Genomic DNA, 72089 nt, shown 5'->3' with positions numbered 1-72089 from the left:
AATATTTGTCAGTTCTGAAGAAGCGTTACTGACCTGAAACATTAATTCTGCTTCTCTCTCCACAGTTGCTACCAGACCTGCTGAGTATTTCCAGCATTTCTTGTTTTTATTTCAGATTTCCAGCATCTGCAGTATTTTGCTTTGATTTTAGTGCTTAATTCACTGCCACTTCTCTTCCAGGAATGCCTACCTTGAAGAAGTTCTGCTCTTCTCTCCAACGGGATTGTTGTTTGACTCTTTTACCTTGTTCACCTTTGTTGCTTTCTATTTCCCTCCTGGAGTTTGATAAAGTGTCAACCAAAACTTGTTTTCACAGTCACATTTCCTTCCTCAGTGACTGTTTCCGGCTCCGACTTATTCCACATGGATTCCAACTGAAGTTTCATCCTTCGTGTCTTGAATCCACCCAGGATTATAGGCATCGCCGCAAAATACAACATTCCTCGGACTGCTGTTCTAGCCGCATCTTGAGATCCACACTCAGTGCCATGTGCCACCACATGTACACACTGAACCTCTCTCTCCAGAAGCACCGCCTCACCTTATCTCAGAGCTGTTCTACTCCGCAGTTTCATTTCATCCTTCGTCTTATCTGACGCATTAACAAAAAACTTTTTTTCTTCCTTTTAGGTGTTAAGGAACGCAAGCTCCAGCAGCTGATGGGGACTAATGCCCCTCCAGATCCTTTGCCCCATTCACTTCCGTCTGACCCCACCCCTTCTGATCTGACCCCTTGCCGTGTATTCACCATACCGTCTGACCTTCCCCTCTCTGATGCTGAACGTTCTGTATTCAGCAAAGGACTCAGTTTTATCCCTTTACGCCCTCACCTCAATGAATTGCGTGATCGGCATGACGTTGAGCTCTTCTTCCGTCGCCTTCACCACCATGCTCACTTCTTTGACCAGGATCCTCCTCCCGACCAGCAGACCCATTCATCTGCCTCCAGCATTCTCCCTCTACCTGGACCCCTCCCTCTGGCCTCTTACTCGCTCTTGATCTTTGCATTGAAAACTGTCGGCGAGACATCGGCCGTCTCAAATTCTCTGCCCCCCTCACTCACTCTAAACTACCCCCCTCTGAACTTGCGGCACTCCGTTCTCTCAGGTCTAACCTCAACATTGTCATCAAACCTGCAGATAAGGGTGGTGCTGTTGTTGTCTGGCGTACCAACCTCTATCTTGCAGAGGCTCATCGCCAACTCTCAGACACTTCTTCCTACTTCCCCCTGGAACATGACCCCACCACCGATCATCAAGCTACTGTCCACAGAACTGTCACTGATCTCATCTCCTCTGGAGATCTTCCCTCTACAGCTTCCAACCACATAGTTCTGCAACCCCAGGCAGTCGCTTCTACCTCTTTCCCAAAATCCACAAACAGGACTGTCCTGGCAGACCCATTGTTTCAGCCTGTTCCTGCCCCACTGAACTTATTTCTTCCTATCTTGACTCTATCTTTTCTCCCCTGGTCCAGTCTCTTCCCGACTACATCCATGACTCTTCTGACGCCCTACGTCATTTTGACAATTTCCAGTTTCCTGACCCTAACCGCCTCCTCTTCACTATTGACGTCCAATCTCTCTACATCTCCATCCCCCACCAGGATGGTATGAGGGCTCTCCGCCTCTTCCTTGAACAGCGGCCCAACCAGTGCCCATCCACCACCACCCTCCTCCGCCTGGCTGAACTTGTTCTCACATTGAACAACTTCTCCTTCAACTCCACTCACTTTCTTCAAGTAAAAGGTATTGCTATGGGTACCTGCATGGGTCCTAGTTATGCCTGTCTTTTTGTGGGATATGTTGAACATTTCTTGTTCCAGTCCTACTCAGGCCCCCTCCCCCAACTCTTTTGTTCCAGTACATTGATGACTGTATCGGTGCCGTTTCCTGATTCCGCCCAGAACTAGAAAACTTTATCAACTTTGTTTCTAGCTTCCACCCTTCTCTCACCTTTACATGATCCATCTCTGACACTTCCCTTCCCTTCCTTGACTTCTCTATCTCCATCTCCAGAGATAGGCTGTCTACTAATATTCATTATAAGCCTCCCAACTCCCGCAGCTACCTCGACTACACTTCTTCACACCCTACCTCCTGTAAGGACTCCAATCCATTCTCTCAGTTTCTCCATCTCCGACGCATCTGCTCTGATGATGCAACCTTCCATGACAGCGCTTCTGATATGTCTTCCTTTTTCCTCAACCGAGGATTCCCCCCCCCCCATTGTGGTTGACAGGGCCCTCAACCGTGTCCGTCCCATTTCCTGCATCTCTACCCTCACCCCTTCCCCTCCCTCCCAGAACCACAACAGGGTTCCCCTTGTCCTCACTTTCCACTCCACCAGCCTCCAGATCCAAAGGATCATCCTCCGCCACGTCCGCCACATCCAGAGTGATGCCACTACCAAATGCATCTTCCCCTCTCTTCCCCTGTCAGCATTCTGAAGGGATCATACCCTCCGCGACATCCTCGTCCACTTCTCCATTACCCTCACCACCTCGTCCCCTTCCCACGGCACCTTCCCCTGCAATTGCAGGAGGTGTAATACCTGCCCATTTACTTCCTCTCTCCTCACTATCCAAGGCCCCAAACACTCCTTTCAGCTGAAGCAGCAATTTACTTGTACTTCTTTCAATTTAGTATACTGTATTCATTGCTCACAATGTGGTCTCCTCTACAATGTGGAAACTAAATGCAGATTGGGTGACCGCATTGCGGAACACCTCCACTCAGTCCGTAAGCCTGACCACGAGCTTCCGGTCGCTGGCCATTTCAACACTGTCCCCCCCCACCCCACTGCTCTCATGCTCACATCTCTGTCCTAGGATTGCTGCAGTGTTCCAGCGAACATCAACGTAAGCTCGAGGAACAGCATCTCATCTACTGATTAGGCACGCTACAGTCTGCCGGACTGAAAATTGAATTCAGCAATTTCAGAGCATGTCGGGCCCCCCCTTTTTATGTGTAGTTATTTTTTCTTTTTTATTTGGTTATTTTATTTTAGATTTTTTTTTATTGTGTTTAGTTTGTTTCTACTGTGCCTACCCACTGTTTCTGTTTATAAATTTTTTTTTAATGTTTGTGCTTGGAGTGCTTTGTGCTTTACATTCTATTCACACCCTCTCTGTACAAACGCTTTGTCTTTTAGCACACCATTAACTGACCGTTTGCCTTTGTTCCATGACCTTCTGGTCAGTTATTCTCTGTTACCTTGTCCGATCAACACCTTCTCTTTTGTTATCTCTTGCCCCACCCCCTGCTTTACATGCTTAAAATCTTTTACATTTCTAATATTTGTCAGTTCTGAAGAAGGGTCACTGACCTGAAACGTTAACTCTGCTCCTCTCTCCACGAATGCTGCCAGACCTGCTGAGTATTTCCAGCATTTCTTATTTTTATTGCATACGATGTTAGTTGCCCTACTAGGAGAATCCAAACCATTTTTCTTCTTAACTCTAGCATTCGAATAGTGTTTGTAATCTAAATAACAGATGGCCTACCTGATAGCTTTGAGTGTTACAAAGAACTGGTTTGTTCATTTGTGAAGACACTGAACCAATTAAGCAATGGCTTTGACTTGTCCAGTCAAGTTGTTTTGCCCCCTCCAGACAATTTCATATATTTTGTGGTGGTAAAACCTACCCATCATTTTATTGGGTAAGATAAACAATATCAAATTTAAACAGTACTCCTGCTAACCATTTTTTTGTGCTTAAACAATTGTACTATTAAATATTTCAAGTTAAGCAGCTTCAAATGTCTCTTTTTCAGTGGTTTTCAAACATTTATGTAAAGGATTTCTTGTAAAAATTGATGCACTCCCATGGACGTCCTAACTTAACTTCCAAAAAACTGTCCACTATCAAAAGGAAAAAAACTGTTCTAATTGCAGAATTATTTTCAATCCAACAACATTCTCGTCTGGGAATCCATATTGAGTGTTTTTGTTACAGGAGGCCTAAGACTCCAAAAGCCTTCCTTTAGCTAGACTAAAATGGCATTCGGGTGTGAGGTGGTGCATTTTGGTAAGAAGAATAAAGAGGCCAGGACCTCCTTGGAAAATAAGAGCCTAAATAGGTTAGAGGAGCCAAGGGTCTCAAAGTACAGAAACACAAATCACTAAAAGTAGCAACACAGATTAATAGGGCTGTAAAAAGAAAGCAAACCAAGCACATACACAAAAAGCAGATATATTCCAAAAAGGATATAGAAGCACTGGAGAAGGTGCAACAAAGATTTAGAAAGGTTATACCTATCAGGAAGGACTAAACAGGCTGGAGCTCTTTTCCCTAGAAAAGAGAAGGCTGAGGGTTGACCTGATAAAGGTCTTTGAGATTTTGAAGGGGTTTGACAGGGTAGACATAGAGAAGGTGTTTACACTTGTTGGGAAGTCTAAAACTTGAGGTCATAAATATAAGAGAGTCACCAATATGGAATTTAAGAGGCACATTTTTATCCAGAAATTGGTTAAAATGTGACACTTGCTACCACAAGGATTATTTGAGAGGAATAGCAGAGATGCAGTTAAGGAGAATCTAGATGAGCACGTGAAGGAGAAAGGAATAGGAGGTTATGCTTGTCGAGTACAATGAAGATGGATAGGAGGCTCATGTGAAGCATAAACACGGGCATGAACCAGATGGTCCAAATGGCCTGTTTCTGAGCTGCAAATTCTATGTAATTGTAAATGCAATAAAATCTCTGCTGGAAACAGGTTTATTGACATGTTGGTAAGAGAAAACCAATATGATTTAATTAAACAGAAATATAAGTATAATATAAAAGGTCATAAATCTGAAATGAAGTAGGTCTGCAGTCTGTGTTTGTAGTTGGTAAAACAATTTCCAGTCACACTGACGTTTAGTTTATTTTCCTGAATAAAAGTAAAAGTTACAGTATATAATCTTTGAAAAGGAACCAACTGTTTAGTTTAGAGATACAGCATTGAAACAGGCCCTTCGGCCCACCGAGTCTGTGCCGACCATCAACCACCCATTTATACTAATCCTACACTAGGTTGATAGGTAAATTGGCCATTATAAATTGTCACTAGTATAGGTAGGTGGTAGGGCAATATAGGAACAGGTGGGGATGTTTGGTAGGAATATGGGATGAGTGTAGGATTAGTATAAATGGGTGGTTAATGTTTGGCACAGACTCGGTGGGCCGAAGGGCCTGTTTCAATGCTGTATCTCTAATCTAATCTAATCTAATCCCATCTTCGTACCACATCCCCACCTGTCCCTATATTTCCCTACCACCTACCTATACTAGTGGCAATTTATAATGGCCAATTTACCTACTAACCTGCAAGTCTTTTGGCTTGTGGGAGGAAACTGGAGCACCCGGAGAAAACCCACACAGACACAGGGAAAACTTGCAAACTCCACACAGGCAGTACCCAGAATTGAACCCAGGTTGCTGGAGCTGTGAGGCTGCGGTGCTAACCACTGCGCCACTGTTTGTTGCAACAAAACTGCAACAATTGGTGAAAGCTTTTTATGGAGGGGGCATTTTAACTCTATATATTCAGCGGAAACTGGACAGTTAAAATGCTTGGGTTATTTACGTGCCAGAAAGTCACTAGTATAGGTAGGTGGTAGGGAAATATAGGGACAGGTGGGGATGTTTGGTAGGAATATGGGATTAGTGTAGGATTAGTATAAATGGGTGGTTGATGTTCGGCACAGACTCGGTGGGCCGAAGGGCCTGTTTCAGTGCTGTATCTCTAATCTAAAAAAAAAGTTACCCAGATCCTGCATTTTCCAATTGTGATTCTTTTGGACAGGCATGTTATTAATTCACATATGCTAGTTGGGTCATAGGTCCCGGCAGCAGATTTGACTTCAGCCTGAGCAGGAAAGCTGCTTTAGCTATTCTGCTAGGTAAAAGCCAATGTGAAGAGGATCATGAAGCTGAAGGGGGCTCCACATAAGTTTTTTTTACTTTCCTTTGTGAAGCCAGGAGGAACATAAGTGCTCCTTCGGGTCCCACAAGGAAAATAGAGGTGTCCCTTGCCCCAGAATTCTCCTTGCTTTTCCTCTCACAAGACCCTTCGAACCCCCTTCCCCACATTTGAATGCTATCCAGTAGCCATTTCTCCCCAACTTCCCGCTTGTTCTGGGCAGCAAGTGGATTGCAGCATGTTCGTGAGCCCTGGTAGTTAAAATCAGTGTGTCCCCATACAGCCATAGGCAGATTACAAACTAATGGAAATGTGTTGGCAATTATCATCCCCAACCTACCCCCAATCCTTGATGTTTGTATGTGAAAATATTGATCCACGTGTGGTTTCTTGCAAATAAAGTCATAACTGGTAGTCACTATATTTGGTAAACCTCCAGCAAAATGCAATTTATTGCAATGACTAATTACTGCGACAGAAAGAGGCAAACGCTTGCTTGCTATCCTCATTTTGTTCCGAATTTCCTCCTTCCTTTCCTTTGAGGAGTCCACTGCTATGTTTTGTTCTTCAGCTGTGAAGTCTGCAGTGGATTAATCTGGTCCTATCCAAGCTCTTTTGGCATCTCTTCAGTTTGGTTCACAGGACATCAGTGTTTGACCTCTCATACCACAGCCAAAGACTTGCAGGTTGATCGGTAAATTGGCCATTGTAAATTGCCCCTAGTGTAGGTAGGTGGTAGGAGAATTGAGGGAAGGTGGGGATGTGGTAGGGAATATGGGATTAATATAGGATTAGTATAAATGGATGGTTGTTGGTCGGCACAGACTCGGTGGGCCGAAGGGCCTGTTTCAGTGCTGTATCTCTAAAATAAAAAATAAAAAAATCAAATTGACTTAATTTCCGGCATAGACTTGATGGGCCGAATGGCCTCCTTCTGTGCCATATACGACTCTATGAATCTATGGTATTGAAGTAAACGGAAAGAAAATTTGATGGGGTCTGACCGGATACTGACAATTTTACGCTGTGCCAAAGTTGATAGTTCCACCCAGTATAGGTAGGTGGTAGGGAAATATAGGGACAGGTGGGGATGTGATAGGAATATGGAATTAGTGTAGGATTAGTATAAATGGGTGGTTGATGGTTGGCACAGAATCAGTGGGCCAAAGGGCCTGTTTCAGTGCTGTATCTCTAAACTAAACTAAACATATGTCAAGTATATGTCACATTTATATTGGAATTTAATACCTCTCATACTTACATGTACTTTCAAAATCTCTCACAATTGGTTCGAATGGTCTGTTTCTGTGCTGTAGATTCTCTCTAATTCTAAGTAAATAAAATTCAAAGCAATCCTGTCACACTCAAAAGAGCTGTAAGTGGGACTTTCCTGAGTTGCATGGAGGTAAGGTATCGGCTACAGAGGTGTGTCAACAGCAAATTGATGGTAAGATCGATATATTTAGCTAATGAACTTACATAACATGGCATAATGCCATTTTGCAATTGGTATAAGAGAGTCTGCACAAGACACATATATTTTCATTGTTGTTAGGGTTTTTTCTCAATTCCTGTTGCCTCGCTGTTTCAAGTTATGGAATTGTTATAGTCAAGTGAGGAGGGGTCAAAGGGCTTCCCTCTTTTCTCTCTCCTTGTTTGACCACAACAGGTTTAATTCTTTCTTAAAGTCGATGTACTGGCCAATTCAGTAGGTGTTTGATTACATACTTGCTACGATCATAACAAGAATCAATCGGACAGGTTTTCTTGAGTTTAACAAAGAAAGAGGTTAACTTTATTGTACCTAAACCGAACTAATGAAAATAATAAACTACGCACCAACTTTCACTCACTCACACACACTAGAGGTTTACACACACACAAATAAGTTACAGAGTGGGGAAAGGTAGATTGGTTGAGTTTGAGTCCATAGAAAAAAGGAGTATACAGTCTGTGGGGCTTAGTGATTTGGCTGGCTTCGAGCTGAATTTGGTGGCCCCGAGGCTTTTAGTTTGAAGAGGCAGATGACTGGTTCGGTGGGTCTCTAGGCGACAATGATATGGATGATTTCCTCCAACGAGGTTTCTGATTGCAGCCGGAGTATACAAAGGTGGTCAGTCAACAGGCAGAGTTCGAAGCTTGTAAGCTGTAGTGGAGAGAGAGAGAGAGAGACCCCCATGTGGGTCTGCATGTGTCAGAGTCCAAAAGCTTCTCCTTTCAGCTGAAGAGAAATGCAAGCTTAAAACCACAGATGTGGGGGGGGGGGGGTGGGGGGGCTTGTCACACGACAGTCACTCTGTGACTCAAGCATAACAGTTAGTAATATTTCTTCTTGCTAAAAAAAAAAGAACAAGCAGTTCCCTTAAAATTCCTGGGTCGTGGTTCTTGCTGGGGAATGAACAGACATTTCTTCCCTCTCCTCACAGTCCTTGCAATGTAGGATACAATGTTGCAAATTAAGTGGCCATCCTAAGCTGCCAGCAAAGTCATCGCTATCTGTTCTTTTTTAAATGTCTTTTAAAAATATATAAATTCAGGTCTCCAGTCAGTGGATTAAAGAAAATTATCATTCAACAAAGTAAGTTGGTGTGACACTTCCCCACCACGCGAAATGAAATGTGACAACAGGAGCATTTCATTATGAGGTTGTGAGTTAAAAAGAAACTGTATACACACACATTCATCAGTTTCACTGTTATTACCATGCTTTGGTTCAGTTTTTTTTATCCGGGATTGGGCACGAGTACAACTGGGGAACTCCAACAGCTCTGACTGGGCCCAATCAGCTTGTGCTCCAGCATATACTGAATTTCCTCCCGAACCTGGTTCAGTTTCCTGGGACCTAGGCGATAGGGATTTTGTTTTATGGGAGAGGTCTCTCCTGCATCCACATCATGTAGGGTTAATGTTCTGCACCCTGGTTTGTCCCTGCAGATCACCGCTGCCTGGTGAACCACTGTCCACTCTTCGTCTGCAGGTCTGTGAGGTCTCCACTTCTTCATCAGCACCTCATCCTTGAAATAATAGCACTCTGGAACTCTCTATGCTTCAGTTTCATTTTGGGCAGTCTGTGCTGACATTTTTAACCCTGGGTCAGCTTGCTGAACCTTGACCAAGGACCTGTTTAACCCATTCTTTGGGTCCTCTAACTTCCCAAAGAAGGTTTCAGATAACCATATAGGAGGGTCATCCGTCTGCAGTGCCTGTTCGGCCTCCTCTGAATGAACTTGTTTGGCCATTGACCGGGTCACCATACAGTCAGGAAAAATGCCAGGGACCTTTTCCTGTAACTCCTTTGTTTCCTTGCCCTCGTTCGGTCTTTGTAAAACCACTGGGGAAGCTACACCCTCACCCCGCCAGATCATTACCCAGGAGCAGGTCGACCCCATCCACAGATAAACTAGGGACAATCTCCTTGGTTACCGGTCCTGAAACAAGGTTGCACTCCAGGTGCACCCGATATATAGTTATGGGCATATACCACCCTCCGATATCATTTACTAGCACTCTGGCATTCAATGCACTCTCTGGGAGAAAGGTCATGCCTTTTCCAAACAGAAAGGTTTAAAAGATGGAAACAAAAAACAGTAAGAAAATTTAGGGTCACGCCACTGTACGCATTCATTTCATTCACTCCTCCATCTTACTACTGCTCCAGTTGACATTGATTGTAGCAGCCATTTGAGGTTCAAGTTAAAAATTTTTTCATCATCCTTCCTTTGGATAAGGTATCATCAAAAAACTTGCATTTCTTTTGGTTACATGTTATCAAATGGTGTTGCAGTTTCTCTCGCACCAGCTTGTACTAATGTTAATCTGCAGGACCGTGTGATTGTTGGTGAAGCTTGTAGTATGCAAATTTCTGTTACTGCTTGTTGTAAGGTTCCCTGGTTGTACAATCTTTAAGCCCTTAACTACTGATTCCACAATACATGGCGTTAACCATTCAGGTTCTGGCACATTGATAGTTCTTATTTCTAGGGTGTAGTGGGTGATACATTGTTTTTTAGTCCCTGCGAGGCATCTGGGATTTCTTCCTGCCCCTTGTTCTTGCTGAGTTCTGACTCTAAATTGTTGTGCTTGATTATTTTTGGATTTGGAACCTGATCGTGTGATTCTTCAGTGGGTAGATCCACGCTGACCTCACTTTTAGTTATCTTGTGATTTTCACAGGTGTGGTTCACTTTAGGGTATGTTAACTCCCTGTTCCCTTTTACTTCAGAGATAGCTGTTTCCCTAATCAGTCCCATGTCCTCTGGAACACTACTGCTCATAGGTGATTGTCCAGTTTGTCCTGCTCTCCCCTGTGGCACTTCAGCTAGGTGTGGCATCTCCCTCACTTTCGACTTTCTTGTTTGGGAACTTTCTTTATCCTATTTAAATCTTTAAAAAAAAGGTTTCAGCTAATGATATCTCAGTTGCTTTTGCTTCAACTTTTGTGACTTTTAACTTAGCTTCTTTAAATCCTTTAGGCTCTATCTGGGCCCTTTACATTTCTTCTGGCTTTATCATCCCCTGTGGTATTTTTGGGACTTCCCCAGCCCTCTGCAGCTGTACAAAGTTTTGTTTGCCCCCCGCCCCACCCCCCCCAACCCCCCTGTTTCTCCAGTCTCCGTGGACTGTTCTGGGCCCTCTAGGTACAAGACTGTGTTTCCTGCCAAGTCATTGCCCAGCAATAGGTTTACCCCCTGCATGGGTAAGCTCAGAATGATTCTGACTGTCACTACCTCGGTGACCATCTTACTTTGTAGGTACATTTTAACTAAGGTAACCTTCAAGCATTTGCCAGTAAGCCCTTTTACTAATATCATGGTATTTGTTCTCCTTACTGGTGGCATTTCTTTCAGTTTGCCAGTAGGGTTTGAAAACAACTGGTGTCCCTGAGGATGGTTGTCTGATGCCTGGACACAAAAGGAATCATTTTTCCTTTGCGCAAAAAGTTCTGATATGTGCTCTGCTCTTGAATGATATTAAAACACAGGCTTACCACTTTCAAAGTTACAGACACAGGCTTGACTGCAGCACCTCCTGCTGTTTTTTCAGCATACCAACAATTGGCCTGGATATACCCAGATTTGCCACACTGGAAACATGTTGGATGGACCCCTACTGGTTTATCACCTGGGTACCTTCTTTTAAAAGTTGGACACTGGTCGGATTTTCCTTCCCTGCTCTCCTTTTCTCTTGAGCCCATTTCTGCTTCCATTGCATCCCTGCTATCTCTCCCTAGCTTGTATGAGTTACAAGACCAAATTTACTCAGAGTTAGGGATTTGTATATTAATTCATAGTCTTCAGCCATTTTAGCTGCTTCCCATACCCTTATGACTTTCTGTTCTTCGATGTGGGCTCTTATACTACTTGGGATGCTATTTTTAAATTCTTCCAGCAGCATTTTTTTAGTTTTGGTTGCAGCAGCTTTGACAGAAGTGGAGGTACGGAGCAAACTTGCAGCTGGGAGGTCAGTTTCAGTGTAAGTTAAAAGTTAATTCCCTTTTGTTTTCGGAGGACCAGGGGACTGCTGGGTAAATAAAAACTATATATTTGGGCAGTTTAAAATCACTTTCTTTTAGTTTTGGTTGCAGCAGCTTTGACAGAAGCGGAGGCACGGAGCGAACTTGCAGCTGGGAGGTCAGTTTCAGTGTAAGTTTAAAGTTAATTCCCTTTTGTTTTCGGAGGACCAGGGGTCTGCTGGGTAAGTAAAAACTATATATTTGGGCGGTTTAAAATCACTTTCTTTTAGTTTTGGTTGCAGCAGCTTTGACAGAAGCGGAGGTACGGAGCGAACTTGCAGCTGGGAGGTCAGTTTCAGTGTAAGTTAAAAGTTAATTCCCTTTTGTTTTCGGAGGACCAGGGGACTGCTGGGTAAGTAAAAACTATATATTTGGGCGGTTTAAAATCACTTTCTTTTAGTTTTGGTTGCAGCAGCTTTGACAGAAGCGGAGGTACGGAGCGAACTTGCAGCTGGGAGGTCAGTTTCAGTGTAAGTTAAAAGTTAATTCCCTTTTGTTTTCGGAGGACCAGGGGACTGCTGGGTAAGTAAAAACTATATATTTGGGCGGTGGCTGTACCCGAGACACTGCACGTGTAGTGTCTGCCACCCACCCTCCTCCTCTAACCAAAAAAAAAGGACTCTGGTGTGTTGATAAGGTAAGCTTTTCATTTAAAAAGTTCTGTCCGTCGGATTGCTAAGCTTTGACTTTTTTGTTTGGTTTTTCATTAGATTTGTTGGGAATTTAGAATAGTGGGAATGGAGGTTAAGGCAGTTGTATGTTCCTCCTGCAGAATGTGGGAGGTAAGGGTCGCCAAGAGTGTCCCTGCTGACTGCATCTGCGGGAAGTGCACCCAACTCTAGCTCCTCGAGAACCGCGTTAGGGAACTAGAGCTGGAGCTGGATGAACTTCGGATCATTCGGGAGGCGGAGGGGGTTATTGAGAGGAGTTATGGGGAGGTAGTCACACCTCAGGTAAAAGAAGTAGGTAGATGGGTTACCATCAGGGGAAGGAGAGGGAACCAGCAGGAAGTGCAGGGATCCCCTGTGGCCGTTTCCCTCAACAACAGGTATACCGTTTTGGATACTGTTGCGGGGGACGACTTACCAGGGGTAAGCAATGGGGTACAGGTCTCTGGCACAGAGTCTGTCCCTGTTGCTCAGAAGGGAAGGGGGAAGAGGAGCAGAGCATTAGTCATTGGGGACTCCATAGTTAGGGGAACAGATAGGAGGTTATGTGGGAACGAGAGAGACTCACGGTTGGTGTGTTGCCTCCCAGGTGCCAGGGTTCGTGATGTCTCGGATCGTGTTTTTGGGATCCTTAAGGGGGAGGGGGAGCAGCCCCAAGTCGTGGTCCACATAGGCACCAACGACATAGGTAGGAAGAGAGATGGGGATTTAAGGCAGAAATTCAGGGAGCTAGGGTGGAAGCTTAGAGCGAGAACAAACAGAGTTGTTATCTCTGGGTTGTTGCCCGTGCCACGTGATAGCGAAGCGAGGAATAGGGAGTGAGAGGAGTTGAACACGTGGCTGCAGGGATGGTGTAGGAGGGAGGGTTTTGGTTTCCTGGATAATTGGGGCTCTTTCTGGGGTAGGTGGGACCTCTACAAACAGGATGGTCTTCACCTGAACCAGAGGGGTACCAATATCCTGGGGGGGAGATTTGCTAGTGCTCTTCGGGGGGGTTTAAACTAATTCAGCAAGGGAGTGGGAACCTAAATTGTAGTTCCAGTGTACAGGATGTTGAGAGTAGTGAGGTCAGGGATAAGGTTACAAGGACGCAAGAGGGCACTGGCAAGCAAGAACTTGGTTTAAAGTGTGTCTACTTCAACGCCAGGAGCATCCGGAATAAGGTGGGTGAGCTTGCAGCATGGGTTGGTACCTGGGATCTCGATGTTGTGGCCATTTCGGAGACATGGGTAGAGCAGGGGCAGGAATGGATGTTGCAGGTTCCGGGATTTAGATGTTTCAGTAAGAACAGAGAAGATGGTAAAAGAGGGGGGGGGGTGTGGCATTGTTAATCAAGGAGAGTATTACAGTGGCAGAAAGGACGTTTGAGGACTCGTCTACTGAGGTAGTATGGGCCGAGGTTAGAAACAGGAGAGGAGAGGTCACCCTGTTGAGAGTCTTCTATAGACCTCCGAATAGTTCCAGAGATGTAGAGGAAAGGATAGCGAAGATGATTCTCGACAGGAGCGAGAGTAACAGGGTAGTTGTTATGGGGGACTTTAACTTTCCAAATATTGACTGGAAATACAATAGTTCGAGTACTTTAGATGGGTCAGTTTTTGTCCAGTGTGTGCAGGAGGGTTTTCTGACACAGTATGTAGACAGGCCAACCAGGGGCGATGCCACATTGGATTTGGGACTGGGTAATGAACGCGGCCAGGTGTTAGATTTAGATGTAGGTGAGCACTTTGGTGATAGTGATCACAATTCGGTTAGGTTTACCTTAGCGATGGGCAGGGACAGGTATGTACCGCAGGGCAAGAATTATAGCTGGGGGAAAGGAAATTATGATGCGATTAGGCAAGATTTAGGATGGGGAAGGAAACTGCAGGGGATGGGCACAATCGAAATGTGGAGCTTATTCATGGAGCAGCTACTGCGTGTCCTTGATAAGTATGTACCTGTCAGGCAGGGAGGAAGTTGTCGAGTGAGGGAGCCGTGGTTTACTAAAGAAGTTGAAGCGCTTGTCAAAAGGAAGAAGAAGGCTTATGTTAGGATGAGATGTGAAGGATCAGTTAGGGCGCTTGAGAGTTACAAGCTAGCCAGGAAGGATCTAAAGGGAGAGCTAAGAAGAGCAAGGAGAGGACACGAGAAGTCATTGGCGGATAGGATCAGGGAAAACCCTAAGGCTTTCTATAGGTATATCAGGAATAAAAGAATGACGAGAGTTAGATTAGGGCCAATCAAGGATAGTAGTGGGAAGTTGTGTGTGGAATCAGAGGAGATAGGGGAAGCGTTAAATGAATATTTTTCGTCAGTATTTACAGTAGAGAAAGAAAATGTTGTCGAGGAGAATACTGAGATTCAGACTACTAGGCTAGATGGGATTGAGGTTCACAAGGAGGAGGTGTTAGCAATTTTGGAAAGTGTGAAAATAGATAAGTCCCCTGGGCCAGATGGGATTTATCCTAGGATTCTCTGGGAAGCCAGGGAGGAGATTGCAGAGCCTTTGTCCTTGATCTTTATGTCGTCATTGTCGACAGGAATAGTGCCGGAAGACTGGAGGATAGCAAATGTTGTCCCCTTGTTCAAGAAGGGGAGTAGAGACAGCCCTGGTAATTATAGACCTGTGAGCCTTACTTCGGTTGTGGGTAAAATGTTGGAAAAGGTTATAAGAGACAGGATTTATAATCATCTTGAAAAGAATAAGTTCATTAGGGATAGTCAGCACGGTTTTGTGAAGGGTAGGTCGTGCCTCACAAACCTTATTGAGTTTTTCGAGAAGGTGACCAAACAGGTGGATGAGGGTAAAGCAGTGGATGTGGTGTATATGGATTTCAGTAAGGCGTTTGATAAAGTTCCCCACGGTAGGCTATTGCAGAAAATACAGAAGTATGGGGTTGAAGGTGATTTAGAGCTTTGGATCAGAAATTGGCTAGCTGAAAGAAGACAGAGGGTGGTGGTTGATGGCAAATGTTCATCCTGGAGTTTAGTTACTAGTGGTGTACCGCAAGGATCTGTTTTGGGGCCACTGCTGTTTGACATTTTTATAAATGACCTGGAAGAGGGTGTAGAAGGGTGGGTTAGTAAATTTGCGGATGACACGAAGGTCGGTGGAGTTGTGGATAGTGCCGAAGGATGTTGTAGGGTACAGAGGGACATAGATAGGCTGCAGAGCTGGGCTGAGAGATGGCAAATGGAGTTTAATGCGGAAAAGTGTGAGGTGATTCACTTTGGAAGGAGTAACAGGAATGCAGAGTACTGGGCTAATGGGAAGATTCTTGGTAGTGTAGATGAGCAGAGAGATCTTGGTGTCCAGGTACATAAATCCCTGAAAGTTGCTACACAGGTTAATAGGGCTGTTAAGAAGGCATATGGTGTGTTAGCTTTTATTAGTAGGGGGATCGAGTTTCGGAGCCACGAGGTCATGCTGCAGCTGTACAAAACTCTGGTGAGGCCGCACCTAGAGTATTGCGTGCAGTTCTGGTCACCGCATGTTAGGAAGGATGTGGAAGCTTTGGAAAGGGTGCAGAGGAGATTTACTAGGATGTTGCCTGGTATGGAGGGAAGGTCTTACGAGGAAAGGCTGAGGGACTTGAGGTTGTTTTCGTTGGAGAGAAGGAGGAGGAGAGGTGACTTAATAGAGACATATAAGATAATCAGAGGGTTAGATAGGGTGGATAGTGAGAGTCTTTTTCCTTGGATGGTTATGGCAAACACGAGGGGACATAGCTTTAAGTTGAGGGGTGATAGATGTAGGACAGATGTCAGAGGTAGTTTCTTTACTCAGAGAGTAGTAGGGGCGTGGAACGCCCTGCCTGCAACAGTAGTAGACTCGCTAACTTTAAGGGCATTTAAGTGGTCATTGGATAGACATATGGATGAAAATGGAATAGTGTAGGTCAGATGGTTTCACAGGTCGGCGCAACATCGAAGGCCGAAGGGCCTGTACTGCGCTGTAATGTTCTAAAATTCTAAAAAAAACATTGCTTCTCTCAAATTTTCATATGAGGGTTCTAGTTCACATGAAAGATCATATCCAGTGATCAAAAGCCATATGTTTCATTCTTTCAAATTCAATGTAAGTCAGTGTGGGTCTTTTCCGGATGTGTTGGAATTTCTGTCTTTCTGCTTCCGGTACCAATTCATATGCATTTAGAATTGCAGTTTTAGTTTGTTCATAATCAGAGGAACTTTCTTCTGATAACAGGGAAAAAGCTTCATGGGCCCTACCCATGAACCCGCCTTGTAAGGGGAGAATCCAAAATTATTTCGGCCACTTTAGTCTGGTAGCTATTTTCTCAAATGAGATAAAATATGACTCAACCACCTCCTCAAATTTTGTCACTAGTCTTGAGTGGCTCAGCACATCAAAGTATTGCTCTGAATTGAGGATAAGGTTTGAGTGGCTGGCAGCATTTTCATTTTGGGTTTGCAGTCTCTGTAACTCAAACCTTCTGGCTGCTTCCTCTATTTGCATCTCTCCTCTTTTTCCTTCTGACACTGCATCTCTTCCCTTTTCAACTGAAACTCCCCTTTTTTCTTTTGAAGCTGAAACTGTATTTCTTCCTTTTTCATCTGTAACTGGATTCTAGCTAGAATTATTTTCTTGGACTCTGATTCTAGACTTTCTTCTTCTAGTTCGGGGTAAATTTAACATGGTTGCTCATTAGAATCACAGTACCAAGCCGCCCTCCTCATATTATGCGGGGTGAAGCGGGACATTCGGAACAGTGAGAGTCTTTGACAGCTGTGGAGCAGGTGCTGGGGCCCTATTTTAAGTGCCGCAGCACCTGCTTCCTGACAGCTGTCAAGTAAATACTTACCTGACTGCTGAAGAGAGGGGCTGCTGTCAATCTGGCAGCAAAGCAGAAAATGCTGCAGAAATCCAGCAGGTCAGACAGCATCTGTGGAGAGAGAAGCAGAGTTAACTTGACCAAGTTCACAGACCTGAAAGTTAACTCTGCTTCTCTCTCCACAAATGCAGCCTGACCTGCTGAGTGACCCCAGCATTTTCCACTTTGCTGCCACATACTTATCCTGCTGTGTCCCAGTGTCCTGTGACGTTGCAATCCTCTTCTCCCACTCAAGTGTAACATTCCTTCTTGTCGGCGTGCCGCACCTGGGTGAATAATCTTAATTTTGCACATTCCAGGATGTGAGACTGAAATAGACCATAAAAGGTATTACAGAAGTTTACCGAGAACATACTGACACAAATGGAAATGCACAGGTGTCACAGCAATGTAAATTACATCTTTCACTAAATGTTCCTCACCAACATGTGTGTCCTTTTCTCTGTGGGAATGATATGTGCCAGCATGTAGTGCAAATGTCAAATCCCTTTGCACCGTTGGCCCATCAGGAGAGCCAATATATGCAACAACAGCATTGCCATCCACCATTACTCATGAGCGTCTCCGCAGACTCAGTGACATGGACATTGTCTCAGTCAGCTGCTGCCTCTAATGGTTTACACAGGGATACTGCAGATGTGGACTGGTGCACAGTAGGTGAGCGAGGGTGATGTGTCGCTTGCAAAGCTCATGTTGGTTCCTATGGAGCAGACAGCCTTTGTCTGATAAGCTACTGCCGTACATCCCTAGCTTACTGCTAGCCCTGCGTGCAGAGCCTGGGTGCCATCTGCCCTCCCATGCGTCTTTCATGTTGTAGGTCTTCAGCGCCTTCATAGTTCGAGGAGGAATCCTGTTGATGTCTCTCCTCATCATGCCAGGCCTGGCGCCTAGTGAGTGCGTAGTTGTGCAGAGCAGCAAAGAAAGGAGCTGACCTTTTCGGCCCGTAGTACAGGGAATCACCCTATCCATCCAGGCATTGGAGACGCTCTTTCAGCATGCCGATCTCCTGCTCAATGGTGGCTCATGTAGCTCAGTGGCTGGCGTTGTATCTCTCCTCTGCAGCAGGGGTGGAGTCTTCCACTGGTGTTAGAAGCCATGTCTGCAAAGGATAACCCTTATCTCCAAGAAGCCACCCCTCCATCTGAGCCAGTTCAGTGAACAGCGGTGGCACCCGGGACCTGCGCAAGACCCAGGTGTCATGGCAGCTGCCTGAGAAGCGGTCACACATTCGCAGCAAGCATCTCTGGTGTTCACATACCATCTTCACCTAGATTGAGAGGGATCCTTTAATGGTGGTAGCCTGCCAGTAGGCCTGATGACCACATGAGTGCAGTCTATGAACATTACAACCTATGGTTCTCCGGCAATGGTGCCAGAACCACTGGCCCTCTGGCTGTGAGAGTCTGTCCTGAAGCAGACATTCTCACTGGCCCTCTGCTGCAGGGCATTGGTGACCTTCCTGATGCAACGTTGCACTGCTGACTGCTTGACCCCACAAAGATCTCTGGTGGGGCTCTGAAAGGCTGCAGAGGCGTCAGGCTTGAGAACCACTGCCACTATGCAGGTCATCTTTGAGCAGGGCACAGAGACGTGTCACCACCCTCTCTATATGCGCAATCTCCTCTGACACTGGTGCTCTGACATCCGATGGCATGTCATATGGGGCCTGTTGCACGGCAAGCATAATAGCGAGCTCCCCTTGGGGGCTGCTGCTCATGACCAGGGGCCTCTACGAGGATCACACCTGCCTGTTGGTATTGCCTCTGGTGCATACGGATCCTCACATGCGGAGGATCACACAATGTAGGATGAGCCATACCTATTTCCTTGTGATAAATAAAGTTGAACCCTGCATGTATTCGAAGGTTCCTAACAGAGCCTGGATTGGTGTTGACAGGTACATCAGCTGCTTTCCTGGATCAACTATGTGGCATGCCATGGCATTGCCCATCTTGGCCAACACTCAGAGTGGCACAGCATGACCACATCAAGATTATATCAGCTGAATCGATGGCCCCCATTATCCATAAAACCTTAATGCTCCTGCCCTTTCTGGCACCCTCCCCACACACAGGATGCCGAGTGTGTCATTGCCCCCTCACAAACACAGAGTGTACACTGTTAACGGAGGGATGGTACACGGTACTTCCCTTCATGCCAGCACAGTTTTCCGTCCATTAATCCCAGATCCCCTTCCTTTCAGAATGCAGAGTTAGACCCCTGTGTATCCCCCCCCTCCCTCCTCCCTTCCGTAATGCGGAGTGAGGACCCGCTGGCTTTTCAGATCGTGAACGGGACGACACATGACAGCTGCCCGTTCAATGAAAAATCTGGCAGTGTTGGTGGAGAGACGGCGGGCTGCATAATCAGCATAGGTAAGTCAGCAATAGCATATGCTAATTGTGGTGACGCCGCAATGCGGCCTGGGGCGGGCGGGCGGGTGGGGGGTAGGGGGTGCTGCACCGAGGTTCTGCCACTGCCGGTAAAATGCGGCGGGCCCGTTTCGACGTTGCGACTCGCGGCGTCGAGGGGCCAGTAAAATTCAGCCCATGGTGTGACATGAGTGGTTCCCATTTTCAACTCCCCACCTGACTGCAGCAAGTGTATTTGAATTAGAGTTCAGCCCCTTGGTGTTTTATTTTTCAAATAAACTGGCAGCGACAGGTTTTCTTGTTGGCTTTAAAAAATAGAGAATCAATTGTTTATTGATCAATATGTCTTATTCTGAAATTGTCACAACCACATCCACTCATGCACTTGCTCACATACACACACACAAGAAACAGATAGAGAAGGGAACAAGGAAGGTGGTTTTTAGTGGGGGGGGGGGGGAGGGGGGGAAACGTAATGATGAGCCTGTTGAATTCTCCTGGAAATCAAGTTATTGATAGATGCAAGCCTGAGATGAGTGCAGATTTCTCTCTTGACTGAAGGTTCAATTGAAGACGGTGGGTTACTTCCAGCTCTCACTGCTGTATAATGTAGATGTTGGATTCTACAGTAGGGCATGTGCTTTCTGGCTTGGCTGGTTCACAAGCTCTTAGAATGTTGCTTTTCTTTCTCTCTCTCTCTGGTTGCCTTTTTTAAGGTAAAGCTATTATCTCTCACCTCCTATTGGGGGACCCTCTGGTCTCCTACCCACGGTGATTGCACAATAGCCCAGGACGTGACTACTTTGCAAGCTGTCATTGAGAAAATGCTGGAATCCATTATTAAGGAAGTAGTAGCAGGATATTTAGAAAATCATAATATAATCAAGCAAAGTCAACACGGTTTTGTGAAAGGAAAATTGTGTTTGACAAATTTATTAGATTTCTTTGAGCAAGTAACAAGCAGGGTGGTTAAAGGGGAACCAGTAGATGTAGTGTATTTGGATTTCCAAAAGGCAATTGATAAGGTGCCACTTAAAAGGTTATTGCACAAGAGCTGCTGTTGTGGGTAATATATTAGTATGATAAAGGACTGGCTAACTAACAGGAAACAGAGAGTCCGGATAAATGGGTCATTTTCAGGTTGGCAAACTGTAACTAGTGGGGTGCCACAGGAATCAGTGCTGGGGCCTCAACTATTTATGATCTATATTAATGACTTGGATGAAGTGACCAAGTGTACTGTAGCCAAATTTGCTGATGATATGAAGATAGGTAGGAAAGCAAGTTGTGAGGAGGACACAAAGAGTCTGCAAAGGGATAGGGACAAAAGAGCTGAACTCAAGAAGTGAGGTGAGAGTGATTGCCCTGGATATCAAGGCAACATTTCTCAAGGCGAGTGTGGCATCAAGGAGCCCTAGCCAAACTGAAGTCAATGGGGATCAAGGGGAAACTCGCTATTGGTCGGAGTCATACCTAGCACAAAGGAAGATGGTTATGGTTGTTGAAGATCAATCATCTCAGCCCCAGGACATTGCTGCAGGAGTTCCCCAGGGTAGTGTCCTAGGCCCAACCATCTTCAGCTGCTTCATCAATGATCTTCCCTCCATCATAAGGTCAGATGTGGGGATGCTCACAGATGATTGAATGATGTTCTGTATGATTTGCAACTCCTCTGATACTGAAGCAGTTCGTGTCCATATGCAGCAATACCTAGACAACATTCAGGCCTAAGCTGATAAGTGGCAAGTAATATTTGCGCCACACAAGTGTCAGGTAATGACAATCTCCAATAAGAGAGATTCTAACTGTCTCCCCTTGACATTCAACGGCATTACCATCGCTTAATCCCCCACTATCAACATCCTGTGCATTAAATACTGTGGCTACAAGAGCAGGACAGAGGCTGGGAATTCTGCGGCAAGTAACACATGTCCTGACTCCCAAAACCTGTCTATCATCAACAAGGCACAAGTCAGGAGTGTGATGGAATACACTCCATTTGCCTGGATGAGTGTGGCTCCAACTCAAGAAGCTCTACACTATCCAGGACAAAGCAGCCTGCTTGATCGGCACCCCATCCACCACCTTAAACATTCACTCCCTCCACCACCAATGCACAATGGCAACAGTGTGTAACATGTACAAGATGCACTACAGCAACTCACCACGTCTCATTTGACAGCACCTCTTCCATCTAGAAGAACAAGGACAACAGACGCATGGGAACACCACCATCTGCAAGTTCCCCTCCAAGTCGCACACCATCCTGACTTGGAAATAGATCACTGCTCCTTCACTGTCGCTGGGTCAAAAACCTGGAAGTCCCTCCCTAACACACTGTGGATGTACCCACACCAGATGGACTGCAGCGGTTCAAGAAGGCAGCTCACCAACACCTTCTCAAGGGCAATTAAGGATGGACAACAAATGCTGGCCTTGCCAGCGATGCTCACATCCCATAAAAGAATAAATTAAAAAAAAGTTGTGAGTGGGCAAAAATTTGACAGATGGAGTATAATGTGGGAATATGTGAGTTTGTCCATTTTGGTGGGAAGAATAGAAAAGGAGAATTCTGCGGCACAGAGGGAACTGGGTGTCCTCATACATGAATCACAAAATAATAGCAAGCAGGTATAGCAAGTAATTAGGAAGACAAATGGAATGTTGTCCTTTATTGCAAAGGGGATGGATTATAAAAGTAAGGAAGTCTTGCTACAATTGTACAGGGCATTGGTGAAACCACACCTAGAGTGCTGCATACAGTTTTGGCTTCCTTATTTAAGGAGGGATAGACTTGCATTGGAGGCAGTTCAGAGAAGGATCACTAGGTTGAATCCTGGGATGAAGAGATTGTCCTATGAGAAAAGGATGAGCAGCTTGGGCTTATACTCATTGGAATTTAGAAGAATGAGAAGTGATGTTATTGAAACATGTAAGATTCTGAGGGAGTTTGACAGGGTTGATGCTGAGAGGATGTTTCTCCTTGTGGGGAAATCTAGAACAAGGCGGCACAGTTTCAAAATAAGGGGTCTCCCTTTTAAGATGAAGAAATTCTCTCAGAGGATCATTAATTTTTGGAATTCTCTACCCAGAGAGCAGTGGAGGCTGGGTCATTGAATATATTCAAGGCTGAGTTAGACAGATTTTAGATCTATAAGGGAGTCAAGAGTTATGGGGGGGGGGGGGCAGTAGGAAATTGGAGTTAAGACCACAATCAGATCAGCTATGATCTCATTGAATGGCAGAACAGGCTTGACAGGCCAAATGGCCTCCTCCTGCTCCTATATCTTATGTTCTAATAATTTTCAGTGGGATTGGAAGTTGTCCACATTAATTATTCAGATCAGTTGGAAAGCGGAACTAGTTGTTGGCAAAAATAATTAAATTGATTGGAGGCCAGGGCTGGAGCCATAGAACTAATCAGGTCAATTAGTGGGTGGAACTAGAAGTTGTCAAAACCAATCAGACATAAGTTTCTTTCATTGTTAGTTGCACATTAAATTGGAGAAGAGTTTTATGATGAACTGATGATTTCTGAGAATTGCACTTAACGAGGCTCTTATTCAGCACTTCCCCCACCCCAAAAGTTGCATATAACAAGGAAGCAGCATTTTTCCTGTGGCTTGATGTTGATGGTTTTAGTCTTGCTAATGTTGAGCTGGAGAAAATTGTGATTAATGCATAATTTTCACCAGATTTTCTGCTCAAACACCTTCTTGAGCAGGGATTTGTCAGCAGGCACCACAACCAAACTGATTACCCCTCTCCCAGGAGTATATTCTCTGCAGGCACCTGATGGAATAAGAGAATCATGGAATGATACAGTACTGAAGGAGGCCATTCACCCCATTGTGCCTGTGCTAGCTCTTTGCTAGAGCTATCCAATTAATTTCACTGTTATGCTCTTTTTTATAACTTTGTTAGTACGTTTCCCTTCCAGTATTTATTCAATTCTCTTTTGACTGTTACTATTGAATCTGCTTCCACCATGCTATAAGATGGTGTATTCAAGATCACAATAACCTGGTTGTGTGAAAAAACATTTCCTAATGTCGCCTCTGGTTCTTTTGCCAATCAGCTTAAATCTGTGTCCTCTAGTTACTGATCCTTCGGCCGCTTGAAACAGTTTCTCCTTATTTACTCCATTAAAACCATTCATGATTTTGAACACCTCTATCAAATCTCCTCTTTACCTCTCTGCTCTAAGAAGAACTACCCCAGCTTCTCCAGAGTCTCCACATAACTGAAGTCCCTCGTCCTTGATACCATTTTATTAAATCTCTTCTACACCCCAAACCCATCTTAGTTTGTTTTTCATTTGCCCCCTATCTGATCCTTCCTATTTCTAACCTGTTCTTTACTTCAGTTTGCCTCACCTGCCACCTTGGCAGACATTTAAGGAGATATTTCATAACTTTCAACAAAGGTATATTCCTTTGAGGAAGAAAGACTCTACCAGAAGGATGCACCATTCGTGGCTAACTAAAGAAGTTAAGGATGGTATCAAGTTGAAAGAAAAGGCATACAATGCTGCGAAGATTAGTGGTAGGCCAGAAGATGGGGAAAATTTTAGAAACCAGCAAAGGATGACTAAACAAAATAAAGAGGGAGAAATTAAAGAATGAGAAAAAACTGGCGAGAAATATAAAAACAGCAAAAGCTTCTACAAATATATAAAAAGGAAAAGAGTAGCTAAAGTGAGTGTTGGTCCCTTAGAGGGTGAGACTGGGGAATTAAAGTGGGAAACGAGGAGCTGGCAGAGGCTTTGAACAAGTGTTTAGTATCCGTCTTCACAGAAGACACATAAAGCATCCCAAGAATAGTAGAAAATCAGGAGGAACTTAAAACAATCACTATCACTAGAGAAAAAGTAATGGGAAAACTAATGGGACTAGAGGCTGACAAGTTCCTGAGACATGATGGCCTGCATCCAAGGGTCTTAGAGGAAGTGGCTGCAGAGATAGTGGATGCATTGGTTGTAATCTTCCAAAATTCCCTAGATTCTGGAAAGGTCCCAGTGGATTGGTAAACTGCAAATGTAACACCTCTGTTCAAGAAAGGAGGGAGGCAGAAAGCTAGGAACGAAAGGGCAGTTAGCCTAACATTTGTCATTGAATCCATTATTAAAGTGGTAGTAGCACTTCATTAGTCGGGGCATAGAGTATAAAAATTGGCAAGTCATGCTGCAGCTGTACAGAACCTTAGTTAGGCCACACTTCGAATATTGCGTGCAATTCTGGTCTCCACACTACCAGAAGGACATGGAGGCTTTGGAGAGGGTACAGAAGAGGTTTACCAGGATGTTGCCTGGTCTGGAGGGCATTAGCTATGAGGAGAGGTTGGATAAACTCGGATTGTTTTCACTGGAATGACGGAGGTGGAGGGGCGACATGATAGAGGTTTACAAAGTTATGAGCGGCATGGACAGACAGAAGCTTTTTCCCAGGGTGGAAGAGTCAGTTACTAGGGGACATAGGTTTAAGGTGCGAGGGGCAAAGTTTAGAGGAGATGTGTGAGGCAAGTTCTTTACACAGAGGGTGGTGAGTGCCTGGAACTTGCTGCCGGGGGAGGTGGTGGAAGCAGGTACGATAGCGACGTTTAAGAGGCATCTTGACAAATACATGAATGGGATGGGAATAGAGGGATACGGTCCCTGGAAGTGCAGAAGGTTTTAGTTTAGACAGGCATCAAGATCGGCGCAGGCCGAGTGGCCTGTTCCTGTGCTGTGCTGTGCTGTACTGTACTGTTCTTTGTTCTTTGATTCTGAGAAGAGCTTGGCTCGGGTTTCATTTGCAGACCCAAGCCGGCCTTTAGGTCATGGTAGATTTTGTATTTAGCAATATACAAATGGATTTGAGCGGAAAATTCAGGGGAGAATAAACACTATGTTAATTCTTTGTTAATATAGGAAACTATTTGACTGAATGATTGTTTCAGAAAGGTTTAAATGTAGTAGTGTTACAACCAGGTGAGAAAGTTGTTTAGGGGTCCGTCTCAGCCTTCACCTGGTCTTACTGTAACAGGGTTTAATTTTAAACACACCGTCTTTTCAGCTCCCCCTTGGTGAATTCTAGTTCACCGCTTTCTAATTATAAGGCAAAGAAACCAGCACAAACAGATTTTCTCAGGTTTAAAGAAGAAAAGTTGAAATTTATTAAACTTAAACTCTAATTCAGTTAACACCTACGGATACACGACACGCCCATGCGAACATGCATACCTGATACACACATGCAAATAGAGACAGAAAAGAGCAGAAGAAAAATAAAGTGGAAAAGTTTGAGGCAATATCTGAAGATCTGTTGTTACGGTTCTTCGAGCTCACTATAGAGTCCTTGATTGTAGGCAGATCTTGCTTTTCGTTGGGGCCCAGTCTTCTTCTTAAACCTTGTTTGCTGTAGGAGACTTTTCTCTCTTGAGGTTCATGTGTCTTCAGTGGATTCAGAGGCTCGTGAGAAAGAGATGGCAGCAGACAGGAGAGATCTTCTCAGTCCAGGAGCAAACAGTCATTTTTTAGATCAAACTCTCTGTGACCAGTTCAAAAGAAAACCCTGGAACAGCCAGGTAGTCATGTGACCAGCTGGTCTAACCAGTTCTGGCCCTTGTGGATTGTATCCTTCTTAGCAGGCCCTGGAATGCGCTTCCTCACCTTTGATGTTTGTTAGTATGTAAATGTTTTTTTTCCAGCCGCAGTTGATCTGTTTAACAAGTCATTTCCTCGCTCCAACAACAGTTAAAAATCAATGTTCATGACAAGTTGATGTGCCTCATTCTTGGCAAGTGGGGATCCTAACATGACAGTAGCCTTCTATTTTAGCATTTTGCTCTTAAATATTAAATGCACAATACAATGTAACTTTTTTCTTAGTCAAGGGTTATTTAGATGAGTTGTTGCTACGAATTTGAGGTCAGCCCAAGTGAAATAACCTATTATATTTATAGACCCTGCAGATTTCATCAAGTGTTTCATTTTGGTTGCTGAGATAGCCCCAACTTCCGAACCATTTTCTTGCTTACACTCACTGAACAAGAGAAAAAACACTGGATTGTGAAACTGATGTATTCTGTGCATGTACCACAAGTGGGTTTTTTACCACTGAAATCAGGCTGTCCCAGACAATCCAGGATTTTTTTTTTTGTTCATTCATGGGAAGTGGGCGACGCTGGCTAGGCCAGCATTTATTGCCCATCCCTAATTGCCCATGAGAAGGTGGTGGTGAACTGCCTTCTTGAACCGCTGCAGTCCATTTGGAGTAGGTACACCCACAGCGCTGTTCGGAAGGGAGTTCCAGGATTTTGACCCAGCGACAGTGAAGGATGTTTGAGAGCTATAGCTGAAAGCTGCTATAAAAATAGGCTCAGCATTTCGGAAGCCAAGATCTGTTTTAATTTGCAAGCTACTTTTTCTGTTGACAACTCTGTTTCATTGTCAGGAAAACTGCAGTGGAGTAATGTCCCTCCTGCCACTTAAGCCGAGATCAGCTGACTCAGCACAGACCAGGGATTGCAACTGAGACTTTGATAAACCAGAAACAGGGAACTACAGGCCAGTTAGTCTGACATCAGTCGTCAGGAAAATGCTGGAATCTATTCTTAAGGAAGTCTTAACAATGCACTTGGAAAATCATGGTATGATCAGACATAGTCAGCATGGATTTCATAGAAAGTTACAGCATGGATTGAGGCCATTTGGCCCATTGTGTCCACGTCAGCTGAAAAGTAGCCATCCAATATAATCCCACTTTCTAGCTCTTTGTCCTTCGCTTTGTAGGTTATGGCACTTCAAATGCACATCCAAGTATGATTTAAATGTTTTGATGGTGTCTGCCTCTACCACCCTTTTCGGCAGTGAGTTTCAGATCCCCACAATCCTCTGGGTGAAATGATTTCCCCTCGAATCTCCTCGAAACCTCCTACCTCTTCCCCTAAATCTACGTCCCTGGTTATGAACCCCTCAACAGAGGGGTATAGGGCTTTCCTATCCACTCTATCTGGACCGCTCAAAATTTAATACACTTCAATTAGGTCTCCTCTCAGCCTCACCTGTTCCAAAGAGAACAACCTTACTCGACCCAATCTTTCCTCATAACTAAAATTCTCCAGTCCAGTCAACATCCTTGTAAATCTCCTCTGTACCTCTCTAATGCAATCACATCTTTCCTATAATACGGTGACCTGAACTGCACGCAGTACTCCAGCTGTGACCTAACTAGTGTTTTGTACAGTTCCAGCATAACCTCCCAGCTTTTATATTCCATGTCTCGGCTAATAAAGGCAAGTATCCCAGATGCCTTTTTGACCACAAAAATTCAATCATGTTATTCTGACATGATTTTCCCTTAACCAATCCGTGCTGACTGAACAAGAACAAAGAACAAAGAACAGTACAGCACAGGAACAGGCCATTCGGCCCTCCAAGCCTGCGCCGATCTTGATGCCTGCCTAAACTAACACCTTCTGCACTCCTGGGGCCCAGATCCCTCTATTCCCTTCCGATTCATGTATTTGTCAAGATGTCTCTTAAACGTCGCTATCGTATCTGCTTCCGCAACCTCCCCTGGCAGCAAGTTCCAGGCACTCACCACCCTCTGTGTAAAAAAAACTTGCCTCGCACATCCCCTCTAAACTTTGCCCCTCGCACCTTAAACCTATGTCCCCGAGTAACTGACTCTTCCACCCTGGGAAAAAGCTTCTGACTATCCACACTGTCCATGCCGCTCATAACTTTGTAAACCTCTATCATGTCGCCCCTCCACCTCCGTCGTTCCAGTGAAAACAATCCGAGTTTATCCAACCTCTCCTCATACCTAATGCCCTCCAGACCAGGCAACATCCTGGTAAACCTCCTCTGTACCCTCTCCAAAGACTCCACGTCCTTCTGGTAGTGTGGCGACCAGAATTGCACTCAATATTCGAAGTGTGGCCTAACTAAGGTTCTGTACAGCTGCATGACTTGCCAATTTTTATACTCTATGCCCCGACCGATGAAGGCAAGCATGCCGTATGCCTTCTTGACTACCTTATCCACCTGCGTTGTCACTTTCAGTGACCTGTGGACCTGTACGCCCAGATCTCTCTGCCTGTCAATACTCCTAAGGGTTGTGCCATTTACTGTATACCTCCCACCTGCATTAGACCTTCCAAAATGCATTACCTCACATTTGTCCGGATTAAACTCCATCTGCCATTTCTCCGCCCAAGTCTCCAACCGATCTATATCCTGCTGTAACCTCTGACAATCCTCATCATTATCTGCAACTCCACCAACCTTTGTGTCGTCCGCAAACTTACTAATCAGACCAGCTACATTTTCCTCCAAATCATTTATATATACTACAAACAGCAAAGGTCCCAGCACTGATCCCTGCGGAACACCACTAGTCACATTCCTCCATTCAGAAAAACACCCATCCACTGATACCCTCTGTCTTCTATGACCGAGCCAGTTCTGTATCCATCTTGCCAGCTCACCTCTGATCCCGTGTGACTTCACCTTTTGTACCAGTCTGCCATGCGGGACCTTGTCAAAGGCTTTACTAAAGTCCATATAGATAACATCCACTGCCCTTCCTTCATCAATCATCTTCGTCACTTCCTCAAAAAACTCAATCAAATTAGTAAGGCACGACCTCCCCTTCACAAAACCATGCTGTCTCTCGCTAATAAGTTCGTTTGTTTCCAAATGGGAGTAAATCCTGTCCCGAATAATCCTCTCTAATAGTTTCCCTACCACTGACGTAAGGCTCACCGGCCTATAATTTCCTAGATTATCCTTGCCACCCTTCTTAAACAAAGGCACAACAGGCCCTGGGGATTTATCTACCTTAATGCTTTGCAAGACACCCAACACCTCCTCCTTTTTGATAATGAGATGACTGAGACTATCTGCACTCCCTTCCCTAGGCTCATCATCCACCAAGTCCTTCTCTTTGGTGAATACTGATGCAAAGTACTCATTTAGTACCTCACCCATTTCCTCTGGCTCCACACATAGATTCCCATCTCTGTCCTTGAGTGGGCCAACCCTTTCCCTGGTTACCCTCTTGCTCTTTATATATGTATAAAAAGCCTCGGCATTTTCCTTAATCCTGTTTGCCAATGACTTTTCATGACCCCTTTTAGCCCTCCTAACTCCTTGCTTAAGTTCCTTCCTACTATCTTTATATTTCTCAAGTGCTTCATCTGTTCCTAGCCTTCCAGCCCTTACAAATGCTTCCTTTTTCTTTTTGACTAGGCTCACAATATCCCGTGTTATCCAAGCTTCCCGAAACTTGCCAAACTTGTCTTTCTTCCTCACAGGAACATGCTGGTCCTGGATTCTAATCAGCTGACGTTTGAAAGACTCCCACATGTCAGATGTTGATTTACCCTCAAACAGCCGCCCCCAATCTAAATTCTTCAGTTCCTGCCTAATATTGTTATAATTAGCCTTCCCCCAATTTAGTACCTTCACCCGAGGACTACTCTTATCCTTATCCACAAGTACTTTAAAACTTATGGAATTATGGTCACTGCTCCTGAAATGCTCCTCCACTGAAACTTCCACCACCTGGCCGGGCTCATTCCCCAATACCAGGTCCAGAATGGCCCCATCCCTAGTTGGACTATCTACATACTGTTTCAAGAAGCCCTCCTGGATGCTCCTCACAAATTCTGCCCCAACCAAGCCCCGAGCACTAAGTGAGTCCCAGTCAATATACGGGAAGTTAAAATCACCCACCACCACAACCCTGTTACCATTACATCTTTCCAAAATCTGTCTACACATCTGCTCCTCTACCTCCCGCTGGCTGTTGGGAGGCCTGTAGTAAACCCCCAACATCGTGACTGCACCCTTCCTATTCCTGAGCTCCACCCATATTGCCTCGCTGCATGACCCCTCTGAGGTGTCCTCCCGCAGTACAGCTGTGATATTCTCCTTAACCAGTAATGCAACTGCCCCACCCCTTTTACATCCCCCTCTATCCCGCCTGAAGCTTCTAAAGCCTGGAACATTTAGCTGCCAATCCTGCCCTTCCCTCAACCAAGTCTCTGTAATAGCAACAACATCATATTTCCAAGTACTAATCCAAGCTCTAAGTTCATCTGCCTTACCTGTTATACTTCTCGCATTGAAACAAACGCACTTCAGACCACCAGTCCCGCTGTGCTCAGCAACATCTCCCTGCCTGCTCTTCCTCTTAGTCCTACTGGCCTTATTTATATGTCCTCCTCATTTATTTCACTAGCTGTCCTACTGCTCTGGTTCCCACCCCCCTGCCACACTAGTTTAAACCCTCCCAAGTGACGCTAGCAAACCTTGCAGCCAGGATATTAGTGCCCCTCCAGTTTAGACGCAACCCGTCCTTCTTGTACAGGTCCCATCTGTCCCTGAAGATATCTGAAACCCTCCCTTCTACACCAGCTGTTCAGCCACGTGTTTAGCTGCACTATCTTCCTATTTCTAGCCTCACTGGCATGTGGCACAGGGAGTAATCCAGAGATTACAACCCTAGAGGTCCTGTTTTTTAGATTACTACCTAACTCCCTAAACTCCCCCTGCAGGACCTCATCACTCTTCCTGCCTATGTCGTTGGTACCGATGTGTACCACAACCTCTGGTTGTTCACCCTCCCCCTTCAGAATGCCCCCTGTCCGTTCAGAGACATCGTTGACCCTGGCACCAGGGAGGCAACATACCATCCTTCACGTCCACAGAAGGGCCTATCTGTGCCCCTGACTATAGAGTCCCCTATGACTATTGCTCTTCTGCGCTTTGTCCCTCCCTGCTGAACAACAGTGCCAGCTGTGGTGCCACTGCTCTGGCTGCTGCTGTTTTCCCCTGATAGGCCATCCCCCCCAACAGTATCCAAAACAGTATATTTGTTAGAGAGGGGGATAGCCACAGGGGATTCCTGCACTGACTGCCTGCCCCTTCTAGCGGTCACCCATCTATCTGCCTGCACCTTGGGTGTAACCACTTCTCTAAAACTCCTGTCTATGACACTTTCAGCCACCTGCATGCTCCTAAGTGCATCCAGTTGCCGCTCCAACCGATCCACGCGGTCTGTGAGGAGCTGAAACTGGGTACACTTCCTGCAGATGTAGTCGCCCGGAACGCTGGAAGCGTCACGGACCTCCCACATCTCACAGGTGAAGCACTTCACCCCTCTAACTGTCATTTCTATCACTAATTAGTTAATTAATATAAAATAAATAAATACTTATTAAATCCTTACTAAATGATGATACACTTAACTATATGGTCCCTAGTGCTAGATAACTACAATAAATACTAAATGCTAACTAAATACAGTAATCTCCTCCCTCTGGTTTAGTTACTCAACTTATTAATTAGTTTATTAGTGTTTTAATCAATTTTTATCAGTTTTATTTTCAAATTCGGTACAGATTCCCTACCAGCCAATCAGGTCACAGCTTTCCTGTGATGTCACTTTTTCAGTTTTTTTCCCCCACCTGAGGTAACTTCCCGGTCTGGAACTCCGCCCTCCGAGTCTGCTCCGAGAATCCCCGAGGTAAGTTTTTTATACTTACCGATCTGGAACTCCGCCCTCCGAGTCTGCTCCGAGAATCCCCGAGGTAAGTTTTTTATACTTACCGATCTGGAACTCCGCCCTCCGAGTCTGCTCCGAGAATCCCCGAGGTAAGTTTTTTATACTTCCCGGTCTGGAACTCCGCCCTCCGAGTCTGCTCCGAGAATCCCCGAGGTAAGTTTTTTATACTTACCGTTCTGGAACTCCGCCCTCCGAGTCTGCCTCAATCTATCCATTTCTCCTTTTTAAAACTATGGAACACGTTAGCTGTTTCCTAGTCGTCTGGCACCATACCTTTAGCCAGGGAGGATTGGAAAATGATAGTCAGCACCTCCACTGTTTCTTCTCTTGCTTCCCTTAACAGCCTTGGATACATTTTGTCCAGGCCTGGGGATTAGACAACTTTCAAAGATGTTAAATCCCTTAACACTTCCTCTCTTACGATGTTAATTTCATCTAATATTTCACACTCCGCCTCCTGATTTGCAATGTCTGTATCATCCCTCTCTTTTGTGAAAACAGATGCAAAATATTCATTGAGAACCACACCAACGTCCTCCGTCTTCACATACAGGTTTCCCTTTTGGTCCCTAATAGGCCCTGCTCTTTCTTTAGTTATCCTCTTGCTCTTTATGTATTAATAAAGAAATCTTTGGGTTCTCTTTGACTTTACTTTCCAATATTGTTTTCATGCCCTCTCTTTGCTTTCCTAATTTCCTTTTTAATTTTATCCCTATACTTTTTATACTCCTCTAGGTTTTCTGTAGTATTGGTATCTGTCATAAGCTTCCCTTTTTTCTTTATCTCTCCTTTAAGCCCCTTGGGACATGCAGGGGACTCTGGATTTGTTAGTCCTTTCCTTTTTCTTTAAGGGAACATACTTTCTCTGAACCCTCAGTATCTCTTCATTGAAAGCTTCCCACTGATCTGACACTGATTTGTTTTAAGCAGCATTTTCCAGTCACTTTAGCAAAATCAATTCTCAGTTTACTAAAATTATTGTTTTCCCAATTGTGAACTTTTATTCCTGATCTATCTTTGCCCTTTTCCATAACTACCCTAAATGTAACTGAATTGTGATCACTTCCACCAAAGTCCCCAACAGATACCCCTTCCACATGCTCAACTTCATTCCCGAAAACTAAGTCCAGAACTGTCCCCTTTCTTATTGGGCTTTCTACGTGCTGACTGTAAAAGTTCTCCTGAAAGCATTTTAAAAATTCTTCTCCCTCTGTGCCTTTCACACTAATTCTAACCCAGTGAATATAAGTGTAATTGAAATCCCCCACTGTTACTGCCCTATTGTTTTTCTCAGAGATTTGTCTACATATTTGCTCTTCTATCTCCCTCTGACTGTTTGGGTGTCTATAGTGCACTCCCAGTAGTGTGTTTGCCCCCTTTCTGTTCTTCTCGATCTATATAACTTGAGCTCTCCCTGAGTCCATTTGTGCGTGCATTTTGGCTGCCGCTCCATACCCGAGCCAATCAATCTATTTCCATTTTTGCTCTTTTTAACTACTTTTCTCTTTACCCCTCCTAGACTTTCTTCTTTCATCATGCCTCCTTCCACTTCTCCACTCTCAGGTACTCTGCCCTCTCAATTCCCCACCCCAACCCTTCAGTATTCCTTGACCTTCCTGCTCTCCTGCCACCATTCCAGGCTTAACTCCCTAATCGATAAGGCTACAGATTTCCTCTGTGTTTCTCTTGGGATTCACCAACAGGCTCATTGAGGCACCAAGCAATGGCTCATTATAAGCAGCAACCCCAATTGCCCCATTCCACTCTCTCGTCGACCATCCCACCCAGTGCCCCTGTTGGGGGCTAATCTTACCAATCATCTTCCTGTCTAACTCATCCCTCCCACTGCTGACCCTGTGGACTCTGCCAGTGGATCAGCTCTCACCATCCCTGCACTCATCTCCCTCCAGAATGTCCAGTCACTTGTAAACAAGGTCCTTGTCATCCGTGCACTTATTGCGGATGATAGCATCGAAATCATGGCCTTATCGGAAACCTGGCTGAGGGGTGATGACACTTTGCTACTTAATGAAGCCTTCCCGCCTACTTACATCTTCCACCACTTGCCCCGCAAAGACCGTCGCGGTGACAGTGTGGCTCTTATCACCAGATCACACCTTAGCCTGACCACCTACTCCTCTGGCACTTTCTCCTCCTTCGGACATCTCACCTTGTTCCAAGCCTCTCAACTCTCTTTCAAAATCATTATCTCTACTGCCCTCCCAAGTACAATAAAAATTTTATCACTGAGATATCTTCACTGTTTTCCTCCCTCAGCCTCTGCACTGAATGATTTCTCACCCTTGGTGATTTCAATCTCCATCTCAACTCATCATGTTCTCTCTCTCCTGAGTTCACTGACCTCTTATCCTTTCTAAATCTCTCCCTGCATGTAAACTCCCCAGTCCATATTTGCAGCCTTGATTTTGCCATCTCATGTGGTCTTGCTAATCTCATTGTATCAATTACAGATAAGGCCATCTCTGATCACTTCCTTGTATCACTATCCACCCACACCCCCTTCCACGCCCCAATCCTACCTCATTCTGTATCCGTCCATGGAAAAAACAATCCACCAATTCACTTACAACTGCACTTTCAAAATGTCAATTATCTTGCCTTTGGCCCTCTGCTCACCACATTTCTGCAGCTACTGATTTGCTCAACCGCGCCCTCATTTTCAGCTTTGATGCCTTAGTCCTCAATAAAAAGATCAGTCTCTCTCACCCTGGCCTTTTACCCTGGTACAGCCCTCATCTCCTCCCCCTTCAGTCCAAGGGATGCAGACTTGAAAGGATATGGCGGACAACTGGTTTAGCCTTCCACCACCAGATCTGGCTGGACCACATAAAACAAATCGGGTCCTGTTCTCATCTACTAAAACTACACACCATTCCAGAATCATCTTGGAATACAAAGATAACTTCGGGCTTCTTTACTCGACTGCAAACCATCTTCTTAAACCCTTCTCCCCTGTCTCTTCCACCCTCACCTCTAGCAATAAGTGCGAGGAGTTCATGGACTTCTTTGTCACTAAGATCAAGACCATTCAATCATCTCCTTCTGCCACGATCCTCCTTTCCACTCGCCCACCTGGCCAGACTTCCTGTACTGCTCCCCTTGTCCTAGCCCTGAATTCACATTGTTCTCTAGTTTCTCTCCTATCTCCCCTCATGCCCTATCAGAGCTCATCTTGTCCATGAGACCCACCTCCTGGTCCCTGGATCCTATTCCTGCTAAACTGCTGATCACCAAAATTCCCCTCCTGGTCCCCATGTTAGCCGATAATGTAAATGGTTTTCTCTTTTCAGGTGTTTTCCCTCTCATCTTTAAATCTGCCGTTATTACTCTCCTCAAAAAACCAACCCTTGACCCCAACGCCCTTGCAAACTACCATCCCATATCCAAGCTCCCTTTCCTCTCCAAAGTCCTTGAACATGAAATCACCTTCCAAATCTATTCCCATCTTTCCTGTAACTCCATATTTGAATCCCTCCAATCAGGTTTCGGCCCCTGGCATAGTAATGAAACAGCTCTTAATAAGGTCATAAATAACAATCCATGTGACTGTGACAAAGGTAAGCTCTCCCTCCTCATCCTTCTTGACCTGTCTGCAGCCTTTGACACGGTTGACCACACCATCCTCCTCCAACGCCTCTCCAATGTCATCCAGCTGGGTGGGACTGCTCTCACCTGTTCCATTCTTATCTATCTAATTGTAGTCAGAGAATCACTTGCAATGGCTTCTCTTTATGATCCTGCACTGTTACCTCTGGTGTCCCCCAAGGATCTATCCTCAACCTCCTGCTATTTCAAATCTACATGCTGCCCCTCGGCGATATCATCAAAAGCATGGTAGAGAGAAAACAGGGAGCTACAGGCCAGTTAGCCTAACATCAGTCACAGGGAAGATGCTGGAAACTATTATTAAAGAAGTCTTAACATTGCACTTGGAAAAACATAGTATGATTAGAACAAGTCAGCATGGTTTTACTAAAGGGAGATCCTGTTTGACAAAGTTATTAGAGTTTTTTGAGGATGTAACTAGTAGGGTAGATTAAGGGGAACCAGTAGATGTAGTATACCTGGATTTTCAAAAGGCATTAAGGTGACACATAAAAGATTAATAGGCAAGATAATGGCTCATGGTGTTGAGGGTAATATATTAGCATGGATAGAGGATTGGTTAACAGACAGGAAGCAGAGAGACTACAGGGGTAACACCTGAAGAACAATGGGTTTCACCCTCCCAGTCTTGGATCGTAAAACAAAGAGTCAGTGATTTTGAAGATGCAAATATATCAAGCAGCTGTTAACACCTGGAGAAAATGGAAGGTCCAGGTGGTTCTGTGAAAGTAGACTTCTGAACTTTGCATATTGGAACAGGATAATAAGCTATTGCCTTTAACAGATTTTCGGAAGGCAGTCATGCTGTAAGAGAAGAAATGAGCGTTGTGGCCCAAAGGCAGGCTGTAAGAAGGGAACCCAGTTGTTGAAGCCTCCAGAGAGAGAGAGAGAGAAGCCTGATACAGGGCTGAACTTTATGATCCCGCCATCAGGAGCAACGGCGGATACGCAAAATGGCAACGGTCCCACTTGTGACATCAGCAGCTGTGCCACTGCGATTACGTGGCTGGCAGCCATTTTGCATGATGGCAGCGGCATTCCCTCCCAATCACCTGGCAGGGCGGCAATGGAGATGCTGTTCAACGTGTCACCTGATGTTGGGGCAGATATTGGCGCTATTTTTAAAAGACTGCCCGCCCTGCATTTACTCACTCCACGCACACAAGCCCCTTGCAGAACTCCCCCCATTCACACACAAACCCTTTGGACACTCAGCATAGCAGCTTTGGCCACTGTAAACCCCACTTCCCCTATGCTACTCTGTTTAGGTTACCTTCCCTTTTGCAGCACCGAGGACTCTTGCGTTGGTGGCGCCAGCTTTTCAAAGTTACGAAACTGAAGGCACGTGAGTGCCTCACGTCAGCCAGAGAATTGAGAAACCTTTGTTGGATTGCAGTGAGTTAGATTCAAATTTATTTAAAGCTGCATATATAACATTTAAATGATGCCGTTGCTTCGGGACGTCAGTACCGCCATGGTATTTCCCTGCCTCCGACAATATCGGCACATTGCAGTACAGCGCCGTGTTTCATGGAGAACTGCTCCGTGGAGATTCTCCGACCACCCCCCCCACCACTCCCACCTCCATGCCACCGAACCCGCCCCCGACAAGAGAACAAAATTCAGCCCAAAGGAAAAAGATGCAAAGACTTGAAGCTGTTTTGAAAGTTGAAGCTTGCAGAGAAGTAGAAGACCAGCAGGATCACCAGGAATCACCTTATTCATGGACGTCCAGGTCAAAATTGCCCGGAGAAGTGACCGAAAAGGATTTTAGTTTTTGAAAAGGTCTAGGGGATCCAACCCATTGCTATTGGGAGGAGTTTGGGACTTTTAACCACAAAGGATTTTGCCATAAAAAAAGGACTGTGTAATGTATAAATGTGGTGTGAGATTTTCAAGTATTTTAATAAGTAAAGAAAATACCTTTCTTTGTAATCTGGGGTATCAGCTACTTACAAAGTACTATTTGGTTAATGGGCGCTTCTTTTAGTTTACTTGTTACAATAAAAGTCTTAAAACATGAAATCTTGTCATGTAATTCTTAAAATTATTCTGGGGGTTCATATCTCATATTTTAATGTTAATAATCTCACTGAGGTCGTAACGCCTGGGCGGGAGGTCACTAAAGCTGTTTTGCAGATGTTACTTTTGTTGTCAGAGATTTTGCTTGAGGCTTGAGGCTCTCCCCCCCCCCCCCACACCCACCGTTTTAACTCCTCAGTCACTGCGCTCAGTCTCCATTCAGGTCCACCACCACCGCCGCTGCTGGTGAGTCTCTCTGTAATATAGATAAACACCCCCCTGCTCACCTAATTAATGCCTCTAGACTTCAGCTCTCAGACTCGCTGTCTCCCGCTCCCTCACTCGGACCACTCCTTCTTTTGGAAAAGACTGGAACAGTACCTCCTCCCTCACTGCACCAAATTCCCCGAGTTGAGAACTCTATCAAAGCAGTACTCTGTTGAGCTGGACTCTGTGCGACTTATGAAAAGGAAATTATGTTTGACAAATTTCTTACACTTTTTTGAGGTTGTAGCTGATAGGATAGATAAAGGGGAACCAGGAGATATAGTATACTTGGATTTCCAAAAGACATTTGATAAGTTACCTCACAAAAGGTTAATATGCATAATAAGGGCTCATGGATTTGGGTGTAATATATTAGCATGGATAGAGGATTGGTTAACAGACATGAAGCAGAGAGTAGGGATAAACTGGACATTTTCATGCTGGCAGGCTGCAACTAATGGAGTGCTGCAAGGATCATTGTTGGGACCTCAATCTATATTTATGACTTGGATGAAGAGACAAAGAGTAATGTATCTAAGTTTGCTGATGATGCAAAGCTCGGTGGGAATGCAAGCTGTGAGGAGGACACAAGAGGCTGCAAAGAGATATAGACAGGTTAAGTGAGTAGGCAACAAGGTGATAGATGGAGTATAATGTGGGGAAGTGTGAAGTTATTCACTTTGGTAGTAAATGCAGAATATTATTTAAAAGGCGTGAAACTTGGATGTGCTTGGATAAGGAACACAGAAAGTTTGCATGCAGGTACAGCGAGCAATTAGGAAGACAAATGGCATGTCGGCCTTTATTGCAAGGGAGGGTACACAAATAAGGAAGTCTTGCTACAATTGTATAGCGCTTTAGTGAGACCACACTAAAGTACAGTGTTCAGTTATGTTCTCCATATTTAAGGAAGGATATACTTGCATTGGAGGTGGTACAGCGAAGGTTCGCTAGATTGGTTCCTGGGATGAGAGGGTTGTCCTATGCTGAGAGGCTGAGTAAATTGGCCTGTACTCTGGAGTTCAGAAGAATAAGAGGTGATCTCATTGAAACATATAAGATTCTGAAGGGGCCTGACAGGGTAGATACTGAGATGTTGTTTCCCCTGGTCAGGGAATCTAGAACACGGGGGCACAATCTCAGGATAAGGGGACAATCTTTTAGGACTAAGACGAGGAGAAACCTCTTCACGCAAAGGCTTGTGAATCTTTGGAATTCTGTACGCCAGAGAGTTATGGATGCTCCATTATTGAGTATATTTAAGGCTGGGATAAACAGATTTTTGGTTTCAGGGAATCAAAGGAGCAAGCAGTAAAATGGAGTTGTGAAAGAAGATCAGCTATGATCACATTGAATGGCAGAGCAGGATCGAGGGGTTGAATGGTCTACTCCTGCTCCTATTTCTTATGTTCTTAAATTAACTGAGCCATCGGGGTTTAAATGACATATTAATTTTCATCAGAAGTAAACACAATTATGAATCAATCAAACTGTTGTTTCCAGGAATATATTTGAATTTGGAAAGGTGATTATCAATAGATTGTAACCAGAAGGTTGCTGAATTGCTTTGTATTTAGGTTACACACGAACATACGAATTAGGAGCAGGAGTGGGTCACTCAGCCCTTCGTGCCTGCTCCTCCATTCAATAAGTTCATGGCTGAACTGATTACTCCACATTTCTACCGACGCCCGATAACCTTCCACCTCTCTTGCTTATCAAGAATCTATCTACCTCTACCTTAAAAATATTCAAAGACTCTGCTTCCACCGCCTTTTGAGGAAGAGAATTCCACAGATTCACGACCGTCTGAGAGAAAAAAATTTCTCCTCATCTCTGTCTTAAATAGGCGACCCCTTATTTTTAAACAGTGACCCCTAGTTCTAGATTCTCCCACAAGGGGAAACATCCTTTTCATATCCACCTTGTCAAGACCGCTCAGGATCTTATATGTTTCAATAAAGTCACCTCTTACTGTTCCAAATTCCAGCGGATACAAGCCTAGCCTGTCCAATCTTTCCTCGTAAGACAGTCCGCCAATTCCAGATATTAGTCCAGTAAACCTTCTCTGTACTGCCTCCAATGCATTTACATCCTTCCTTAAATAAGGAGACCTGTACACTCCAGATGTGGTCTCACCAATGCTCTGTCTAGCAGAAGCATAATCTCCCTACTTTTGTATTCAATTCCCCTCGCGATAAACAATAAAGTTGTATTAATTTCCTAATTACTTGCTGTACCTGCACACTAACCTTTTGTGATTCATGTACTAGGACACCCAAATCCCTCTGCATCTCAGAGCTCTAGAATCTCTCACCATTTAGATAATATGCTTCTTTTTTATTCTGCCTGCCAAAGTGGACAATTTCCCACTTTCCCACATTATACTCCATTTGCCAGGTCTTTGCCCACTCACTTAACTTATCTATATCACTTTGTAGCCCCTTTATTTCCTCTTCACAAGTTACTTTCCTTCCTATCTTTGTGTCATCAGCAAATTTAGCAACCCTTCATCTGTGTCATTTATATAAATTGTAGAAAGTTGAGGCCCCAGGACAGATCCCAGTGGCACACCACTCGTTACATCCTGCCAACCAGCCAACCAGAAAATGACCCATTTATGCCTACTCTCTATTTCCTGTTAGCTAGCCAATCTTCTATCCATGCCAACACGTTACCCCCTACACCATGAGTTTTTATTTTCTGCAAACACCTTTGCTGTGGCACCTTATCAAATGCCTTCTGGAAATCTAAGTACAATACATCCACTGGTTCCCCTTTATCCACAGCACATGTAACTCCCTCAAAGAATGCCAATAAATTAGATTAGATTAGAGATACAGCACTGAAACAGGCCCTTCGGCCCACCGAGTCTGTGCCGAACATCAACCACCCATTTATACTAATCCTACATTCCTACCAAACATCCCCACCTGTCCCTATATTTCCCTACCACCTACCTATACTAGTGACAATTTATAATGGCCAATTTACCTATCAACCTGCAAGTCTTTTGGCTTGTGGGAGGAAACCGGAGCACCCGGAGAAAACCCACGCAGACACAGGGAGAACTTGCAAACTCCACACAGGCAGTACCCGGAATCGAACCCGGGTCACTGGAGCTGTGAGGCTGCGGTGCTAACCACTGCGCCATGTTGACTCTGCCTAATTACCTTGAATTTTTCTAAATGCTCTCTATAACGTCTTTAATAATAGCTTCTAACATTTTCCCTAAGACAGATGTTAAGCTAACTAGCCTGTAGTTTCCTGCTTTCTGTCTCCCTCCCTTTTTGAATAAAGGAGTTACATTCGGTATTTTCCAATCCAACGGAACCTTCCCCAAATCTAGGGAATTTTGGAAAATTAAAACTAACGCATCAAATATCTCACTTTTAACACCCTATTTCAAGAAAATAAGTAAGCTAAAAATTTAAAGCATAATGCAAACCAGGAAGAAAAGAACATAAAAACAGAAGAAATAGGAGCTGGAGTAGGCCATTTGGTCCTTCAAACAGACTCCATCATCCAACAAGATTGTGGCTGATCTTCTACCTCAACTCCACCTTCCTGCATATTTAATACATAGACGTGTGAAGTGATACATTTTGGTAGGAAGAACAAGGAGAGGAAATTTAAAATAAAGGGTGCCATTCTAAAGGGGGTGCAGGAACAGAGAGAACTGGGGGTATATGCGCATAAATCGTTGAAGGTGGCACGGCAGGTAGAGAAACTGGTTAAAAAGGCAGACGGAATCCCGGGTTTTATAAATAGAGGCTTATAATACAAAAACGAGGAAGTTATGATGAATCATTATAAAACACTGGTTTGACCTCAACTGGAGCATTGTGTCCAATTCTGGGCACCACACTTTAAAAGGATGTGATGGCTTTAGAGAGGATGCAGAAAAGATTTACGAGAATGGCTCCAGGGATGAGGGACTTCAGTTATGTGGATAGATTGGAGAAGCTGGGGTTGTTATCCTTAGAGAAAAGGTTGAGAGGAGATTTGATAGAGGTAAACAAAATTATGAGGGGACTAGACAGAGGAGATAGGGAGAAACTGTTCTCACGGCAGAAGGGTCGAGAACCAGAGAACATCAATTTAAGGTGATTGACAAAAGAGCAAATGGCAACATGAGGATGAACCTTTTTATGCAGCAAGTGTTTAGGATCTGAAATGCAGTGCCTGAGAGAGTGGTGGAGGCAGGTTCAATTGTGGCTTTCGAAAGGCAATTGGATGAGCATCTGAAGAGAAAAGTTTTCAGTGCTATGGGGAAAGGGGCTGATAGCAGGACTAGCTGATTTGATCTTACAGAGAGTAGCACAGACACAATGGGCTGAATGGCCTCTTTCTGTGCGATATCCATTCCATGCCCTGGATTTTGTGGTCAGCGGTGAAGCGATGGCGTTCGCCACCGACCACACTGAAAAATGCGCATTGACTTACTTTGTTGGCTGCGGCGAGAATTTCAACTGCTGCCTGCAGCATGGTTCACCAACAGAAGAAACAGTGATGCCCTCCAGCGAAATCGATTCTGGGTGAAGCCGCACCCCCAAGCCCATTGAGACCAGTCTTCAGCTGAAATACAGGTGAATGATCTTTATACTGATTTTAAACACTTTTAAACACTTTTGTGAACACTTTTAAGCACTTGTAAAACCTTTGATATAACTTAATTAACCTGTAAAAACTTTTAAACACTTCTAAAAACTTTTAAAATAAATGGGAAAGTGCATTGGACAGTTTATAAAAAGACAAGCTAAGTAAAATAAACAATTATTTGAAAAGCATTTATTTACTTGCTTATAGAAAAGAAGATGGCAGCGCAAAAGGCAAATGAGAAGAAATGTCAGAACTTTTGTGATGAAGACCTTGACACACTTCGCAATGAGGTGGAGGTGAAGTATCACTAGCTTATTGGTAACAATAAGTACAGGCCCCCTAGAAAAGTTAGCATCTTGCATGAAGGAGGTCGCAGAGGCTGTGATTGCCAGCAGCAGCATTCCATGGATCGCAGAACAATGTTGCAAAAATTTGAATGATTTAATTTAATTTAATTGAATGATTTTCTGCCAGGGTTTGTAGAGTTCTTGGAAATTTTTTCATTTAAAATTTCATTTGTGAAATGACGATTTTGTTTGTTGCTTGGTGGATGGGTGTTTGGGTGGGTTGTTCAAGATGATATGAAGTTAAGTGGTTGTAAAATTCAGTTGCCTTTGGAAACAGGGCTCATTAACTGCTTGTAAAGATCTCTTATCTGCACAACACAGAGTGGAGGTGTGGAATTGCTTTTAGTGAATGATAACTATCTCCAAACCTCACAACAAATCAAACCCAAGCCAACAAAGAAGCACAAAGTATTATTTATTTTGCATGTCTATTTAGAGTAAAATGGCACATAATGCCCATAAGTGTTCATTGACTGGAGGTGGTGTGGTCTTTCTAAAGGATCATAATGAGTACAAAGAGATGGCCAGGCAGCTGGTGGGAGTCAGTAATACTTCAGTGACTTGTAGCCAAACAGACATTGGAGTCAGGAAAGGTGAATGTCACCAGCTGCATGTTTAAACCATCTTTCAACAATATTAACTTTGGAATTGTAACAACTGAACATGTGTATCAACCGTGCCTGCAAACAGACAGCGGATCCGAGCAGAAGACAACGATGTCATCCATGTACAGGGAGGCTTTGACCTGAGTGCCTCTGCTGCATGGGATTGTCACCGCTCTTATACCCTCATCCTTCCTAATGGGCTCAAAAAAATGTTTGATACAGCAAACAAACAAGACAGGGGAAAGAGGACAGCCCTGTCTGACTCCAGATTGGATCGGGAAACTTTCTGATTCCCACCCATTGATTGAGGCTGCGCTACTGATGTTTGTGTAGAGCAGTTGGATCCAATTGCGGAGTCCCTCCCCAAACCCCATTTTGGAGAGCAAGTCCATCATGTATGTGTGCAATATCCTGTCAAAAGCCTTCTCCTGGTCCAAGCTGATGAGGCAGGTGTCCACCCCCCTGTCCCGTACATAGGCAATCATATCCCTGAGTAGCATGAGGCTATCAGAGATCTTCCTGCCAGGTACAGTGCAGGTCTGGTCAGGGTGAATCACCAACTCCAGAGCAGACTTGACCCGACTGCGATGATTTTGGACAGAATCTTGTAGTCTACATTAAGCAGTGAGATGGGCCGCCAATTTCTGATTTCCGCCCTCTCCCACTTCTGCTTGTAGATGAGGGTGATGATGCTTTTCCTCATGAATTCTGACATGCTGCCAGCCAGAAGCATACTCTCGTACACTTCCAGTAGGTCTGGGCCAATCCAGTCCCACAGGGCCAAATACAACTCAACTGGTAAGCCATCGCTTCCGGGAGTTTTACTCGTCTCGAAGGACCTGACGGCCTTTGTCACCTCATCCAGAGTTAGCGGTTTGTCCAGACTCTCCCGTGTACTGTCATCTAAGACCTCCATGATAGATGACAGGAAAGACCAGGAGGCTGAGCTGTTCATGGGCTTCACGTTGTACAGCCTGGCATAACAGGATTTGTTAATTCTTAGTATGTCAGACAGCGATGACGTTATCGAGCCGTCCTCTTCATCAGGCTGCAGATCACAGAGCTCTCTGTGTGTACCTTTTGGAAGAAGAAACGCAAGCACATCTCATCCTGCTCAACAGAGTGGGCTCTGGACCGGAACGTCATCTTGGAGGCTTCCGTGGCAAAGAGTGAGGCCTGCTGACTCTTCACCTCTTGGAGATCCTCCTTGACCTCAATCCCTATCGACTACAGCTGGAACAGATACTGCATTCTTTTCTGGAGGTGAGACATTTTCCTCAGTCCCTCTCTCACCTTCTGAACATCTTTGAGGATAGAGAACCTCTTGATGTTCGCCTTGATAGCTTCCCACCAGCCGGAGACTCAAAGAGGGGTTTCACGGTTCTCCAACCTTTGTAATCCCTTTTGAGTTCCTCAATGTTCTCTGGGGTCAGCAGTGTTACGTTCAGCTTCCATATCCCCCCTGTCACCCCGCTGGTCATCCTGTAAGTAATAGATGGCCAGTAGGAGGCAGTGGTCAGAGAAGAACACCGGCTTGACGTCAATGGATCTGACCCTGAAAGCATGGGACACAAACAGGAAGTCAATCCTGGAACGGACAGACCCGTCTGGACTTGACCAGGTGAATCTACGATGCGTTCCGTCTGCAGCGTTGCTGAAGACGTCGTGCAGCTTGGCATCTTTTACTGTTTCCATTAGGAATATGGACGTAGCATCCAGTTTTCTGTCATCACCTCTACATTGTTCAGCTGCATCAATGATGCACTTGAAGTCACCGCCTAGAATGACCAGCCTGACGTTACCAGCAGCAGTGGGAGCTGCTGGAGGATGGTCAGCTGCTCGCTGTTTTGGACCTCCCTATACATGGACGATGTCGTTGTCTTCTGCTCAGATCCGCTGTCCATTTGCAGGCTGATGAGCATCTGCGACCAGTTCGAACTGGCCTTGGGAGCCAAAGTCAACCATGGCAAGAGTGAGGCCATGTTCTTTGGGAACTGGGCCGACCGATCCTTTGTTGCCTTCACCATCAGGTTAGACTACCTGAAGGTGCTGGGGATATGTTTTGGAGGGGCCAGGACATGCGCCAAAACCTGGAAGGAGCGAGTAGCCATGGCAAAACATAAACTGAGCATGTGGGAGCAGCGTTCTCTCTCCATTGCAGGTAAGAACCTGGTCATCAGGTGCGAGGCACTCACACTGTTACTGTATGTGGCACAGGTTTGGCCCATACCCCAGTCCTGCTTCGTGGCGGTCACCCGAGCCATCTTCCACTTTATTTGGAGAACCAAAATGGACTGTGTCCAGAGGGACACCATGTTCAAACCTCTAGATAAAGGGGGAAAAAACATACCCAATGTCGCCTTCATCCTGATGGCCACCTTTTCGTGTGGCTGCATCAAGCTGTGCGTAGAACCCCAGTACGCAAACACCAAGTGTCACTATGTGTTGAGGTTCTATCTGTCCCCGGTGTTGCTAAGGATAGTGTTACGACCAGGTGAAAGGGGTCTAGGGGTTCCCTCTCAGCCTTTGCCTGGTTTAACCGTAACAGGGCTTAATTTTAAAAACACCATGTTTTAGCTCCCCCTTAGTGAATCCTTGTTCATCATTTTCCAATGGTAAGGCAAAGAAATCAATTCAGGCAGATTTTCTTAGATTTAAACAAGAAAGGTAGAAGTTTATTAATCTTAAACTCTAATCCAGTTGCCCACTACGAATATGTGACGCGACCACGCTAGCATGCATATGCAATAAACACGCATGCAGATAGAGACAGAAAAGTAGAAAAGAATAAAAGGGAAAAATTCGAGGCAATAGATGGGTTTCTATTTTTACCGTCCTTTGAGTTTTCTGTGAAGTCTTTGGTTGCCGGTCAGAATTGCAATTCGTTGGGGCCCAGTTCACACTTCAACTTGTTTTGGAGTCTGAGTCTTTTCTCTCGTGAGGTTTACGTCTCTTCCGTGGTCCGGTGGCCTGGGAGAAAGCGAGAGCGAGAGAGATGCGCTTCCTTGCTCCAGCTTCAGTTGCAACTGCCTTCTGCCTTTCCCTGTGGCACAATTCAAAAAGCCCCAGGTTGCCCAGCTGGTTAGTCATGTGACTAGCTGGTTTGACCACTTCTGTTTGTGGATTCTGCCATCTTAGCAGTCATCCCGGAATGCGAGCTTCCTCACCTTCAATGTCTGGTGATCACAGTCCATTTTGGGTTAAGTGGACCAGGGAATTGTTCTTTGTCTCTCCAAGCACCGTCTGTTAGTATGTAAATGTTTTTTCCAGCCAAGTGTCTGGTGACTCTTTTTTTTAACAAGTCCTTTCTTCACTCCAGCAACAGTTTAAAATCAATGTTCATATGACAAAATTAATATGCCTCATTCTTGGCAGTGGGTGAAGGTCTGCATGACAATAGGTCTGGCCACATTGCCACGGAATGCTCCATTCAGTTGATCCGTGTCATACCACCTATTCCTCGTGGAGAAAAACACCTTTGACCACTAATCCATCAGGCAGCGGTCTGCACGGAATGTCCTCAAGGCTCTACAGGAAAAGGAGATGGTGAATCCTGTCAGATGGTTCCCCGAGCCTACTGCCAAAGTCATTTGGCAGAATGCCTCATCACCAGAACTTTCAAACAAGCACCAAGATGTAGCTTGGCTGGTGGTGAGAAGGGCACTCTCCATCAGATCCTCCCCGCATGCTGCCCTTGAGGTGGCTGTGGTGGAGAAGAGACTGTTGTCCACCTCCTTCTGGAATGTGCCTTTGCAAAGCAGGTGTGGAAAGAGATGCAGTGGTTTTTGTCGAAGTTCATCCCGAGCAGCTCGCTTACACAGGAGTCTGTGCTCTACGGGCTGTTCAAAGGGACGGACACCAAGATAAACATCAACTGTTGCTGGAGGACCATTAGCTCGTTGAAAGACGCTCTTTGGTCTGCCTGAAATTTGCTGGTCTTCCAGTGCCAAGAGTTGTCTATGACTGTGTGTTATAGACTGGCACATTCCAAGGTCTAGGACTATGTGCTGAGGGCCGCACTAAAGCTTAGGGCAGCCGCCGCAAAGGCTCAATGGAGAAAGACCACTGTGTAAGGCCCTCCCACCATAGTGAACCAAAGGGCTGGAACCTGTGTAAAATCCCTCAGGCTGTATACACCAGAATGTTTTTTTACTACAAAATGCCAATGTAGATTGCATTTAAAATGGAATGGCAAGAATTGTGAGGCACTTCATGTGTTTCTGCATCGAAGAAATCTGATCTCTATTGAACTTTCCAAAATGTGAAATTTGAACTGTTTTGTATTGTATTTTTGCAATTTTTATGAATAAAGTATACTTTTGGGAAAAAATTGATTAAAAAACATGTGTATCAACCAGGCAAATGTTTTCTTCTGACAGGTGCATGATAGGTTAATTGGCCATTATAAATTGCCCCTAGTATAGGTAGGTGGTCGGGAAATATAGGGACAGGTGGGGATGTGGTAGGAATATGGGATTAGTGTAGGATTAGTATAAAATGGGTGGTTGATGGTCGGCACAGACTCGGTGGGCCGAAGGGCCTGTTTCAGTGCTGTATCTCTAAACTAAACTAAACAAGAAGATAGCGGTGATTCAGTAGCAACAGCCAATAGTGTTGAAAGAAGGCACTGAATCGTGGGTCACAGAGGAAAGTGAGATGGTAACTAGAACAAAGAACAAAGAAAATTACAGCACAGGAACAAGCCCTTCGGCCCTCCAAGCCTGCGCCGATCCAGATCCTCTATCTAAACATGTCGCCTATTTTCTAAGGGTCTGTATCTCTTTGCTTCCTGCCCATTCATGTATCTGTCTAGATACATCTTAAAAGACGCCATCGTGCCCGCATCTACCACCTCGGCTGGCAACGCGTTCCAGGCACCCACCACCCTCTGCGTAAAGAACTTTCCACGCATATCCCCCCTAAACTTTTCCCCTTTCACTTTGAACTCGTGTCCTCTAGTAATTGAATCCCCCACTCTGGGAAAAAGCTTCTTGCTATCCACCCTGTCTATACCTCTCATGATTTTGTACACCTCAATCAGGTCCCCCCTCAACCTCCGTCTTTCTAATGAAAATAATCCTAATCTACTCAACCTCTCAACTGAGCTGGAGGAGGAAGGGGAATGGCATCCAGATGAGCAAGAGGGTGCACACCTTCATGGGAGGGCAGGCAAAGTGGTGCTGTCACTCCTGTCCCCACATTGCACCTTCAGAATGCTGATGTTGTGACGATGGGGTTGGGGGCGGGGGGTGGGGTGGGTGGGGTGCAGTGGTGGTGCGCATCCTGGGTCAATATTCAGATCACCACCTCTTAATCTCCTGGCCCCTCTTGCTCTGAGTGAGACACAGATACATGCTCTCAAGACAGCTATGAAGCTGATGCCGTGAAGTTACTGGGAGGATCTGTCAGGTGGTGACGGACTTCCAACAGTTCAGGTACGTGCTCTGCGGTCTTCAGTAACACGTGGACCATACGAGCCCCATATTGAGACTTCAGTGGAAGAGGTGTTCATTCCAGGACTGAGGGATATACTGGTGGCTCAATGTGACAGATAGCGAGACTCTTTGGATTTGATCAGACAGGAGATGACAAGTATTTGTTAGGAGGTGAGGGAGTTTAAGACAAGTTTTTTGTCTGGACGTGACAGAGTTGAAGACAAGTCTTTGTCTGCAGTTGGCCATTTCTATTCAAAAACTTACTGATGCATTGACAGCTACAAAGCAGATCCATCTCAATCAGGATGCTGCAAGTGATCTTAATCAGACACCAATATAAATATATGAGTTCTATGCTTTACTTTTTTTGGTTATGGAAAACGGACAGGAAAGTGTTGAGCCCAAGATGAGATCAGCCACGATGGTATTGAATGGCGGGGAAGGCTCGAGGGCCTGAATTGCCTACTCCTCCTCCTAGTTCTTATGTTCTATGCAGCTGGTACGGCAGTAATACAAATGACCCCAATAGAACCTTGATAGCTCCAAGTACAGAAACAGTGCAGTCCCATGGGCCAGTAACTGCACTTCTAATGGAACCATAGAACCATAGAAAAATTATGGCACAGAAGGAGGCCATTCAGCCCATTGTGTCTGTGTTGGATGCAGCTTCTGGGCAGATGCACCCCAGCAACACGTTACCTGCCACTGGACCTGCCTTTGGCACAAGGTGGGGTCAGGTTGCAGGTACGGGGAAGACGCAGGAGGCATAAGGGTGCCAGCTCTTGCAGAGTGAGCTTCTTTTTCTAACCCCACTTTGTGAAAGTGATCCTCGGGCACAGATGACAGGGTGAATTTTTTGGTGTTTTGCTTTGAGGAAATGTTTGTGTTGTGTTATACATTGAGAGTTATATTAATTTACTGCTTGGGCTCTATTTAAGTCTGTCGTTTATTCCACATTGGCCTTTAGTCATTCTAAACAGTTCAAAATAATTTTATTAACATGAAACATTTTAAAACTACAACAGTTTAAAAAGTAGAAAAATAGCTAATTAACACAAATTGTATTAAAGGTCTTGTACTAAGCAGCTGAAGTTGATACTGTTCAGCAATAACTACTTCAAATGTCTTACAACAAGTCTGCTGTTAAAATAAAATGTCACTTGTTTCACTTTCCATCTACACTGTTCTTCTGTCTGATTTCCTGGGGGAGGGAAAGGGATTTTGCCAGGTGCATCAGCCACCAGCTGCTCTCTAGCCGCCCTGACCACTGCAGCTGGGGCTTCCTCAGGTGGACATGAGACATGGCCCCAACGACATCCATGTTTTATCGATTTCTGGTGCAGTCTCTTTGTGCTGGGTGGAGGGTCAGTCCTGCCTACATAGCGAAATTGTGCAATGTGCAATGGGCCACCAGCCGTTTACCATTCAAAAAATATTTTGCTGTTTTTTTCCCTATCAAAATGGATAACTTCATACTTTACCAGATTGTATTTCATCTGCCATGTTCTTGCCCACTCACCGAACCTGCCTGTATCACTTTGCAGCCTTTTTGTTTCCTTCTCACCTATTACTTTCCCACCTAACTTTGTATCATTAGCAAAGTTGGATATGTTACATTCAGTCCCCTCATCTAGGTCATTAATATAGATTGTAAATAGCTGAGGCCCAAGTACTGATCCTTGCATAGCCAGCTAGGTTACAGCCGGCCAACTGAAAATGTCCAGTTTATTTCTACTGTCTGTTTTCTTTCCATTAACCAATCCTCAATCCATGTTAATATTTTACTCCCAATCCCATTTGTTTAATGTCTCTGCCATTTCTTTATACCCCATAATAATTTCACCTGTCTCTGCCTCTAATGGGCCTACATTTACACTCACTAATCTCTTCCTATTTACATACCTATGGAAACATTTATAATCTGTTTTTATGTCTCTTGCTAGTTTACTTTCATATTCCCTCTTCTCTTTCCTTATAAATTTCTTGGTCCTCCTTTGCTGAATTCTCCCAATCTTCAGGCAACATTATAAGCCTCTTCCTTTGGTCTGATACTACCTTTAACTCCAACGGTTGGACCACATTTTCTATGGGGTTTTTGTGCTTTAAAGGAATGTATATTTGCTGCAAATTATGTATTAATTCTTTAAATGATAACCATTGCTTACCTACTGTCATATCTTTTACTGTAGTTTCCCAATCTACTTTAGCCAATGTGCCCCTCATACTTAAATAGTTTGCTTTGTTTAGATTTAGGCTGCGTTTGCTGACAATGCAACCACTAGGTGGCACTGCAGTGGCACATGCACAAATGCAGCCTGTGCCACTAACACGTCACAGTCTGCGATGTCAGGCAGCTGCCAGGACTAAAGATGGTGCTGCTCAAATAACCACACGAAGGCAACCTAAACACGTGGCAGCACACAATGGCTGGAGGGAGAGAGCGAGCGGGCCGAGGAGCGAGAGAGCGAGTGGGCCGGGGAGGGGAGCAAGCAAGCGGGGGGGAAGCGAGCAAGCGGGTGGGAAGCGACACCACCCCCGCTTCACTCATGCCCGCTCTCTCCCCACTCTCCCCACCCCCGCTCTCTCCCCACCCCCATTCTCTCCCTGTGTTACACGATGACGTCATCTGCGCATGCGTCAATCAGTCCTGGCAATGTGGAACACAGCGCATGCGCAGACAGTAGGAGCCAATCTGTGCATGTGTGCAGATTGGCACAGTCTGATGACGTCAGCTGCCGGCTGCCTTGTCAATAATCACTTTGTTAGATTTAAGACCATAGTTTTGGACTTAACTAAATCACTTTCAAACTCAATATAAAATTCTATCACATTACAGTTACTGGGTGATCCCACCCAAAGACTGTAACAGCTGAACATAAAAGCTTCTTCTTTTATTCCGTCTTAGTTTCACTTTCTCTTTGCTAGCATGTGTGTTCTACAGCAGCCCCTAGAGTACACAGTGCATAATGCAATTGCAATTTCAAAACACTACATCCCTCCCCTTATGAAATGAGAGACATAGGCCGGACTTTTACGCCCCCCACATGAGCAGGCTGAAAGCGGGGGAGGTGCCATTTCCCTTGCCTTCCTGCCTCCACCGCAATTTTACAAGCAGCAGCGGTGGCGATAGAGGCCTGCCTGCCTCAGGCCAATTAAGGTGCTTATAAGTGGCCAATTAACTGTCACTTAAGGGCCTCCTCGCTCCTCCGCTGGTATATTACCAGCAACAGGTGGACAGCACAAGACCTCAGTAAAACCTGGCAGCCTCCTTGCGGGCTGGGGGTGGGGCCCTCCTGATCGGGCACCCCCCACAGCACAAGCCACCCCCACTACACTACATTCCCCACCTCCCCCAACTAACCCCCTTGTCTCGCCGGGGTCCAGACGGTTGTCCCCAGTGAGATCCCACACACTTCCCTTCATTCCAGGGCTGTCATCCCACTTGCTCTTCTGGCAGGGTACAGTCCCAGCAGTGGCCACCACTCCCAATGACCATCATGTTTCACAAGTACTTTATCTCCTGGCTTAAGAGGTGTAGGTCTAAATTTGATGTACTTTCATTCGATCCTTCCATTCTCGATCGCATTCACACACATGTTGATCATTAGCTCTGTGGATGTGTGCTTAGGATTTGCAAAGATGAGTGTAGCTGGAGGTTTTCCAGTAGTCGAGTGAGGTGCCACTCTGTAAGTGATATAGCTCTAGCTTCCATGACTTATTTTCAGCTGTAGTGGTACATATCACTTTTTCAAGGTTCGCATATATCTTTCGACTTCACCATTAGCTCTTGGCCAATGGGATGTGAGTTTCCTATGAGTGAACCCTAGGTAGTTTGCGAATTTACTGAACTCATCGCTACTGATTGGGGGCCCATTGTCACTTCTTAACATTTGAGGGATTCCAAACAAGGCAAAGATCTGGTCAAGCTTTGGGATGACTGCTTTTGTTGAAGTTGACATAACTAATTCCACGATTGGGAATCTGCTGCAGTCGACAGTGACAACAAGTAGGTGTTCACCAAAGGGCTAGTCTACAAAATCAACTCTAACTTCAATCGATGGTCCTGGAGGTAGTTCAGACATCTTAAGAGGATCATGAAGATTTGACATTTATTTTATTTTTTATTTTATTTATTTTATTTTATTTATTTTGAGATACAGCACTGAAACAGGCTCTTCGGCCCACCGAGTCTGTGCCGACCAACAACCACCCATTTGTACTAATCCTACATTAACCCCATATTCCCTACCACATCCCAACCATTGTCCTACCACCTACCTACACTAGGGGCAATTTACAATGGCCAATTTACCTATCACCCGGCGGAAACCCACGCGGTCACAGGGAGAACTTGACATGGCAAGCACTGTTTGATTTTATTCTCTACCATACAGTCAATTTGTGGAACCATACCTTTTCCCTCAGGTTTTGACTATTCCCTGGTGTCCTTCGTGTGCAATATCGACAACACATTCCCTCAATGAATGCGGAATGACAATACAATTGTTGCATAATAGAAGATCAGATGTGGTTGTAACAGTGAGCTCATTTAACACATTGTGAAGACCTTGTAGTGTGTCAGCAATTTCATTTGTATACGCTTTCTCAATCGGGTCTTTCCAGTTTCATGATTCCATCGCATTCATACACAGTTGTAAAGCCTCACATTGTTTTGTTCCTGCTATGATGTCGGCTAGTTTTAGTGACTTTGGCACTACATTTATGCTTACGTAGTTAAGATGTTGTTCAGCAATCCTTTCCTCACGACTAGTAGGACTGAATGTTGGCAGCAGATGTTGCAAAAGGTAATCTGCTGAGTTGAGCTTGCCAGGCTGATACTCAACATGGAACTCTTGTAGTTTGAGTATCCAACTTTCTATTCAAGTGGGTGGTTTGCTATGTGGATTGTTGAACAAGCTCACTAGTGGTCTATGATTGATTATTACTTTAAATTCGCTTTCATATAGGTAGAGATGAATGTGTAAGATATGCCATGTGATTGATAGTGCTTCTCTCTCTGTTTGCGAATAACGTTGCTCTACAGGTATTAACGATCTGTTTGCCATTGCAACAATTGATGGGTTACCTGTTTTGTCTTTCTGTATGAGAACTGCACCTAAGCCAACTGGGTTTGCATCGATGACTCGCTGGGTGGTTTTCTCAGGGTCGAAGAAGACATTTGTGCAACTTACTGACAAACGTCATTTGATATGGTGTACCACCTGTTTGTGTGATTTACTCCATTCCCAATTGGTGGTCTCTTTTGTCAGATCGCGTAGGAGGGCAGATAATGTAGCGAGGTGAGGAATGAAGTGACTACAGTAGGTGATGAGTCCGAGCAGACTCGGGATTTATTGCACGTTCGTAGGATCTGCACCATTTGCAATGGCTTCCACTTGTTAATTCATGGATCTCGTGACACTCCTTCACCACTGAACACATGACCAAAGAATTCAATTCTGCTTTCATTGAACAAGCATTTGTCTTTGTTCAAGGCGAGGTTACATTCTTTGAGATGTTGTAGGTGTGCATGTAGGTAATTTCTTTTTGGTGCAGCCATAAATGAGAATGTCATCACTGATGCACAGTGTGCCGTGCCTTCAAGTCCTTGAAGTGCAGCTTGAACCAAGTGCTGAAATACCTTAGCTGCTGAATTGACTCTGTTACAACTGAGGTGGGAGGAGTGCACTGTCTTTCTCTAGTTCCACTTCTCCACGGGTTATATTTAAATGTTTACCCAGTTACAGATAAGGCCAATTATGTATTCTATTTTATTTCAGAATAAATTCCACCAACCAGGTAATAAATGACAAAATTATCAATTTATTATAAAACATGACTTATTCAGTAAAGATGCAAAGCATTAACACACAGATTAAAGTATGAAAGTTCCCTTAAATTAGCGGTACTTAGAAAAGTAATTAGGAGAGCGAAGAGGGGCATTAAAAAACCCTGGCGGGCAAGATAAAGGAAAATCCCAAGGCATTTTATAAGTATATTAAAGGCAAGAGGATACCAGGGAAAGAGTAGGGCCCCAGTAGGGACCAAAGTGGCAATCTGTGTGTGGAGCCGGAGGACGTAGGTGAGTTTCTAAATGATTACTTTTCATTTGTGTTCACTATGGAGAAGGACGATGTAGGTGTAGAGATCAGGGAGGGGTATTGTGATATACTCAAACAAATTAGCATTGAAAGGGAGGAGGTATTAGCAGTTTTAGCGGGCTTAAAAGTTGATAAATCCCCAGGCCCAGATGAGATGTATCCCAGGCTATTATGTGAGGCAAAGGAGGAGACAGCAGGGGCTCTGACACAAATTTTCAACTCCTCTCTGGCCACAGGAGAGGTGCCAGAGGACAGGAGGACAGCGAATATGGTACCATTATTCAAGAAGGGTAGCAGGGATAAACCAGGTAATTACAGGCCGGTGAGTCTAACATCAGTGGTTGGCAAACTATTGGAAAAAATTCTGAGGGACAGGATTAATCTCCACTTGGAGAGACAGGGATTAATCAAGGATAGTCAGCATGGCTTTGTCAGGGGGAGATCATGTTTAACAAACTTGATTGATTTTTCGAGGGGGTGACTAGATGTGTAGATGAGGGTAAAACAGTTGATGTAGTCTACATGGACTTCAGTAAGGCTTTTGATAAGGTCCCACATGGGAGATTGGTTAAGAAGGTAAGAGCCCATGGGATCCAGGGCAATTTGACAAATTGAATCCAAAATTGGCTTAGTGGTAGGAGGCAGAGGGTGATGGTGGAGGGTTGTTTTTGCGAGTGAAAGCCTGTGACCAATGGTGTATCGCAGGGATCGGTGCTAGGACCCTGGCTGTTTGTTGTGTACATTAATGATTTAGATGTGAATATAGGAGGTATGATCAGTAAGTTCACAGATGACATGAAAATTGGTGGTGTCGTAAATAGTGAGGAGGAAAGCCTTAGATTACAGGATGATATAGATGGGCTGGTAAGATGGGCAGATGAAATCTAATCCCGAGAAATGTAAGGTGATGCATTTTGGGAGGACTAACAAGGCAAGGAAATATACAATGGGTGGTAGGACCCTAGGAAGTGCAGAGGGTCAGAGGGACCTTGTCCATAGATCACACAAGGCAGCAGCATAGGTTAGGAAGGCATATGGGATACTTGCCTTTATTAGCCGAGGCATAGAATATAAGAGCAGGGAGGTTATGATGGAGCTGTATAAAATGCTAGTTAGGCCACAGCTGCAGTACTGTATACAGTTCTGGTCGCCACACTATAGTAAGGATGTGATTGCACTGGAGAGGGTGCAGAGGAGATTCGCCAGGATGTTGCCTGCGCTGGAGAATTTCAGCTATAAACAGAGACTGGATAGACTAGGGTTGTTTTCCTTAGAGCAGAGAAGGCTGAGGGGAGACCTGATAGAGGTATACAAAATTATGAGGGGCATAGATAGGGTAGACAGGAAGAAACTTCTTCCCTTAGCAGAGGTGTCAATAAGCAGGGGGCATAGATTTAAGGTAAGGGGCAGGAGGTTTAGACTGGATTTTAAGAAAAAAATTTTCACCCACAGAGTGGTTGGATTCTGGAGCACACTGCCTGAAGGGGTGGCAGAGGCGGGAACCCTCACAACATTTAAGAAGTATCTAGATGAGCACTTGAAACGCCATGGCATACAAGACTAAGGGCCAAGTGCTGGAAAATGGGATTAGAATAGATAGGTGCTTGATGGCCGGCATGGACATAATGGCCGAAGGGTCTGTTTCTGTGCTGTATAACTCTATGACTCTAACATTTAAGAAGTATTTAAATGAACATTTGAAATGCCATAGTATACAAGGCTACGGGATTAGGATAGGCTTGATGGCCGGCGCAGACACCGTGGGCCAAAGGGCCTGTTTCTGTGCTGTATTACTCTATGACTCTATCTGACACACACACACACACACACACACACACACACACACACACACACACACACACACACACACACACACACACACACACACACACACACACACACACACACACACACACACACACACACACACCGGTTAAAGAAAAAATAAAGACGTCGTCTCCGCAGAGATCTCATAACAAAAAAGACAAAAAAAACTTTGGCCAAATACTTGTTAATTCTTGAAGGAAAATGAGAAGATATGGAATGATGTCAGTTGTCCCTTAATTCCGGCGTCCCAAATATGCATAGATGGCTGTCACTGGGATCTTTTTGGAGCATTTCTCTTAATGTAGATTCTAATCTATTTCGCGCTCTTGGGTTTCTTGACGACTTGTATGAGTGAGACCCAAGGGGTCATTTACCCCGAACTTTTTCAATAATGTCAAGGTCAAGTAAGCATTGAAGTTCCTTTTCTGTCTGTTTCCTGACATGATGTACAACTGGGGGCACATTAGGGTCTACATGCAGCTTACACGTAACACCTTTCAGCTTGCCGATACCAGTGAAGAGATCAGCATACAGTTCGAGAATGTTTTGGTGATGCAAAGGAATTGTGTATGTGACTGCAATCATGCACAGATATTTTGCTGTGTGGAAACTGATAAGCGTGTCACCTTCTTCAAATATGACATAGAATACAACATTCGTTGTAATAGCTTTGAATGAGACTGGCGTTTCAAAAGGATTTTCAGCAATTTGTCACTGTTGTAAGGGAAGTATTTGTAATTCCCTGGTTTGCAGAGAGTGGGGTAATCCTGAAGTTGGTTGAATGTTGTGTCTCCCAAAACATTGCCAGATGCTCCTGTGTCTATGAAAGCATCTACCTCCGAGCAGCTAATGGTCACCGTCACACATGGCTGTTTGCTGTGTCTGAGAGAGAGCTCAAAAGTATGTTCAGGGTCATCTTCCTCTACATTAGCTACATTCTCTTGCCTTTTTGCTGTGATATGCATATGTGGAACCCTTTTGTTGGTATTGGTCTTAGTAGTTGATTTTGCTAATGCGCGACAGACATGAAAAATGTGGTTGGGGTTTCCACATTTGGAATGTTTGACTGGTCCTTAAAAGATGAACATAGAGAGTGGTTTGAACAATTACCATTAGAGGCAAAAGAAACCATGGAATTTTTTTGCATACTATTGAGAAAGACATCTAGTTCATACTGAAATAGCACAACAACAAAAAAAACAGCTTATGGAATGTCATGCAAACCTGATGAACTCCCTAGAAATTCTTTTTGTGGACTTAAACGTGAGTATGTTAGGGAACAAGACCATCCTGATGTTGAGGAAAGGCGATTTAAGGACCGATATTTTGACTCCCTGCCATTTAAAACTAAAAGTATGAACAAAACATCAAATTGATAACTTCAGAAACAGTAATTATTTATGATAAAGCTCAAAAGGTAAGAAGTGAAAGAAAAATTCAGACCTGGGTAAAAGTGAGTAAGATTATTATACAGCCTTCCTTTGAAAATTAAAGGTGGAGAATCAAACCCTCACCCTACAATAAATAGGAAAAGGTGACCAGACAATAGACTGAACAAGTGACTGCAGTCAAATCATCAATATGGGCAATCTGAGAACTCATATTGGAGAAACAAAAATTATATCAGATGGGGAGATTACCAATATGGGCTGAATTCTCGTCATCAATGGTTCCTATTAAGTCAAAAATCAGTCCAACTAGAGACCACAGACGCCAACCAAGTGAAAGTTTAGAGTTGACAGATTTTCAAAACCTAAGATTTTCCTTGGGAATTAAGATTAAAGTTAAAATAGGGAACACGTCTGTCCCTCATCCTGTGTTTTTTACAGATAACTGTAGAGATGAATTCATGGTAGGCAATGATTTGCTACAAAGGCTCTCTCCAGTAATGGATTATTTTTTGTTATTCATTTATGGGATGTGGGTGACGCTGGCTAAACCAGCATTTATTGCCCATCCCTAATTGCCCTTGAGAAGGTGGTGGTGAGCTGCCTTCTTGAACGGCTGCGGTCCATTTGGGGTAGGTACACCCACAGTGCTGTTAGGAAGGCAGTACCAGGATTTTGACCCAGCGACAGTGAAGGAACGGCGATATAGTTCCAAGTCAGGATGGTGTGTGACTTGGAGGGGAACTTGCAGGTGGTGGTATTCCCATGCATTTGCTGCCCTTGTCCTTCTAGTTGGTTGAGGTCGCGGTTTTGGAAGGTGCTGTCTAAGGAGCCTTGGTACATTGCTGCAGTGCATCTTGTAGATGGTACACACTGCTGCCAATGTGCGTCGGTGGTGGAGGGAGTGAATGTTTGTAGATGGGGTGCCAATCAAGCGGGCTGCTTTGTCCTGGATAGTGTCGAGCTTCTTGAGTGTTGTTGGAGCTGCACCTATCCAGGCAAGTGGAGAGTATTCCATCACACTCCTGACTTGTGCCTTGTTGATGGTGGACAGGCTTTGGGGAGTCAGGAGGTGAGTTACTCGCCTCAGGATTCCTAGCCTCTGACCTGCTCTTGTAGCCACGGTATTTATATGGCTACTCCAGTTCAGTTTCTGGTCAATGGTAGCCCCTTGGATGTTGATAATGGGGGATTCAGCGATGGTAATGCTGTTGAGGAGATGGTTAGAGTCTCTCTCTTGCTGGAGATGGTCATTGCCTGGCACTTGTGTGGCGTGAATGTTACTTGCCACTTATCAGCCCAAGCCTGGATATTGTCCAGGTCTTGCTGCATTTCTACACGGACTGCTTCAGTATCTGATGAGTCGCGAATGGTTCTGAACATTGTGCAATCATCAGCGAACATCCCCACTTCTGACCTTATGATTCAAGGTAGGTTATTGATGAAGCAGCTGAAGATGGTTGGGCCTAGGACACTGCCCTGAGGAACTCCTGCAGTGATGTCCTGGAGCTCAGATGATTGACCTCCAACAACCAGCACAGGGGCGGCACAGTGGCGCAGTGGTTAGCATTGCAGTCTCACAGCTCCACAGACCTGGGCTCGATTCTGGGTACTGCCTGTGTGGAGTTTGCAAGTTCTCCCTGTGACCGCGTGGGTTTTCGCGGGGTGCTCCGGTTTCCTCCCACAGCCAAAGAGTTGCAGGTTGATAGGTAAATTGGCCATTGTAAGTTGCACCTAGAGTAGGTAGGGAATATGGGATTACTGTAGGGTTAGTATAAAAGGGTGGTTGTTGGTCGGCACAGACTCGGTGGGCCGAAGGGCCTGTATCAGTGCTGTATCTCTAAATAAAAAAAAATAAATAAAACCACAACCATCTTCCTTTGTGCTAGGTATGACTCCAGCCAGTGGAGGGGATTCCCATTGACCTCAGTTTTGCTAGGGCTCCTTGATGCCATACTCGGTCAAATGCTGCCTTGATGTCAAGGGCAGTCATGCTCACCTCACCTCTTGAGTTCAGCTCTTTTGTCCATATTTGAACCAAGGCTGTAATGAGGTCAGGAGCTGAGTGGCCCTGGCGGAACCCAAACTGAGCGTCACTGAGCAGGTTATTGCTAAGCAAGTGCCGCTTGATGGCACTGTTGATGACACCTTCCATCACTTTACTGATGATTGAGAGTAGACTGATGGGACGGTAATTGGCCGGGTTGGACTTGTCCTGCTTTTTGTGTACAGGACATACCTGGGCAATTTTCCACATTGCAGGGTAGATGCCAGTGTTGTAGCTGTACTGGAACAGCTTGGCTAGGGGCGCGGCAAGTTCTAAAGCACAGGTCTTCAGTACTATTGCCAGAATATTGTCAGTGCCCACAGCTTTTGCAGACTCCAGTACCTTCAGTCGTTTCTTGATATCACACGGAGTGAATCCAATTGGCTGAAGTCTGGCATCTGTGATGCTGGGGACTTCAGGAGGAGGCCGAGATGGATCATCAACTCGGCACTTCTGGCTGAAGATTGTTGCAAATGCTTCAGCCTTATCTTTTGCATTGATGTTCTGGGCTCCCCCAGCTTTGAGAATGGGGTTATTTGTGGAGCCACCTCCTCCAGTTAGTTGTTTAATTGTCCACCACCATTCACGGCTGGATGTGGCAGGACTGCAGAGCTTAGATCTGATCCGTTGGTTATGGGATCGCTTAGCTCTGTCTATCGCATGCTGCTTACGCAGTTTGGCATGCAGATAGTCCTGTGTTGTAGCTTCACCAGGTTGACACCTCATCTTGAGGTATGCCTGGTGCTGCTCCTGGCATGTCCTCCTGCACTCTTCATTGAACCAGGGTTGATCTCCTGACTTGATGGTAATGGTAGAATGGGGGATATGCCGGGCCATGAGGTTACAGATTGTGGTTGAGTACAATTCTGCTACTGCTGATGGCCCACAGCGCCTCATGGATGCCCAGTTTTGCATTGCTAGATCTGTTCAAAATCAATCCCATTTAGCACGGTGATAGTGCCACACAACTCGATGGACGGTATCCTCAATGTGAAGGTGGGACTTTGTCTCCACATGGACTGTGCGGTGATCACTCCTACCAATACAGTCATGGACAGAAGCATCTTCGGCAGGCAGATTGGTGAGGACGAGGTCAAGTATGTTTTTCCCTCGTGTTGGTTCCCTCACCACCTGCCGCAGACCCAGTCTGATGATTTATATATATATGAAGTCCTCTTGTGTCAAGTTAACAGACCCATACCATATGGAAAATACCTCCAGGATTTTGAGCGAACAGTAGAAACTCATGACGAAACTATAGATCATCACAAGAAAAAGGCAGAAACCTCTTTTATTGAACAGGAATATTCAACTTTGAAATTCAATCTGTTGTCTCCATAGAACCTACTGTGCTAATGCTAGGAAAACCAGAAAAATTAGAAATTTGGAGAGATTTTGTTCCGATGTCAAAGGGAAGAGTTATGAGTGAACTGGAACTCTAAGGGTTTAAGATATTCTAATTGTCAAAAAGGACAGGAATCAGTAAACAAAGTCTGTGAGCTCCTGTTAATTGGCCTGATTCAAGTAGAATCCTGCCAAAGGGAGATTGGTCAAATATAATCTGTGATTACTTTTGCCTTTGGGCATGGTTTGAGTACCCAACTGCAAGAAAACAAGAATTTAAAAAATGAGGTTGTGCAGGAGAACAGGATGCTTTCACGGTAAATCAAGGCTGTGAAAGAGTTGGATAAAAAAAAAACCTGGGCTGGACACAATGAAGAATAGGAAAAAAGAATTTGGAAGGAAAGAGGTAAACTGCAAACAGAAGAAATTAAAATTGTTGGGCAAAAAGGAAAAAAGACTGGGTTCCAAAGGTACCTTATGGAAATACTGTTCATTTTACTGTCAATTAATACCCTCTCTGTACTAACGCTTTGTCTTTCACCACACCATTAACATACCGTTTGCCTTTGTTCCATGACCTTCTGGTCAGTTATTCTCTGTGTCCTTGTCCTATCAACACCTTCTCTTTTGTTATCTCTTGCCCCACCCCTGCTTTACTTGCTTAAAACCTTTTACATTTCCAATATTTGTCAGTTCTGATGAAGGGTCACTGACCTGAAACATTAACTCTGCTTTTCTCTCCACAGATACCGCCAGACCTGCTGAGTATTTCCAGCATTTCTTGTTTTTATTTCAGATTTCCAGCATCTGCAGTACTTTGCTTTTATATCTTTATGGATATACAACTTTGGTGAGTTCGGGAATCTGTGTTCAAATTTGAGATAAAAATGCTGCCTTACTTTCAAGTAGTAGGGGCTAAATTATCCAATTTGTATGAAGTTGCATTGTCCGATAAGAATGAGATCCTATGTAGATTTAAGTAACTGCATACGGTCTTGATTGGAAACTAATCTAAAGACTGTTAAGTGTGCAATGGAGTCTTTGCAATCAGGAGAAATTACACTGGTGTGACAGGTAGTCAATGATTTACAGTAGCCATACCAGGCAACATAAAAAAGATTTATCTCTCTGAGTTAACAAAAGAGTTGCCACATCAGAAGACTTTTAATTCAATGACCTTTAAAACCATACACAGTTTATTGATGTAGGCGTAGAGATTCAAAATCCCTTGTTTAGAGTCGAATAATGATTCCACATTTGTTGATTTTAAAACAGTAAAGTTATTGTCCTAGGAAAGACACTGCAATTGGTTAATCAGAGAATAGTTTTGTGATTTAAAAAAAATGCTGTACTTGATAAGGAAAGCCTAATTATAGAGGGTCAGTTTGATATTAACTAGAGGGGTTCAATTTGATAAGAGTGCAAATTCAGCCCTGAAAGTTTAATTGTAGTTCAACTGGTCTGGCCTTCAGCTGGATCATATTTGCCAATGTAAAACAGAAACTGCTTACTTAACTCTGTTTGAAGGAATGGGATGGAACGACCAGTCAGCCAGTGGAAGCAGTGCAATTGATATTGTAAACTGTGTCAGGTTTTTCAAAAGAAATTGAAGGGAAAGTTGAAATGGGGGACAATACTCTTCGAAATTTGACGAAATGGCAACAACAAATACAGACTGCTGATGATTTAGAATCAGATTCCCAAAGTGAACAATTAAAGGAAATATTTCAGGAGTTTAAGGATATTTTAAGCAACGATGCATATGAAAGTAGTAAAACCGATCGACAAGTGAATAAAATACCTACAGATCTTCATTAAAAAGAACTAAGAATAGCTTACAGAATTACTTGCTGAACCTGCATACTAACCTTTTGCAATTCATGCACTAGGAGATCCAGATCCCTCTGCATCTCAGAGCTCTGCAATCTCTCATCATTTAGATAATATACTTTTTTTATTCTTCCTGCCAAGACGGAAAATTTTCCATTTTCCCATATTATACTCCATTTGCCTCCTTATGCCCTCTTCACAACTTATGTTCCTACCCATCTTTATGTCATCAGCAAATTTTGGTCCCTTCATCCAAGTCATTTCGATAAATTGTAAAAGGTTGAGGCCCAAGCACTGACCCCTGTGGCACACCACTCATTACATCTTGCCAACCAGAAAATGATTCATTTATGCCAACTCTTGTTCCTCAAGGGTCAGTGCTAGGACCATTGCTTTTTTGATATATTAGTCATGAAAACCCTATATGCCGAATGGGAAATATTGATTTCATTGGTTTGAACCTTGTCTTAGACTTTTAATTGAAATCCTTACAAATAACTTTTTTAAAAGGATAAACTGGCAACCAAGATGGCCACTGCAATTTACATTTGAAACACCAAAAGATCAGACTGGAGACAACATGACTGACTCATTCTAACCAGAACAATGGGGTGCTTTCTGATTAAATTATCTGAAATGGCCTTATCAACATGGTCATCAGGGGCCATCGACAGCCATTGACACTGGAAGAGCCAACCCCCACCAGTGTGACTGGACAGCTTGAGGGGTAGAACCTTGAATCTCAGAGAAGATTCCAGAGGGACTTCATTAAAACCAGAAAGATACTTTGGTAATGTCATGTGACTGCTTGTGCAGCTCTCGGGAGACTGTAAGCTTTGTCAGACAGAAAGCAAGGCTTGGTAACGGAAAAGCCATCAACAGAGCAGCTCCTTCTCTCTCCAGTAAAGATCCAAAGAAGACCCAGCTGCAACCGGTAAAGCCAACAGCCAGGGTACAGGGATTAAACCCCCTCTTCTGCCTTCTGGAGCCGTGAGAAGCAAGCCCGCAACCATGCACGTGGCCCAGTCAGGACTTCAGGACTACAATTTCAACTAAGGACTCTGGGACTGATATACCATATTTAAATTCCATTTATTCCGGACCTTACTCCAACCACCAAATCTGTTTTCCCTCCGTAATCTATTTGTGTGTGTGTGTGTGAGTCTCGTGTGAATGTGCACATGAATGCATAGCATATTTTAGTAATTTTAACCAGTTTAGAGTGTTAAGAGTAATAAACTTACATTTTTCTTGTTTAAACCTGAGGAAACCTGTATAATTTGTTCTTTATCTATTATATTAGAGGAACAGGAGCAAGTGCTCACTGAGGTGGTAAGTTCAATCACTGTTTTAAAAAAGGATAAACCCTGTTGTAGTCAAACCAGAGAAAAGGCAAAAGGGGAGCCTGAGACCCCTTCCTCACCTGGCCGTAACAATATAAATGACTTGGATATTGGAATACAAATTTAAAAATTTCAAATTTGAAGTTTCAAAATTTACCAATCATACCAAACTTGGAGGCATGGCAGAAAGTGAGGATAACACCAATCAACAGCAACAGGACATAAAAAAGCTAGCAAAATGGGCAGACAAGTGGCAGATGGAATTTAATACAGAAAAGTGTGAGGTGATGCCTTTTGGCAGAAGGGACAGGGAGAGGCAATATTAGTCATAATGGCACAGTTCTAAAGAGTGTGCAGAGACAGAGGGACTTGGGGGTTCATGTGCATAGATCTTGGAAAGTGGCAGGACATATTGAAAAAGTGGTTAGTAAAGCATATGGGATCTTAGGCTTCATAGATAGAGATATTGAGTACAATAGCGGCAAAGTTATGCCGAACCTTTATAAAGCTCCGGTTAAGCAACAATTAGAGTATTGCGTCCAGTTCTGGTCACCACATTTTGGGAAGAATGTGAGGGAGTTTAAGAGGATGCAAAGGAGATTTACCAGAATGGCTCCAGGGATATGAGAGATTGTAGCTACAAGGTTAGGTTAGAGAAACTGGGATTGTTCTCCTTGGAGCAAAGGAGATTGAGGGAAGATTTGATAGAGGTGTACAAGATTATGGCAGTTTTAGAGAAGGTAGACAAACATAAACTGTTCACATTAATTGATGGTGCAAGGACTAGGGGATGCAGATTTAGGGTTTTGGGTAAGAGATGCAGAGGGGATGTGAGGAAGAACTTCTTTTACATCGTGAATGGTAATGACCTGGAACTCTCTGCTTATGAGGGTGGTGGAAGCAGAGAGACGATGATGAAAAGGAAATTGGATGGACCCTTGAGGGAAATAAACTTGTAGGGCTATGGAGATTAAGCAGGGGAATTGACTGGCTTGCTCTACAAAGAACTGGCATGGACTCAATGGGCCAAATGGACTCCTTCTGACTGTAATGACTCTATGGCTCTATTTCCAGCATCCACAGTATTTTGTTTTTGTAAAGACTTTCATGTATTGTGCACCAAAATAGCCAGCTCTGGACTACAATTCAGGTCATGCACATGAACCAGTTCGAACCTTATCATCCTCAGGAAAAGCTCCAGGATACTGGATCAGAGGAGAAGGAGTGAACTGTTTCCCGGTGATGTGATTTTTGCATAATTTTGATGATAGGCTTTGGTGGAATACACTGTTATGTCGATTGTCACTTTCCCTTCACTACTTTAATACATAATCTGCTGGTGTAACCTATTAGGTTTGGAATGCAAAGATAAACCTGTTTACCTTTGTATCCCAAGACAGAATATGTAATGAAAATTCATGTGACAAACAAAAGCCTGATACTAAATCGGCTCCAAAATGTCTGAAGGAAAAGGACTCTTAAAAGGACACATTTGAAATGCAGTGTTACTTATAAAGTGTATCATCCATTTGTCTGTGCGCGCATGTCCATATGGAGGACAAGTCGCCCTGCACTGGAGCCACACACATGCACCTCAATTGCGGTTGAGCATGTGACTAGCCGGAGCCTGCAGCCTGAACCACATTTTTTTCCAGCTTTTTTTTGCCTGGAGAACTTTAGGAACTCTAGTGACAGGTGGAGGTGGTGGGTGCCGATGGGGAGAAGGTCAGGAATTCAGGTGGGGGAGGGGGGAGAAGAAGGGCAGGAACCTTGGGGTTGGTCAGGAGAGGCAATATAAACTAAATGCTATCATTTTAAAGGGGTGCAGGAACAGAGAAACCTGCGTGTCTCTGCGTGCAAGTCTCTGAAAGTTGCAAGTAGAGAAGGTTGTTGAAAGACTTGCAGGATCCTTGGCTTTAATAGAAGCATAGAAAAAGCCCTTCAAAACACTCCTACAGGGGATGCAGAGACCAAGTGGACCCACATCAGAGATGCCATGTATGACTCAGCAATGACCACCTATAGCAAACGTGTGAAGCGGAATGCAGACTGGCTTCAATCTCACTTTGAAGAGCTGGAACCTGTCATTGCCGCTAAGCGCATTGCACTGCTGAACTACAAGAAAGCCCCCAGCGAGTTAACATCCGTAGCACTGAAAGCAGCCAGAAGCACTGCACAAAGAACAGCCAGGTGCTGTGCAAATGACTACTGGCAACACCTATGCAGTCATATTCAGCTGGCGTCTGACACCGGAAACATCAGAGGAATGTATGATGGCATTAAGAGAGCTTTTGGGCCAACCGTCAAGAAGATTGCCCCCCCCCTCAAGTCTAAATCAGGGGACACGATCACTGACCAACGCAAGCAAATGGACTGCTGGGTTGAGCGCTACCTGGAACTGTACTCCAGGGAGAATGTTGTCACTGAGACCGCCCTCAATGCAGCCCAGTCTCTGCCAGTCATGGATGAGCTGGACGTACAGCCATCAAAATCAGAACTCAGTGATGCCATTGATTCTCTAGCCAGCGGAAAAGCCCCTGGGAAGGATGGCATTAACCCTGAAATAATCAAGAGTGTCAAGCCGGCTATACTTTCAGCACTGTACGAACTGCTTTGCCTATGCTGGGACGAAGGTGCAGTACCTCAGGACATGCGCGATGCCAATATTATCACCCTCTATAAGAACAAGGGTGACCGTGGTGACTGCAACAACTACCGTGGAATCTCCTTGCTCAGCATAGTGGGGAAAGTCTTCGCTCGAGTCACTTTAAACAGGCTCCAGAAGCTGGCTGAGCATGTCTACCCTGAGGCACAGTGTGGCTTTCGAGCAGAGAGATCCACCATTGACATGCTGTTCTTCCTTCGCCAGCTACAGAAGAAATGCCGTGAACAACAGATGCCCCTCTACGTTGTTTTCATTGATCTCACCAAAGCCTTTGACCTCGTCAGCAGACGTGGTCTCTTCAGACGACTAGAAAAGATTGGATGCCAACCAAAGTTACTAAGTATCATCACCTCATTCCATGACAATATGAAAGGCACAATTCAGCATAGCGGCGCCTCATCAGACCCCTTTCCTATCCTGAGTGGCGTGAAAATTGCCCCTAGTGTAGGGAGGTGATAGGGAATATGGGATTACTGTAGGGTTAGTATAAATAGGTGGTTGGTGGGCTGAAGGGCCTGTTTCAGTGCTGTATCTCTAAATAAAAATAAAAATAAATAAAAAAGGGCTGTGTTCTTGCACCTACACTGTTTGGGATCTTCTTCTCCCTGCTGCTCTCACATGCATTCAACTCTTCAGAAGAAGGAATTTTCCTCCACACAAGATCAGGGGGCAGGTTGTTCAACCTTGCCCGTCTAAAAGCGAAGACCAAAGTACGGAAAGTCCTCATCAGGGAACTCCTCTTTGCTGACGATGCTGCATTAACATCTCACACTGAAGAGTGTCTGCAGAGTCTCATCGTCAGGATTGCGGCTGCCTGCAACGAATTTGGCCTAACAATCAGCCTCAAGAAAACGAACATCATGGGGCAGGACGTCAGAAATGCTCCATCCATCAATATCGGTGACCACGCTCTGGAAATGGTTCAAGAGTTCACCTACCTAGGCTCAACTATCACCAGAAACCTGTCTCTCAATGCAGAAATCAACAAGTGCATGGGAAAGGCTTCCACTGCTATGTCCAGACTGGCCAAGAGAGTGTGGGAAAATGGCGCACTGATACGGAACACAAAAGTCCGAGTGTATCAAGCCTGTGTCCTCAGTACCTTGCTCTACGGCAGCAAGGCCTGGACAACGTATGTCAGTCAAGAGCGACGTCTCAGTTCATTCCATCTTCGCTACCTCCGGAGAATCCTTGGCATCAGGTGGCAGGACCGTATCTCCAACACAGAAGTCCTCGAGGCGGCCAGCATCCCCTGCATATACACCCATTTGAGCCAGCGGCGCTTGAGATGGCTTGGCCATGTGAGCCGCATGGAAGATGGCAGGATCCCCAAGGACACATTGTACAGCGAGCTCGTCACTGGGATCAGACCCACCGGCCGTCCATGTCTTTGCTTTAAAGACGTCTGCAAACACGACATGAAGTCCTGTGACATTGATCACAAGTCATGGGAGTCAGTTGCCAGCGATCGCCAGAGCTGGCGGACAGCCATAAAGGCGCGGCTAAAGTGTGGCGAGTTGAAGAGACTTAGCAGTTGGCAGGATAAAAGACAGAAGCGCAAGGGGAGAGCCAACTGTGTAACAGCCCCAACAACCAATTTTATCTATAGCGCCTGTGGAAGAGTCTGTCACTCTAGAATTGGACTTTATAGCCACTCCAGGCGCTGCTTCACAATCCACTGATCACCTCCAGGCGCTTACCCATTGTCTCTTGAGACAAGGAGGCCAAAGAAGAAGAGTACAAAAGTAAGGAAGCTATGCTAAATCTTTATAAATACTGATTAGATTTCAGCTGGCGTACTGTTGTCAACTCTGGGCACCACATTTTATAAAGGATGTCAAAGCCTTAGAGAGGGTGCAGAGGAAATTCACTAGAATGGAACTAAGGATGAAATACTTCAGTTACATGGAAAGAATAGAAAAACTGGGGTTGTTATTCTTTTTTAAAAAAAGGATAGACTATTCTGTGCTCCTACCAACATGCACTACTCACATTTATTTGTTTCTTGCCAGACTCTATTCTTCCACTGTACGAGAATGGTTCCAGGGATGAGGGACTTTGTTATGTGGTTAGATTGAAGAAGCAGGCATTGTTCTCTGTCGAGAAAGTTGAGAGAAGATTTGATAGAGGTGTTCAAAATCATGAGGGGTCGAGACAGATTAAATAGTTTAGTTTAGTTTAGTTTAGAGATGCAGCACTGAAACAGGCCCTTCGGCCCACCGAGTCTGTGCCGACCATCAACCACCCATTTACACTCATCCTACACTAATCCCATATTCCTACCACATCCCCACTTGTCCCTATATTTCCCTACCACCTACCTATACTAGGGGCAATTTATAATGGCCAATTTACCTACCAACCTGCAAGTCTTTTGGCTTGTGGGAGGAAACCGGAGCACCCGGAGAAAACCCACGCAGACACAAGGAGAACTTGCAAACTCCACACAGACAGTACCCAGAATTGAACCCAGGTTGCTGGAGCTGTGAGGCTGCGGTGCTAACCACTGCGCCACTGTGCCATGAGCAGAAAGGTCAAGGACCCAGATTTGAAGTTTTTGACAAAAGAACCAAAGACAACATGAGGAAAAATGTTGTTTTATGCAGTGAGTGGTTATGATCTCAAACGCACTACCTAAAAGTGTAGTGGAGATAAATTCAATTGTGGCTTTCACAAGGATGAGCAACTGAAGGGAAAATATTTGCAGGGCTAAATTGCTCTTGCAGTGAGTGGTACAGGCTCAAAAGCCAGAATAGCCCCTTCTGTGCTACAACTATTCAGTGATTCTATAATTCTCCTGTGTGAGCCTCCCATCTTCCAGCCTCACTGAACTTGAGCTCATCTAAGGCTCTGCTGCACATGTCCTAATTAATTGCAAATCCCATTCACCCATCACCCCTGGGCTTATTGACCTATATTTGTTCCCGCTCCAGCAATGACTCAATTTTAAAGTTCTCCTCCTCATGTTGAAATCCCTCCTTCCCTCCCTGCTTCCTATCTGAAATTGGCAGTATAAGTGTTGCGTGTTCTCTAAAATCTGTAGTGTGAGCGTTATGCGCTCTCTAACACCAGTAGTTTAACATAAGAACATAAGAAATAGGTACAGCAGAAGGCCATTCATTGAGATTATGGCTGATTTTCTACTTCAACACCATTTCCCTGCATTATGCCTGTATCCCTTAATGTTTTTAATATGTAGAAATCTATCGATCTCTGTCTTGAACATACTCAATGACTGAGCCTCCACAACCCTCTGGGACAGAGAATTCCAAAGATTTACCACCCAATGAGTGAAGAAATTCCTCCTCATCTCAGTCCTAAATGGCCTGCCCCTTATTCTGAGACTGGGTCCCCTGGTTCTGGAATCCCCAGCCAGGGGAAACATCCTTCCTGCATCAACCCTGTCAAGCCCTGTAAGAATTTTGTATGTTTGAATGAGATCACCTCTCATTCTTCTAAATTCCAGAGAATAAAGGCCCAGTTTATTTAATCTTTCCTCATAGGACACTCCCTCCATCCCAGGAATTAGTTTAGTGAACTGTCAAGCAAGCCCCCCCCCCCCCCCCCCCCACATGCCAAGAATGAAGAAAATTAATTTTGCCACATGAATATTGATTTTGGATTGTTGTTGGTGAAGAAAGAATTTGCTTTACAAAACAATTGGAGACTTTGGCTGGAGAGAGACATTAGCATATTAACAGATAGTACTTCAAAGGACTATTCCCGGCTCCAATTTAATCCACAATGGACTTTTGATTACCTAATGTTGAAGGTGGAAAGGCTAGAAACATAGAAAATAGGAACAGGAGAAGGCCATTTGGCCCTTCGAGACTGCTCCACCATTCATTATAATCATGGCTGATCATCCAACTCAGTAACCTGTTCCCACTTTCTCCCCATACCCTTTGATCCCTTTAGACCCAAGAGCTATATCTAACTCCTTTTTGAAAACAATAGAAACATTCCAGGTTAATTGCTAAGATGGTCGAATACACAAACCGATGTGGTCAGACTGGTTTGGGTCACATGACTAACTGATTGTTGGAGTTTTTTGAATTTGAACTTCCAACAAGGAATTTGAAATCAGAAAGCTGTTTTCTCCCAGACTGAGAACTCATCTTGTTCTCACCAGCTTTGGAAACCATCAAAAACACATGAACCCCAAGAGAGAAAAGTCTCCAACAGTGACAAGGTTTAAGAAGAATACTGGGCCCCAAAAAAAAGCAAGCCTACTTGCAAAAGGACCGCAGTGAAATCGAAACACAGTAAACAAGAAACTCTTCTGATTTTGCCTCAAACCTCTCCATTTTATTTTTCTTATGCTCTTATCTGTCCCTATTTGCATGTGTGTATCACGTGTGATTGCTAGTGTGGGTGCATCGTATATCTGTAGGCATTAACCATATTAGAGTTTAAGTTTAAGGTTTAATAAATTTCACTTTTCTTCTTTAAACCTAAGAAATCCTGTTTAAGCTCATTTCTTTGCCTTTTAATTGGAAAATGGTGAACAAGGATTCACAAAGTGGGAGCTCAAAACACAGTGTGTTTAAAATTAAACCCTGTTACAATAAGACCAGGCATAGACAGTAAAAGACCCCTAGACACCTTTCTCATCTGGTCGTAACAGAACCTTCATTGCACTCCCTCTATGGCAAGTATATCTTTCCTTGAAAAATTGCAAATAGCTGGGGCCCAAGTATTGATCCTTGTGGTACCCCACTGGTCACAGCCTACCAATCCAAAAATGACCCATGCATTCCTATTCTCTGTTTTCTGTCTGTTAACCAGT

The sequence above is a fragment of the Heterodontus francisci genome, chromosome 3 (genome assembly GCF_036365525.1).
Source record: "Heterodontus francisci isolate sHetFra1 chromosome 3, sHetFra1.hap1, whole genome shotgun sequence".
Lineage (NCBI taxonomy): Eukaryota > Metazoa > Chordata > Chondrichthyes > Heterodontiformes > Heterodontidae > Heterodontus > Heterodontus francisci.
Note: the sequence above shows the minus strand (reverse complement) of the source record.